Source organism: Pelophylax lessonae (assembly GCF_965119305.1).
Source record: "Pelophylax lessonae genome assembly, chromosome: 12".
Taxonomy (NCBI): domain Eukaryota; kingdom Metazoa; phylum Chordata; class Amphibia; order Anura; family Ranidae; genus Pelophylax; species Pelophylax lessonae.
In genome coordinates, this window is record NC_138779.1 from 34875477 (window position 1) to 34947565 (window position 72089).

Consider the following 72089-nt stretch of genomic DNA (forward strand, 5'->3'; position numbering starts at 1 on the left):
CTCCTACTTCCACTTTTACTTCACTACATTTTTTCAATGATTTCAATACTTCTACTCCGATATTTTTTTTTTGTGCTGCATAGTTACTCGTTACAATTATAAAAATTATCACTGCCAGAACAGTAGTTGGCAGGTTTCATGAAGCGCAAGACGTGTATTATCAGAGCATATGAAAAGTGTTGAGCGAACACGGACTGTATTATTCGTGTTCGTACCGAATAATTGGATTTTTTGTACCCGAACACGGACACTTTACTGTATGTTCGGGTAAAAATCCGTGTTCGGTCGTTTTATTTCCGGGTTTTGCATGCTTTGGCGCTCTTTTCATGGCGGGCTTTCAACAGCCAATCAACAATCGTTTAACTGGTGTGCCTTAAGCCATCCCAGCCATGCCTGCAAATGTCTCAGTAGCTGTGATTGGCCGTCTGAAGCATGTGACCAAGTCTTTATAAGTTCCAGGCAGCCGCAGCGTCTTCATTCTGCTGCTTAGATCAGGGACAGAGCACACATCAACGTGCTGGCTCCTGATTAGGGAAAGACAGGCAGGAAAAAACCATTTGTGTCCGGATAGAATTGAGGGACAGGTCGGAGTGTTTAGGCAGGGCGAGTTGTAGGCATTTTAGGGATAGAGTCTGCTGAATTATAGGGTCAGTGTCTTCTACAAAGTACAATCGATATTGCTGTGTGGGGGGTGGGGTGACTCTGCACTCAATCCTGATCTACAATCTCTTCTCAATCCTGTTAGGGAGAGGCTGCTGCTGCTGAATTTTAGGGAAACTGTGTTCTACAAACTACAATCGATATTGCTGTGTGGTGTGGGATAGGAGATAGGCAGGTGTCAGTGATCCACATCCATTTTTCTGTGTGTGAGCTGCAGTGAACACAATCTTTTTGGGGCGCAGTGAACAACGTCCTTTTTGGGGTGCAGTGAACAAAATCTTTTTGGGGTGCAGTGAACAAAATCCTTTTTGGGGTGCAGTGAACAACATCCTTTTTGGGGTGCAGTGAACACAATCTTTTTGGGGTGCAGTGAACAAAATCCTTTGTGGGGTGCAGTGAACACAATCTTTGTGGGGTGCAGTGAACACAATCTTTTTGGGGTGCAGTGAACAACATCCTTTTTGGGGTGCAGTGAACAAAATCCTTTTTGGGGTGCAGTGAACACAATCTTTTTAGGGTGCAGTGAACAAAATCCTTTGTGGGGTGCAGTGAACACAATCTTTGTGGGGTGCAGTGAACACAATCTTTTTGGGGTGCAGTGAACAAAATCCTTTTTGGGGTGCAGTGAACAACATCCTTTTTGGGGTGCAGTGAACAAAATCCTTTTTGGGGTGCAGTGAACACAATCTTTTTGGGGTGCAGTGAACAAAATCCTTTGTGGGGTGCAGTGAACACAATCTTTGTGGGGTACAGTGAACAGAATCTTTGTGGGGTGCAGTGAACACAATCTTTGGGGGGTACAGTGAACACAATCTTTTTGGGGTGCAGTGAACAAAATCCTTTGTGGGGTGCAGTGAACACAATCTTTGGGGGGTACAGTGAACACAATCTTTTTGGGGTGCAGTGAACAAAATCCTTTGTGGGGTGCAGTGAACATAATCTTTGTGGGGTGCAGTGAACACAATCTTTTTGGGGTGCAGTGAACAAAATCCTTTTTGGGGTGCAGTGAACAACATCCTTTTTGGGGTGCAGTGAACACAATCTTTTTGGGGTGCAGTGAACAAAATCCTTTGTGGGGTGCAGTGAACACAATCTTTGTGGGGTACAGTGAACAGAATCTTTGTGGGGTGCAGTGAACACAATCTTTGGGGGGTACAGTGAACACAATCTTTTTGGGGTGCAGTGAACAAAATCCTTTGTGGGGTGCAGTGAACACAATCTTTGGGGGGTACAGTGAACACAATCTTTTTGGGGTGCAGTGAACAAAATCCTTTGTGGGGTGCAGTGAACACAATCTTTGTGGGGTGCAGTGAACACAATCTTTTTGGGGTGCAGTGAACAAAATCCTTTTTGGGGTGCAGTGAACAACATCCTTTTTGGGGTGCAGTGAACACAATCTTTTTGGGGTGCAGTGAACAAAATCCTTTGTGGGGTGCAGTGAACACAATCTTTGTGGGGTACAGGGAACAGAATCTTTGTGGGGTGCAGTGAACACAATCTTTGGGGGGTACAGTGAACACAATCTTTGTGGGGTGCAGTGAACAAAATCCTTTTAGGGTGCAGTGAACACAATCTTTGTGGGGTGCAGTGAACAAAATCCTTTTTGAGGTGCAGTGAACACAATCTTTGTGGGGTGCAGTGAACACAATCTTTGTGGGGTACAGTGAACACAATCTCATACTTCTGAACATTTGAGGGTGCTGCCTGTTCCATACTCCTCCTCCTACTGCTCAACCATCCTTTTAGGGGTACAAACAATAGTAATTGGGGCCTAGTGTGGTGGTGTACGTGTGAGATACATACACTTTCTTTTTGATCATATTTTCTATTCCGCTATTCAATTAAATCCTTTGGGGATCAATTAAATTGCGTGATAGTCTGTGTCGGTACGTGTGAGATCCACCTTTCCAAGTTTTTGGGGTTCATCTCATACTTCTGAAGATTTGAGGGTGCTGCCTGTTCCATACTCCTCCTCCTACTGCTCAACCATCCTTTTAGGGGTACAAACAATAGTAATTGGGGCCTAGTGTGGTGGTGTACATGTGAGATACATACACTTTCTTTTTGATCATATTTTCTATTCCGCTATTCAATTAAATCCTTTGGGGATCAATTAAATTGCGTGATAGTCTGTGTCGGTACGTGTGAGATCCACCTTTCCAAGTTTTTGGGGTTCATCTCATACTTCTGAAGATTTGAGGGTGCTGCCTGTTCCATACTCCTCCTCCTACTGCTCAACCATCCTTTTAGGGGTACAAACAATAGTAATTGGGGCCTAGTGTGGTGGTGTACGTGTGTGATACATACACTTTCTTTTTGATCATATTTTCTATTCCGCTATTCAATTAAAACCTTTGGGGATCAATTAAATTGCGTGATAGTCTGTGTCGGTACGTGTGAGATCCACCTTTCCAAGTTTTTGGGGTTCATCTCATACTTCTGAAGATTTGAGGGTGCTGCCTGTTCCATACTCCTCCTCCTACTGCTCAACCATCCTTTTAGGGGTACAAACAATAGTAATTGGGGCCTAGTGTGGTGGTGTACGTGTGAGATACATACACTTTCTTTTTGATCATATTTTCTATTCCGCTATTCAATTAAAACCTTTGGGGATCAATAAAATTGCGTGATAGTCTGTGTCGTTACGTGTGAGATCCACCTTTCCAAGTTTTTGGGGTTCATCTCATACTTTTGAAGATTTGAGGGTGCTGCCTGTTCCATACTCCTCCTCCTACTCCTCAACCATCCTTTTAGGGGTACAAACAATAGTAATTGGGACCTAGTGTGGTGGTGTACGTGTGAGATACATACACTTTCTTTTTGATCATATTTTCTATTCCGCTATTCAATTAAAACCTTTGGGGATCAATTAAATTGCGTGATAGTCTGTGTCGGTACGTGTGAGATCCATCTTTCCAAGTTTTTGGGGTTCATCTCATACTTCTGAAGATTTGAGGGTGCTGCCTGTTCCATACTCCTCCTCCTACTGCTCAACCATCCTTTTAGGGGTACAAACAATAGTAATTGGGGCCTAGTGTGGTGGTGTACGTGTGAGATACATACACTTTCTTTTTGATCATATTTTCTATTCCGCTATTCAATTAAAACCTTTGGGGATCAATTAAATTGCGTGATAGTCTGTGTCGGTACGTGTGAGATCCACCTTTCCAAGTTTTTGGGGTTCATCTCATACTTCTGAAGATTTGAGGGTGCTGCCTGTTCCATACTCCTCCTCCTACTGCTCAACCATCCTTTTAGGGGTACAAACAATAGTAATTGGGGCCTAGTGTGGTGGTGTACGTGCGAGATACATACACTTTTTTTGATCATATTTCCTATTCCGCTATTCAATAAAAACCTTTGAGGATCAATTGAATTGCGGGATAGTCTGTGTCGGTACGTGTGAGATCCACCTTTCCAAGTTTTTGAGGTTCATCTCATACTTCTGAAGATTTGAGGGTGCTGTCTGTTCCATACTCCTCCTACTCCTCATCCATCCTTTTAGGGGTAGAAACAATAGTAATTGGGGCCTAGTGTGGTTTTGTACGTGTGAGATACATACACTTTTTTGGATCATATTTCCTATTCCGCTATTCAATAAAAACCTTTCTAGGGCAAGATCTTAAATTACAGAAATATGAGGAGACCGTCAAATAAGGGCCGTGGCCTGGGTCGTGGTGCTGCTGGTAGAGCTCCTGTTGCAAGGAGAGGACGTGGTCGATCTGTGCCAGCTACACGCACAAGTGAAACACCTTCCTCAAGTGTGAGTAGGCGACAGAACCTACATCAGTATTTGGTAGGGCATCATACGCCCCTAGAAGTGATGAGGCCAGAACAAGTGGAGGCGATAGTAGATTGGTTTGCTGCTGACAGTGCCTCCAGTTCCTTCACATTGTCTCCCACCCAGTCTACTGCAGAAAGGTCACAGTTGGCACCTGCAGCCGATGTCCAACCGTCTTTCACCTCACCCCCTTGCAAATCAGGCAAGCAGTCTGAGCCCCAAGCCATACAGCAGTCTCTTCTTCTTTTTGATGACTCTGTCAGCAGGGTTTCCCAGGGCCATCCACCTAGCCCTGCCCCAGAAGTGGAAGAGATTGAGTGCAGCGATGCCCAACCACTTATTTCTCAAGATGAGTACATGCAAGGATCATCGCAGCACGTCTCCGATGATGACGAAACGCAGGTGCCAACTGCTGCGGCGTTCAGCATTGTGGAGACCGACAAGGAGGGCAGGGGTGAAGACTGGGTGGAAGATGATGTGGAGGACGATGAGGTCCTCGACCCCACATGGAATGAATGTCATGCAGGTGACCTGAGTAGTTTGGAGGAAGAGGCGGTGGTCGCACAGAGCCACCAGCACAGCAGAAGAGGGAGCAGGGTGCAGAAGCGGAGCGGCCGTGCCCTAGACACTACGCCCGCTACTGCCCAACGCAGCAAGGGAACGAGCGCACCAAAGTCAGCTCAAAGGAGTTCTCTAGCGTGGAAGTTCTTTAGAAAATGTGCTGATGACAGGACACGAGTGGTTTGCACCCTGTGCAATCAGAGCTTGAAGCGAGGCATAAACCTTCTCAACCTGAGCACAACCTGCATGATCAGGCATCTAAGTGCAAAGCACGAGCTGCAGTGGAGTACACACCTTCAAAACCAAGAAACGTCTCTGGCTCATCCTGCTTCCTCTTCTGCTGCAGTCTCGGCCGCTCCAGCCACATCTGTAGTGATACCGGTACCTGCCACCCCGCAAACAGACGATCTGTCAGCAACACCACCACCTGGGTCACCAACAACCATCTCCACAATGTCCCGTGGAAGCGTTCAGCTTTCCATCTCCCAAACACTTGAGAGGAAGAGGAAGTACCCCCCTACCCACCCGCGATCCCTGGCCCTGAATGCCAGCATTTCAAAATTCTTGGCCTTTGAAATGCTGTCATTCCGTCTGGTGGAGACGCACAGTTTTAAAAACCTTATGTCGGTGGCTGTCCCACAGTACGTCGTGCCCAGCCGCCACTACTTTTCCAGGCAAGCCATCCCTTCCCTGCACAACCAAGTGGGGGAAAAAATCAGGTGTGCACTGCGCAACGCCATCTGTGCCAAGGTCCACCTAACTACCGATACGTGGACCAGTAAGCACGGTCAGGGGCGTTATATCTCCCTAACGGCACACTGGGTAAATGCAGTGGCGGATGGGCCTGAGGCGGATAGCAATTTGGCGCATGTCCTTCCACCACCGAGGATTGCAGGGCGCTTCAGTTTGCCTCCTGTTCCTAACTCCTCCTACTCCGCTTCCTCATCCTCTACCGCCTCCTCATCCGGACAGCGTAACACCTTCACCACCAACTTCAGCACGGCCAGGGGTAAACGACAGCAGGCAGTTTTACAACTTGCCTGTTTGGGGGACAAACCACACACCGCGCAGGAGTTGTGGAGGAGCATGGAACAGCAGACAAATGAGTGGTTGCTGCCAGCGAGCCTCAAGCCCGGCCTGCTGGTGTGCGATAATGGGCGAAATCTCATAGCAGCTCTGGGCCTAGCCGGTTTGACGCACATCCCTTGCCTGGCGCATGTGCTGAATTTGGTGGTGCAGAGGTTCCTTAAAAACTACCCCGATATGTCAGAGCTGCTGCAGAAAGTGCGGGCCGTTTGTGTGCACTTTCGGCGTTCTCACCCTGCTGCTGCTCGCCTGGCAGCGCTGCAGCGTAACTTCGGCCTTCCCGCTCACCGCCTCATATGTGACGTGCCCACAAGGTGGAACTCCACCTTGCACATGCTGGAAAGACTGTGCGAGCAGCAGCAGGCCATAGTGGAGTTTCAGCTGCAGCACGCACGCGTGAGTCGCTCTGCGGAACAGCACCACTTCACCACCAATAACTGGGCCTCCATGCGAGACCTGTGTGCCTTGTTGCGCTGTTTTGAGTACTCCACCAACATGGCCAGTGGCAATGACGCCGTTCTCAGCTTAACTATCCCACTTCTATGCCTCCTTGAAAAAACAATTCGGGCGATGATGGAAGAGGATGTGGCACAGGATGAGGAGGAGGAGGAGGATGAAGAGGTAACATTTCCAAGGCTTTCAGGGCAGTCATTCGCAAGGGGCTCCGAGGGTGGGTTCCTGCACACACAAACGCCAGGGACACAATTGTCCAGCAGGGGCACAGTTCTGGAGGATGAGGAGGATGAGGAGGAGGAGGAGCTGGAGGAGGAGATGGAACCATGTTCACAGCCGGGTGGCACCCAAGCCAGCTCATGGCCATCACTGGTGCGTGGCTGGGGGGATACAGAGGACACGGACGATACACCTCCCACAGAGGACAGCCTTTCGTTGCCTCTGGGCAGCCTGGCACACATGAGCGATTACATGCTGCAGTGTCTCCACAACGACCGCCGAGTTGCCCACATTCTAACTTGTGCTGATTACTGGGTGGCCACGCTGCTGGATCCCCGTTACAAGGACAACTTACCGTCCTTAATTCACTCACTGGAGCGCGATCGCAAGATGCGCGAATACAAGCGCACGCTGGTAGACGCCAAGCTGCTGGCATTCCCATCTGACAGCGGGGCCGCAGTGGAAGCACAAGGCAGAGGAGGAGGAGGAGGAGGTCGCCAACGCAACCAGGGCACCGCCAGCACCTCAGAAGGCAGGGTTAGCATGGCCGAAATGTGGAAAAGCTTTGTCAGCACGCCACAACAAACAGCAGCACCAGCAGCTCAGATGGAACGTCTTAGCAGGAGGCAGCATTTTACCAACATGGTGGAGCAGTATGTGTGCACACGCCTACATGTAGTGAATGAGGGGTCTGCCCCCTTCAACTTCTGGGTCTCCAAATTGGGCACATGGCCTGAGCTTGCCCTTTACGCCTTGGAGGTGCTGGCGTGCCCTGCAGCCAGTGTATTATCTGAACGGGTATTTAGCACGGCTGGGGGCGTTATAACAGACAAGCGCAGCCGCCTGTCCAGAGACAATGTGGACAAGCTCACGTTCATTAAAATGAACCAGGCATGGATCCCACGGGACTTTTCCGTACCTTATGCAGAATAGCAATGGATACCGACCTTACCCACCCATTGTTCCATTTTTGCTCTTTCTCACTCTTTTGGGGTGTACCCTCATTTAAAATTTGTGAAAAGAAGCAGTGTTGGCTACCTCGTCCTCCTCCTCAGGGCCAGATTAACGTAGGGGCTATTGGAGCTGCAGCTCCAGGCCCCTACCTTTTATATAGGCCCCGGGTTGGCCATATTCACTGTTACCGCTCTTCTGTCACTTGTAAACACAGAAGTCTGGCTTCTATGCTCGCTTCCCCAGGCAGCACCCTCAGAACCTCCCCACACAGCGCGAAGGCCGGACAAGGAGGGACAGTTGCCGATGCATGGATGTGTTTATGGGCTTCAGAGACAGCATCCCATGTTGAATTAGGCATGCATGGCTGCACCCTTCCTCCTCTGGGTGCATGGCAAGGCACGGCCCTTAAGGCCCTTCAAAATCCTCAGCACCAAGCCCATGATGCTCTTAATCCGGCCCTGGTCCTCCTCCACCGCCGCTTCCACCTACACCGCCCATAGGTGTGCGCAGCCTATTGCATTAAGGTGTGCACCCCAAAGTTGAAATACACATGCATGTGTTTGCCAGCAGGGAGAGTAATGTATCGGGGCCATGTACCTGTAGGCAAAGAGAAATAGAGCAGAGCAGGTCCGAGGGAGATCTTTCCCATCTCCTCACTGGCAATGCTATGTGCCCTAGGTGATTAGGGTGTGCCCAGGCACACCCGGCATACCCTGTGCGCATGCCTATGTCACCGCCACATCCACCACCACCTCAACCTCCCTCCTACTCCATATGGGCCTCGTCCTTCAGAGATGAAGAAGAACATTGTTTTATTTTTCTGTTTTTTTTTGTTGTTTTAAGTTATTTCCCTATCCACATTTGTTTGCAGAGCACTTGCCATGCTCTTAATTACGTTTTGCTGCCATTTGCAGCACTCTAGCCCTTTCCTTTGGTGTTTTAGAGCCATTTTAGTGCCTTAAAGTTCGGGTCCCCATTGACTTCAATGGGGTTCGGTGTCCGGGAAAAGTTCGGTAAAAGTCCGGGACAAGGACCCGGACTTTTTTTTAAAGTTCGGCCGAACCCGTCGAACACGGACATCTAGGTGTCCGCTCAACCCTACATACGAAAATAAATGCTACTGTATGTATAAATAAAATCTGCATTTGAAATAATAAAAAACAATATGATGTTCAAACTTTTGACTTCTTTCTTTAATAACTACATAACACAGTACTTGTACTTTTACTTTCAGTACTTGAGTAGCAATTTTTTTTTAAAAACTACTTGCAATACTTAAGTACAAAAAATGTTGAATACTTTAGTACTTCTACTCAAGTCACTTTTTGATCGAGCACTTGTACTTTTACTCAAGTATGGGTTTCGAGTACTTTATACAACTCTGCATGGGAGTGACGTCATCCCGCAATGACTACGCAAAGCAGCTGAAGACCGGCAGCTGGAAGAAGCCAGGGAGAAGATGTCAGCACTGGCGAGGGACTTCCTAGGTGTGGCACCATTGGGGCATAAGTGAGTATTTTGTCCTTTAGTTCCACTTTAATACTATTTTATGCTGCGAAAACAGAACAGAATAAATCACATACAATTGTTGTTCACATGATAAAAAAAAAAGGTGTTAGCAGAAATAAAAGCCATCACACCTTTCCTACAGCCTGCGACAGCAAATATCGTTTAATTATTTATAGAATCTAATTAAAAGGAGGAACATCACATTTTAGCCACATAAATGCCACTTCAAAAGGCTTATCTGGGAGCCCCGACTGTCCTATTTAAGCTTTATTATCAGTACTATTTCTACTGTGTAGAGGGAAGAATGCGGTAATGAGGAAACCTTCAATGCCATCCATTTCCTGCCCGTATTTACTTCCCTCCTTCCTGGCCTTTCATTTTTACATCTAATTAGCGGCAGGACACGGACACGGCGTAAGATGTTCAGCAACTCCTGAGCCAACGAAGAAGAACTTGTTCGTCCCTAATTACTGACATTTAGTACAAAGATTAGTCTTTGTGTTTACTGATTTGCTTGACAATGGATTAGGCATGCTATGATTTAATTTTCTTTGGAGAGATAGATTTTTAAAACGCAAAATCTATGCGAAAGCCGGGGTCACCTCTTTGAGATTTTTCTTTGTATCTGCAAAAAAGGGTGACGGATTATCTTCATCAACATGCATAATCAACCGGTGTGCGTTCCGGTCAGGTAGGATACACTAAGAGGCTCATTTAAAATGCAATGACTGCACCACACATACAGTATCTCACAAAAGTGAGTACACCCTTCACATTTTTGTAAATATTTTATTATATCTTTTCATGCGACAACACTGAAGAAATGACACTTTGCTACAATGTAAAGTAGTGAGTGTACAGCTTGTATAACAGTGTAAATTTGTTGTCCACTCAAAATAACTCAACACACAGCCATTAATGTCTAAACTGCTGGCAACAAAAGTGAGTACACCCCTAAATGAAAAATGTCCAAATTGGGCTCAATTAGCCATTTTCCCTCCCCATTGTCATGTGACCAGTTAGTGTTACAAGGTCTCAGGTGTGAATGGGAGCAGGTGTGTTAAATTTGGTGTTATCGCTCTCACTCTCTCATACTGGTCACTGGAATTTCAACATGGCTCATCATGGCAAAGAACTCTCTGAGGATCTGAAAAAAGAATTGTTGCTCTACATAAAGATAGCCTAAGCTATAAGAAGATTGCAAAGACCCTGAAACTGAGCTGCAGCACAGTGGCCAAGACCATACAGCGGTTTAACAGGACAGGCTACACTTAGAACAGGCCTCCCCATGATCAACCAAAGAAGTTGAGTGCACGTGCTCAGTGTCATATCCAGAGGTTGTCTTTGGGAAATAGATGTATGAGCGCTGCCAGCATTGCTGCAGAGGTTGAAGGGGTGGGGGGTCAGCCTGTCAGCGCTCAGACCATACCCAGCACACTGCATCAAATTGGTCTGCATGGCTGTCGTCCCAGAAGGAAGCCTCTTCTAAAGATGATGCACAAGAAAGCCCACAAACAGCCAAGGAATAAAAACATTGTCTTTATCCATGGCCCCATTGACTCTTTGGCCATTTTGATTTTTAATCCATTGAGCTCTGTCCACCAGTTTATTTCTTCTATACCATATCTCCATATGTCTTTGGTCAGCTGCACTGGATTTGGTTATATTAAATTACATTGTTTTCTGGTTGTATGATCTACAGTTTTAGCGCTCAAGGAACTATTGTATTTTCGGTGTATGTCAGGGGTTGGGCTTGGCCCCTTAGTTCCAGAGAAGTGAACTCTTAAGGCCTCAGCATACCAAGACATTTTGGACAATTTCATTCTCCCAACTTTGTGGGAACAGTTTTGGATTGGCCCCTTCCTATTCCAACATGACTGCACACCAGTGCACAAAGCAATGTCCACAAACACATGGATGAGTGAGTTTGGGGTGGAGGAACTTGACTGACCTGCACTGAGTCCTGACCTCAACCCGATAGAACACCTTTGGGATGAATTAGAGCAGAGACTGTGAGCCAGAGCTTCTCTCCGCAATCAGTGTCAGACCTCACAAATGCACTTCTGGAAGAATGGTCCTGCACCATTTTTGTCTGAATGCAATTTCAGCCATACAATCTGTATGGCTGAATTTGCATTGCACAGACATCACATGTGACCTGCACAGCAATGCGGCGCAAATCACATGCCATGTCTGATACCACAATAGTGTAAACCAGTGTTTCTCAGCTCCGGTCCTCACGGCACACTAACAGGCCAGGTTTGCAAGAAAACTGAAATACATCACAGGTGATATAATTTGCTGCTCAGTGATTTCAGTATTCTAGTCTGCATCTCTCCAAGGTAATACCTAAAATCTGACCTGTTAGTGTGCCCGGAGGACTGGAGTTGAGAAACACTTGTGTAAACCCAGCCTTAGATGGGCATCTTTGTGAACGCAATAAACAGGGATATAGGAAATGGTATTGATAGAAACACAGACAGATGGACTTGTGTCTTTATTCAATCTTACCAACTGTGAAACTATGAATGTGGTAAATGTCTTGGATATTTCTGGCTGAGAAGAATGAGTGTGGCACAATGCCCTGGAGGTTTTGCTGTAACGGTTGAACATGGGGAAATGCCCCGAAACTTTTTGGCATGATAGCTAACCTTGTACTAATGCTTGGGAGCTTTTGATGGGAATGTATGATACTGGAAGATGCCCTGGAGATATTGCCATGCAGTTGGATCATTGGGCAATGCCCTTGAACTTTTAATTTGACTGTAGGTTAATGCCCTAAAGCTTTGGCCTTACATGAAGAAAATAATTACTTGAACTAGATGGGCTTATGACTTTTTTAAAACATGACTACCTATTTAACTTTGTAACTTGGTGTAGGATTTACCAGTGTGGTGGTGGCACCAAGTCCATGGAGCTGCATACACGTTACACTCAGTGATGGGATTCAAAAATTTTAGTAACCAGTTCCGACTTTCAATGCCCAGTGACCAGCGTGCCCCCTTTCAATGCACAGTGACCAGCGTGCCCCCTTTCAATGCAGTGACCAGCGTGCCCCCTTCAATGCAGTGACCAGCGTGCATGCCCCCTTCAATGCAGTGACCAGCATGCCCCTTTTCAATGCACAGTGACAAGCGTGCCCCCTTTCAATGCACAGTGACCAGCGTGCCCCCTTTTAATGCACAGTGACCAGCGTGCCCCCTTTCAATGCACAGTGGCCAGTGTGCCCCCTTTCAATGCACAGTGACCAGCGCATGCTGCGTGCCCCCTTTCAATGCAGGGATCATCGTGCCCCCTTTCAATGCAGAGACCAGCGTGCCCCCTTTCAATGCAGAGATCATCGTGCCCCCTTTCAATGCAGAGACCAGCGTGCGGCGTGCCCCCTTCAATGCAGAGACCAGTGTGCCCCCTTCAATGCAGAGATCATCATTCGTGCCCCTTTCAATGCAGAGATCATCATTCGTGCCCCCTTCAATGCAGAGATTATCATTCGTGCCCCCTTCAATGCAGAGATCATCATTCGTGCCCCCTTTCAATGCAGAGACCAGCATGCTGCATGCCCCCTTCAATGCAGAGATCATCATTCGTGCCCCCTTCAATGCAGAGATCATCATTCGTACCCCCTTTCAATGCAGAGACCAGCCTGCTGCGTGCCCCCTTCAATGCAGAGATCATTGTGCCGCCTTCAATGCAGAGTAAACAGCGTGCCAACTTTCCAAGCCCCCAAACCAGTGCACTTGACTTACCTGTTGTAGCGGTGGCTTCTTCTTCTCAGTCCCCGCGTCTCCTCGAGTCCTCCCGCATCCTGCCTCTTCTTCGGCCAATGGCATTGGCCGAGGAGGAGGATCCGTGTGACAATAGCGAATTTTTATTCGCTATTGTCACACAATGGGTGGGCTCGGGGCGCACTGATCTGCGCCCCGGTTCCACTCTTTCCTACTAGAGCCAATAGGCGGGGAGTCGGGGACTGTCTGGGAGGCAGCGGCCTGGAGGAGAAAGGGGTGACGTCACTGGTTGCTAGACGCTAAGCGGCTCTAGCCTAGCAACCAGTGCAGAGTGTGAGCTCCGGCCGCCTCCCTGCCGAGAGACAGCGCCACAGAGGACAGAGATAGCAGCAGAGCGGTCAGCCCAGCGGATCAGGAGGATGATATGGTCAAACTCAAAAGGCGGTTCTGCGAACTTTCAAAAATTTAGTAACCGGTTCTATGGAACAGGTGCGAACCGGCCGAATCCCACCACTGGTTACACTGTCCAATCAACCCTTCACAGCATCTGTGGGTAGATCACTGTGTTCAATCCGTGGTAAATAAATTCCTGTAAATGTAATTCAACTGCATATTTTTTTGTGATTGTATTGAGTTGCAGCAATCTTAAAGAGAAAAAAAAAAGAAAAAAAAAAAAACATGAATTAGCCAAGCCGTCCTTGAAACAGGTTTCTGATCTGACGTAGAAATTCAGAGTATGTATTTGTTGTCCTCTTAGTGTATAGCAATTCTGTTTTTTACATTTACAGACGCACAGTCTATAGAATCGGGCCCTCTGGGGAACAGATGTAATTTCCATTTGAATTGGCCTCTTTTTTTTCCCCAAAATGCCTCTCAGAGATCTGTTAGAGAAGCGCAATCCCTTTCACGCTGTTCTGTTTGTTTTCTGACCTGAGGGCATTGTACCCAGCCGGCGGTGTAGATACACTGTATAGAAAATAAAAAAAAATGATGCTGTGGTATCATTTATTCGAAGTGCTTTCACATTCATTACCGCAATTTCTCTGTCGCAGGAGAGGTCACTGATTCAATTTGCTCTTGAATACCTTGACAAATCAAAGCCTATTTCAGCGTATTGTCACAAAGGTACAACGACAACCGTTCGTTTTGATGTGGTACGACGCATATTACCAAAGTGGGGCTGAAGATGTGAATGGTAAGAGACAAGTAGAAGTCCATATAATCCAGTACCTTCCGTACAACTGAAACACCTTCAGAAATGGGTACCATAGTGACAAAACAAAGATTGGCGCTATCGAATCAAACAAAATAAAGTGGTAGCATCACCAGCAGATCAAAGTTAGCAAAATGTATGGTCATTTATTGTCACAAATATGTGATGCCATGTTTTAGGGCTAAAAAGGACCCCTTCATCACTGCCTTAAGGGGTTCTTTGTGGCCCCACATTTTTTTCATTACAAAGTTGTGGCAATAGATGTTCCTGCATTCTTGCATCATTTTGGTGTGCTGGTGATGGCACCACTTTATTCTGGTGAGAAGGGTAACGTTTATAGTTTGCATAGCAAGGTTTATAAGGGAAGAAAAGACTTACACAAGCCTTATGCGTAAAATCTCTAGAAAAAAATATTAATTGTGGGTGGAAACACCCTGATCCTTGGGATCGACCGATATCGAGGCCAATATTGACTTTTGCCTATATATCTGTATCGGCCTCCGGAACTGGCCGATATTGCCGATATTCCAAATATTCCTCATGTAAGGGTAACATTATGTCACATAGCATAATTCCATTTACAAATGTTATTGAATATGCTACTCACATATGTACAAATTAAAGATATAAGCAATTCCACATTAGCAGATCTGCTGGCAGATCGGTATCTCTCACCCACTTGCCGTAATTGACACCCGGGTGATACCGCTCCGTCCGGCATATGATCTCGGAGGTCACGTGCGTGGTCACGCCTGGCATGACCATGTGACCTCCGAGATTGTCATCGTATGCTGGACGGAGCGGTATTGCCCGGGTGTCTCTTACGGCAAGTGGGTGAGAGACGGATCGGTATCGGGTGGGCGGGAGATGGAGTGGGTGAGAGACAGAGCAGTATTGAGTGAATGCCGAACGGAGCGGTATCACCCGGGTATCACTTAACAGCAAGTGGATGAGAGATACCAATCTGCCAGCAGATCTGCTAATGTGGAATTGCTTATATCTTAAATTTGTACATATGTGAGTGACATATTCAATAACATTTGTAAACGGAATTATACTATGTGACATTATTTTGTTCTTACATGAGCATCACCACCTAATGGTTGGAGGAGGAGAAGACTAGTCTCGGACCTTGACATAGGATGTACAAAATATTGGCCCATATCGGCCGATACCGATATGCGATGGCCAAAATATTGATATCGGCAACGAAAAACCGATATCGGTCGATCCCTACCTGATCCCACAAAAAAAAATTCCCTTCCAAATTGAGCTGACATGTATGTACCAGAGCTCCAGCCCTTCTACTATTTCCTTTCAGGGATTCATTACATATATTATATTATTTTGGTATTTTTCCTTTAATTTTTCCAGACTTCATTTTCTGCATCTACTCCTGAAGAAGTGGAGACTAATCCACGAAACGCGTAGAGTTATAGGATGCCTAGACATGTTTGGAATGTTTTTCTGTTACCCCACTTATTTTTTGCAATGCTATTTACTCATACGTGTATACATATTGCTTTGTAATAATAATGTTGACCATCGATTATAATACAGCTCAATGAACTGTTTTTTACTCACCTGATTACTGTATGTCTGATATTGTAATTCATATCAGTATTATGCAAAAAATGTATAATTTAATATAATTTCTTATTTTTACTTATTGATTATTTATGTGATGAGCCTCATTCAAAGTCCCCCTGACCAATGGTTCTCTTGTTGTATATTATTGGAATGGAGGCTCATCACGTATGGTGCCACAGACTGCAACTTTCTCTTGTTTTATTGGCACAGCAAAGTAGATGACTAGAATTATAAAAGGTAGAACATTTATTTGTACATATTAAAAACACATAGGTCTAAAATATACAGATACAAAGGTACAAAAACACCATATCATAGCAGATTGCCTCCTAATTGTATAAAAATTAGTTGGGGCTTAATATCAAATGGCTAGCTCAATGAATTATGGAAGTGTAGCTATACAATCATATAGAGATATACATAGACAGTATACTGTAATATGTACACTTTCAGTAGTCAAGGTTAACGTGTTTCGCCAGAGTATGGCTTCTTCAGGACCCAAAATCATTAGCAAAAATCCCTAGATGAACATAATAATATATTGTTAACACCAACTGAATACATGTAAGGGTTTTGTACAAAGACACCATATCATAGCAGATTACCTCCTAATTGCCTAAAAATTAGTTAGGGCCTAATATCAAACGGCCAGCTCAATGAATACGGAAGTGTAACTATACAATCATATAGAGATAATTTACATAGACAGAATACTGTAATGTGTACACTTTCAGTAATCAAGGTTAACACGTTTCGCCAGAATATGGCTTTTTCAGGACCCAATATCATGAGCAAAAATCACTAGATGAACATAATAATATATTCTTAACACCAATCGAATACATGTAAAGGGTTTGTAAGGGGTAGCATCAATATCCTCCCATGTTACCCAATCTTAAAGCCCTACCCAGATAACAAGCAATGGTGCTGCATGTTTGAAAATGACTTGCTAAGCTTCACACGTTTGTTGCACAATTGCAGCAAGTCTGCATTGCATGACTCCAGATCCAGATCAACTTTCTTTGCAAACATTCTGCAAGTCTGCTGCAAGTTATATTTTAGTTATTTTATGCAATAGTCATCCCACCACAGGGGTCACTGTGGCTGAATTTTAATACTGTAGACTTGCAGAGCTCTTGCTGTAGACTCCCCACTGCAACTTTGCTCTTGCTGAAGACTTTCCATGCAAATTTGCTACAAATTGCAAAAGTGTCAACTGGATCTTGTGCTTCAAGTGCTCTGCAACTGTACAACGTGCAGCAAGTTTGCAGACCTGCAATTCAAAACTGCCACAAATTTCTAGCAAGTTATCCTTGCTGTCTGGGCACACTGGTTACTCCATCTTAAATCTCCACAGTGGGTCACTTGCTCGGAATCGCCTCCATTTAAAGAATAGCTTGTATTTTTTTGTTAATGACTACAAGGCATTCTTTAATTTGACGTGGTGGAGATTGTGACACCACTTCCCTTCCTTTCCACTTCATCCAATCAGAAATCCAATCAGTGGGCCAGCCTCTTCCATAGAACCAGCAAAGGAACCAGAAGATCGTTGCTATCACTGTAGCAGTGCAGACTACTGCAGTGATTTCCAGCTTCCCTGGTGGTCCTTCAGGTATGAGTAATGCATAATAACAGAGAGCCAAGCTGGACCAATGCAAATATCCAATAAAGATCATACCTGGAATTCAGTTTTAAAGGAAAATTGCATTAAAAATAATTTCATACATAATTACATTGGTTCAGCTTAGATCAATGTAACTATATACAGTATATACCATAGTGACCCAAAAGTAAAAATGTTGGTGGCGCAGCGGCGCTCAAGTCAGAGGTACAGTCCAAAGCCAACCGCAGTGAATGCTTGTTGGGATGGGAGCCCGCCCCAGCTTCAATCTACAATATGAAAGAAAATGTGTCCGTTGGCTGCACATCATAAAGCAGACCTGTGTGAAAGGATGAACAGCAGCCTCAGCCTGGGCTCTGGCCAGGCCATGTCCCCAATGCGTGTCGCTCTGCCCCCAGGAGCCTTATCATGGGGATGTATATACCATATCTAGCGAATGCCCCTGGAAGCTGGAAATTACTGAAGTAGACAACACTACTCCAGTGATCTCTACGGGTCTTACGTCAAACGGCTGCCATGCTACATTCTGAACACAGGAGTTCATACACTCAACACGAGCACTATTCAAAGAATGCTTTACATTTTCTGAATGAATGCAAAGCATTCTCTAAGTGGATGAGGTAGAGAGCATGATGTCCCTGGCCCACACCCCTACCTTATCCAATAATAAAACACCTTGCTTTCATTCAGAAAATGCAAAGCATTCTTTGAATGGTGCCCGTGCCAAATGGCCGACTTCCCGTGTTCAGATTCCAGTGGAAGGGCAGATGCTTAGCGCACAACCCAGAAGCAAGGAGAGATCACTGGAGTAGCGGTATCTACTTCAGTGATTTCCAGCTTTCGGGGAATCTGCCAGGTATGAGATATACATAGTTACATTGGTCTGAGCTGGAACAATTTACCTTATATATCCAAACCTGGAATTCATCTTTAAGAGAAAAACAGGGGCTACAATTTCCGACCTTACTATAAAATTCTACTTGCCTGATTGTCTTTGGTTTCTAAACTTTCTCAGTCATTGAACTAGAAAAAGCATGCCAGTTAAAAAAACAGTAAAGTCATAACTTCTTATCTACATACATTAAAGAGAGAAGAAAAGACCAAGCGCCAATCTAAGTGTAGCAATGCAAGTATTTAATAACAATTAAAAGAGTGTTACTCACAACGGTGCGTTAAAAACAGGCATCTCAAAGCAAATGGGGCATCTGGGGAGTGTCCATCCAGGGTGTCCTTCCGAATCCCTTGCGGAGCTGGTGCTGTAGGGGATGAGCGGCGATCTCCTGTTGAGAGGCAGGGGACGTGCTGATCCTCGGCGGTGGTGTAGCAGCGTGGGTCCGTAGGTCGGAGGGCTATGACATCACTTCCTGGAGACACAGAGTGAATCGAACGGTGACGCGTTGCGGAGCATGCGCTCCTTCTTCAGCCCTCCGACCTACGGACCCATGCTGCTACACCACCGCCGAGGATCAGCACGTCCCCTGCCTCTCAACAGGAGATCGCCGCTCATCCCCTACAGCGCCAGCTCCGCAAGGGATTCGGAAGGACGACCTGGATGGACACTCCCCAGATGCCCCATTTGCTTTGAGATGCCTGTTTTTAACGCACCTTTGTGAGTAACACTCTTTTAATTGTTATTACATTTTTGCATTGCTACACTTAGATTGGCGCTTGGTCTTCTCTTCTCTCTTTCTTGGATCCATACACCCTTCAAAGCCTGCAGCCATCAAAGTGATTTAGCAATTTCACCGGACATTTGCATTTTGCCCATATTTAGACTATTGCAGCAGCTCGGGCATTCCGATTGCGCCAATCTCTCCCCTTTTCCTTATCTACATACATGCAAGGGACTTGGAGTCCTACAGCAGAGAAGGCGTCCATTAATTTCTGCTTTGTCTAGCCACCTCTATTCAACAAGACAACTGAAGCAGGAGGGCTGTGGAGGGGGCAGGGAGCGGCCAGCTCAGGCTCTCTGCGGCTCGCTGAGAGGCTAAGCCGGGCGTCAGTTCAGGCATCAGGCAGATCGCGACTCTGTAGTCGTGATGACGCAGTGCCTGGACCGACATCTGTGACGTCAGCAGAGAGCAGACTTCAGCCGGCTGTCAGCTAAAAACGGTCACAGGAGTGCAGAACAAACTGCACTCCTGTCATCCATAGAAGATGTATAGTCAAACGAGCTTTGGCTGTACATCTCCTTAAAGAACCGTTTAGCTGCTGGTCCCCCCTAAATAGAATCTCTTTGTGCCTCTGCTGAAAACTTTCCTTCTGGAGTCTGGAACAATTATATTTTCCAGCAGTGGTCATTAATTATTGGCTGTTTTGAGCCGTCATTTATTGTACCAAGTGGAAAATAATATTGTGAAATGGCAAATGAATTCCCAGAACATACAGCATGTGTTAGTAGTCTAATTGACCGATTAAATAATAATATATACCGTCCATACATGCTTTTTAAATAGTTTCTTTCTTCTTTAAAGCTCATCTCAAGGCACACGTTGCATTCCCCGCATACACATTTTTTTACAAACCCTCCCCTCTACCAACTTCACTTCTCACTCTTCTGGGAGTGGCGACCAGTGATCCAGTGCTGACTTCATTACACCTCTGAAATCTACTGGAGCCTGAAAGGCCCTTCCACCACTGGACAGCCAATAGTAAGTGCCCTTGCATGGACTCAACCATGCCCCCCCCCCCCCCCCCCAGGAGTGCAGGAGGGTATTAAGTGTTCAGGGATGTGCCATGCACAGAGTGCAGAGTTCAGGGGTTTGCTACTTACTAAGTGCATGGTTCGGGGATGCACTATGTATAGAACGTAGTTTCAGTGGTACCCTATACAAAATGCCTCTGTGTTTATAAGTGACAGTGGTGAGCTGGGAGCGGAGGGTGAGAACTGGAGGTGGTGGATCAGAGTTCTGCCACATTCTGGCTGAAAAAAAGCCGTAGGTGCGAGGGCAACATAAAATGGCCTGGTGGGCTGGATTCGGCCGGCCTCATGTTTAACATCTGTATTCTTAGCAATCTCTGGGTGAAAAAAAGAACTACCAGGATAACTTTAAATCTGTGATGCCATAACAAGCTAGGCGGGAACCCAAAAAAGGGACCCTTCTATGTTGCAGTGAACAAGAAATTGTTAAGAATACAGATGTCAAACACGAGGCCGGTGGGCCGAATCCAGCCCACCAGGCCATTTCATGTTGCCCTCTCACCTATGGCTTTTTTTCATCCAGAATGTGGCAGAACTCGGATCCACCACCTCCAGCTCTCACCCTCCACTCCCAGCTCACCACTGTTGCTTATAAACACAGAGGCCTTTTTATAGGGCACCTAAAACTGCGTTCTGTACATAGCGCACCCTCAAACCATGCGCCTTAGTAAGTAGCACACCCCTGAACTCTGCACCTATTCTCTGAAAAAAAAAAGCCCTGGATAAATTGATATTGTCTTAAACAACCAGTCCCTCCATTGGTGGTGTCACTGGAAGGAATAAATGTCCCTGTGTTGGTGGTGTCACTGGGAGGAAAAAATGTCCCTGCTTCTCTGGTATCACAAAAAGGAACAATACTCCAGCATCAGTGGTGTCATCAAAAAGAAAAAAAAGTCCCAATATCGGTGGTGTCACTGGAAGGAAAACAATGCCCCAGCATGGATAATGTCACGAAAAGGATAAAATGTCCCAACATCAATGGTGTCACTGAAAGGAAAAAAATATACCAACATCGGTGGTGTTACTGGAAAGAAAACATATCTCACGCCTGTGGTGTCACTAAAAGGAAAAACATGTCCCAGCATCAGTGGTGTCAATAAAGGACAAAAATGTCCCAGCATCAGTGGTGTTAATAAAGGACAAAAATGTCCCAGCATCAGTGGTGTCACTGAAAAGAAAAAATCTCCCTAGTATTGGTGGTCTCACTGAAATGTCCCAGCAATAATGGTGTCACTAAAAGGATAAAATGTCCCAACATTGATTGTGTCACTGGAAGGAAAAAAATATCCCTACATCGGTGGTGTCACTGGACTGAAAAATGTCCCTGTCTCTGTGTTGTCAGGACTGCTTTGACATCTATGTTAGTGGGATGAAGGAAGGGTGAGGTGGGCTTTGTGAGGTGCTCTAAGGGGGGGGGGGGAACGGGGGGGGGGGCTCCTGTTTAGGATCACAGGTCTCTGTGCTGATTACACAAGTCCCTCCCCCATACACTTAGAAAACACCCCCTAGGCTCACACTTAACCTTTTGATTGCCCCTAGGTTAAGCCCTTCCCTGCATATGTCATTAGTACAGTAACAGTGCAAATTTTTAGCACTGATTACTATATTAATGTTACTGGTCCAATCTGTCCGCCGCAATGTCGCAGTCCCGCTAAAAATTGCTGATCACCGCCATTACTAGTAAAAAAATAAAAATAAATAAAAATGACATAAATCTTTCCCGTAGTTTGCAGACGCGATAACTTTTGCGCAAACCAATCAAAATACGCTTATTGAGATTTTTTTTTTACCAAAAATATGTAGCAGAAAACAAATTGGCCAAAAATAAAGAAAAAATGTGTTTTTTACATTTTTTTTATGGGGAATGTTATATAGCAGAAAGTGAATAATATTGTTTTTTCCTTTCAGAATTGTCGCTTTTTTTGTTTATAGCGCAAAAATTAAAAATCGCACAGGTGATCAAATGCCACCAAAAGAAAACTCTGTTTGTGGGAAAAAAAGGACATCAATTTTATTTGGGTACAGTGTCACATGACAGCGCAATTGTCCGTTAAAGTAACGCAGTGCCGAATCGCAAAAAGTGGCCTGGTCATTAGGGATGATCGAACAGTTCGGGTCGACCAGCGGTTCTACCCGAACATTGGGTGTTCGAAATTCGGCCGAATTCCGAATTCTTTGTGGTAAAAGTTCGGAATTCAGCCTCCAGAACCACCCAAAATGCAATGGGATAGGAACTGGGCTTAAAAAGCCCATGATTGGCCCAGAAACATCAGTAAAATGTGATTGGAGTGACTACGGGGTCCAAGGCCCAATGAGGAGTGAATATGCCCCCCAGTATATAACATAGCCCCGCCAAAACTCTAGCACTGTAATACAGGGGCTGTGGAAGAGAGTGGAAGCATTTGTGTTGCTCCAGTGTAATTTTGCAATTATTAGTGTGAGGAAAGGGATATGCAGTGTAGTTAGGATACTATATACCACTATAGTTAGATTCAAAAATCTAGTTTTTGTAGGGATAGCTTTAAGTGTCAGGGTGACAGTAGTGTAGTTTAGGGTGACCTAACTCTGCCATGTCAGGGTGACCGTAGTGTAGTTTAGGGTGACCTGGCTCTGCCATGTCAGGGTGACCGTAGTGTAGTTCAGGGTGAACTGACTCTGCCATGTCAGGGTGACCGTAGTGTAGTTTAGGGTGAACTGACTCTGCCATGTCAGGGTGACCGTAGTGTAGTTTAGGGTGAACTGACTCTGCCATGTCAGGGTGACCGAACTCTGCCATGTCAGGGTGACCCCCACTATGCAGATTCTGGGTTAGGGGTATACATATATATATATATACAGGTCCCTCTCAAAAAATTAGCATATTGTGATAAAGTTCATTATTTTCTGTAATGTACTGATAAACATTAGACTTTCATATATTTTAGATTCATTACACACAACTGAAGTAGTGCAAGCCTTGTTGTTTTAATATTGATGATTTTGGCATACAGCTCATGAAAACCCAAAATTCCTATCTCAAAAAATTAGCATATTTAATCCGACCAATAAAAGAAAAGTATTTTTAATACAAAAAAAGTCAACCTTCAAAAAATTATGTTCAGTTATGCACTCAATACTTGGTCGGGAATCCTTTTGCAGAAATGACTGCTTCAATGCGGCGTGGCATGGAGGCGATCAGCCTGTGGCACTGCTGAGGTGTTATGGAGGCCCAGGATGCTTCGATAGCGGCCTTGAGCTCATCCAGAGTGTTGGGTCTTGCGTTTCTCAACTTTCTCTTCACAACATCCCACAGATTCTCTATGGGGTTCAGGTCAGGAGAGTTGGCAGGCCAATTGAGCACAGTAATACCATGGTCAGTAAACCATTTACCAGTGGTTTTGGCACTGTGAGCAGGTGCCAGGTTGTGCTGAAAAATGAAATCTTCATCTCCATAAAGCTTTTCAGCAGATGGAAGCATGAAGTGCTCCAAAATCTCCTGATAGCTAGCTGCATTGTGTCTGCCCTTGATAAAACACAGTGGACCAACACCAGCAGCTGACATGGCACCCCAGACCATCACTGACTGTGGGTACTTGACACTGGACTTCAGGCATTTTGGCATTTCCTTCTCCCCAGTCTTCCTCAGGGTCCGGTCACCTCTTCTCGTTGTGCAGCGTTTTCTGCCACACTTTTTCCTTCCCACAGACTTCCCACTGAGGTGCCTTGATACAGCACTCTGGGAACAGCCTATTCGTTCAGAAATTTCTTTCTGTGTCTTACCCTCTTGCTTAAGGGTGTCAATGATGGCCTTCTGGACAGCAGTCAGGTCGGCAGTCTTACCCATGATTGCGGTTTTGAGTAATGAACCAGGCTGGGAGTTTTTAAAAGCCTCAGGAATCTTTTGCCGGTGTTTAGAGTTAATTAGTTGATTCAGATGATTAGGTTAATAGCTCGTTTAGAGAACCTTTTCATGATATGCTAATTTTTTGAGATAGGAATTTTGGGTTTTCATGAGCTGTATGCCAAAATCATCAATATTAAAACAATAAAAGGCTTGCACTACTTCAGTAGTGTGTAATGAATCTAAAATATATGAAAGTCTAATGTTTATCAGTGTAAGATTCTGGTACCTTTGGTACCCTTATTTCCCATTTCTACCTTAATATTGCGTCCCACCTTGCTAACTAGGTGGAACGCATACACCTTTAAGAACGATGACATCATCGCCGAGCACCGCTATGAGCGGCTATTTCAATTGCCGGTCTTCTCTCACTCATTGCTCGTTCAAACCGCATGTTTGACCAGTCTTGTCCTATGCTGCCGGAGCTTCTAGCTATTCCTTTGCCTGGACAAAACCGGAACCTCGCTACCGATCCCGTATCTCGCTACCGGATCACTCTCTTGCTACTGGACCTTGCTACTACTAACCCAACTTGTGATAAGTACCCCACAGGGGATTTCTTCCTAACTAACTTACACTATCTACCTCTGCATACTGAGGACTGTTACTATGTAAGCCCTATTCCTATCATCTGCATAACTTCATAGATTGCTAGCTCTTGAGCCTACCATCATCTACATCATTGCACTAGGTTACTCTCTCTTGTATACTTCATCTGCTGTCCCCTACCACCTGTTACTATACATGATTGCTAAACCTATCTGCATACTACCTATCATCACCTACCACTCTCCTGAATATTACTACTGAGTGCTCACCATTTCTAACGCCTGTCTCTCACCTCTATACTATCATATACATCCTATCACTCCAGGAACATCATATTGAGTGTATGCAGGGCCGGACTGACCATTGGGCACAGCGGGCATATGCCCAGTGGGCCACCGAGGCCTCCGCTCCGAGTCCAGCGCCAGGCGCATTATAATAGAAGACAGTGTCCCCCGTCCGGCCGTTGCCTGCCTCTCCGCGGCCGATTCCGCGGAGTCTGAGGGCCGCCGCCGCATTACCGCAATCTGGCCAAACCCCGCCGGCCGCCACTGTCCCCGACTGCCCGGGCCCCGCATTACGGCACTCTGGCCGCCCGCCGCTATCCCCGACTCCCCACTCCTAACTTTGCTCAGCTGGCAGCCGGCTCCGCAGCGGCATCCAGGCTCCAGCGTAGCTCAGGAGGGGGTGGAGTCGGTGGGTGGACCGTCCGTGTGACTGTGAAGTGAAGTGAAGGCCGGGGGTGGAGCTAGAGGCCGGCGGGGACCCCATGCTGCCTTGTTGTCACAGGAAGAAGCGGGAAGTGAGCAGTCGCCGTCGCCGCAGACAGACACTGACAGTGTGTCTGAGTCTGAGACAGTGACTGTCTGAACTTAAGTGAGTCAGAGTGTGGAGGAGTCGTCAGTGTCAAGTTAGTGCCTGCCCTGGAGCTGCATTAACACCACCACCCACGACCAGGACAGGAGCCAAGGCCTCAACAACAGGTAAGGAAAGAATGGCAGCAGGCCAGCAGCACAATTTAAAAACACAGACTTCCACTGCCATACCTCTGCCTCATCCCATCCCTCCCACTGCCATACCTCTGCCTCATCCCATCTCTCCCACTGCCATACCTCTGCCTCATCCCATCTCTCCCACCGCCATACCTCTGCCTCATCCCATCCCTCCCACCGCCATACCTCTGCCTCATCCCATCCCTCCCACCGCCATACCTCTGCCTCATCCCATCCCTCCCACTGCCATACCTCTGCCTCATCCCATCCCTCCCACTGCCATACCTCTGCCTCATCCCATCCCTCCCACTGCCATACCTCTGCCTCATCCCATCCCTCCCACTGCCATACCTCTGCCTCATCCCATCCCTCCCACCGCCATACCTCTGCCTCATCCCATCTCTCCCACCGCCATACCTCTGCCTCATCCCATCCCTCCCACCGCCATACCTCTGCCTCATCCCATCCCTCCCACTGCCATACCTCTGCCTCATCCCATCTCTCCCACTGCCATACCTCTGCCTCATCCCATCCCTCCCACCGCCATACCTCTGCCTCATCCCATCTCTCCCACCGCCATACCTCTGCCTCATCCCATCTCTCCCACCGCCATACCTCTGCCTCATCCCATCTCTCCCACCGCCATACCTCTGCCTCATCCCATCTCTCCCACCGCCATACCTCTGCCTCATCCCATCCCTCCCACTGCCATACCTCTGCCTCATCCCATCCCTCCCACCGCCATACCTCTGCCTCATCCCATCTCTCCCAATGCCATACCTCTGCCTCATCCCATCTCTCCCACCGCCATACCTCTGCCTCATCCCATCCCTCCCACTGCCATACCTCTGCCTCATCCCATCCCTCCCACTGCCATACCTCTGCCTCATCCCATCCCTCCCACTGCCATACCTCTGCCTCATCCCATCTCTCCCACCGCCATACCTCTGCCTCATCCCATCTCTCCCACCGCCATACCTCTGCCTCATCCCATCTCTCCCACTGCCATACCTCTGCCTCATCCCATCCCATCCCTCCCACTGCCATACCTCTGCCTCATCCCATCTCTCCCACCGCCATACCTCTGCCTCATCCCATCTCTCCCAATGCCATACCTCTGCCTCATCCCATCTCTCCCACCGCCATACCTCTGCCTCATCCCATCTCTCCCACCGCCATACCTCTGCCTGATCCCATCTCTCCCAATGCCATACCTCTGCCTCATCCCATCTCTCCCAATGCCATAACACTGCCTCATCCCATCTCTCCCAATGCCATACCTCTGCCTCATCCCATCTCTCCCACCGCCATACCTCTGCCTGATCCCATCTCTCCCACCGCCATACCTCTGCCTCATCCCATCTCTCCCACCGCCATACCTCTGCCTCATCCCATCTCTCCCAATGCCATACCTCTGCCTGATCCCATCTTTCCCACCGCCATACCTCTGCCTCATCCCATCTCTCCCACCGCCATACCTCTGCCTCATCCCATCTCTCCCACCGCCATACCTCTGCCTGATCCCATCTCTCCCACCGCCATACCTCTGCCTCATCCCATCTCTCCCAATGCCATACCTCTGCCTGATCCCATCCCTCCCACCGCCATACCTCTGCCTGATCCCATCTCTCCCACTGCCATACCTCTGCCTGATCCCATCTCTCCCACCGCCATACCTCTGCCTCATCCCATCTCTCCCAATGCCATACCTCTGCCTGATCCCATCCCTCCCACCGCCATGCCTCTGCCTGATCCCATCTCTCCCACCGCCATACCTCTGCCTCATCCCATCTCTCCCACTGCCATACCTCTGCCTCATCCCATCCCTCCCACTGCCATACCTCTGCCTGATCCCATCTTTCCCACCGCCATACCTCTGCCTCATCCCATCCCTCCCACTGCCATACCTCTGCCTCATCCCATCCCTCCCACTGCCATACCTCTGCCTCATCCCATCCCTCCCACTGCCATACCTCTGCCTCATCCCATCCCTCCCACTGCCATACCTCTGCCTCATCCCATCCCTCCCACTGCCATACCTCTGCCTAATCCCATCCCTCCCACTGCCATACCTCTGCCTCATCCCATCCCTCCCACTGCCATACCTCTGCCTCATCCCATCTCTCCCACCGCCATACCTCTGCCTCATCCCATCTCTCCCACTGCCATACCTCTGCCTCATCCCATCCCTCCCACTGCCATACCTCTGCCTGATCCCATCTCTCCCACTGCCATACCTCTGCCTCATCCCATCCCTCCCACTGCCATACCTCTGCCTCATCCCATCCCTCCCACTGCCATACCTCTGCCTCATCCCATCCCTCCCACTGCCATACCTCTGCCTCATCCCATCCCTTCCACTGCCATACCTCTGCCTCATCCCATCCCTCCCACTGCCATACCTCTGCCTCATCCCATCTCTCCCACCGCCATACCTCTGCCTCATCCCATCTCTCCCACTGCCATACCTCTGCCTCATCCCATCCCTCCCACTGCCATACCTCTGCCTGATCCCATCTCTCCCACCGCCATACCTCTGCCTCATCCCATCCCTCCCACTGCCATACCTCTGCCTCATCCCATCCCTCCCACTGCCATACCTCTGCCTCATCCCATCCCTCCCACTGCCATACCTCTGCCTCATCCCATCCCTCCCACTGCCATACCTCTGCCTCATCCCATCTCTCCCACCGCCATACCTCTGCCTCATCCCATCTCTCCCACTGCCATACCTCTGCCTCATCCCATCCCATCCCTCCCACTGCCATACCTCTGCCTGATCCCATCTCTCCCACCGCCATACCTCTGCCTCATCCCATCTCTCCCAATGCCATACCTCTGCCTGATCCCATCCCATCCCTCCCACTGCCATACCTCTGCCTCATCCCATCTCTCCCACTGCCATACCTCTGCCTCATCCCATCTCTCCCACCGCCATACCTCTGCCTCATCTCATCTCTCCCACTGCCATACCTCTGCCTCATCCCATCCCTCCCACTGCCATACCTCTGCCTCATCCCATCTCTCCCACCGCCATACCTCTGCCTCATCCCATCTCTCCCAATGCCATACCTCTGCCTGATCCCATCCCATCCCTCCCACTGCCATACCTCTGCCTCATCCCATCTCTCCCACCGCCATACCTCTGCCTCATCCCATCTCTCCCACCGCCATACCTCTGCCTGATCCCATCTCTCCCAATGCCATACCTCTGCCTCATCCCATCTCTCCCAATGCCATACCTCTGCCTCATCCCATCTCTCCCAATGCCATACCTCTGCCTCATCCCATCTCTCCCAATGCCATACCTCTGCCTCATCCCATCTCTCCCACCGCCATACCTCTGCCTGATCCCATCTCTCCCACCGCCATACCTCTGCCTCATCCCATCTCTCCCACCGCCATACCTCTGCCTCATCCCATCTCTCCCAATGCCATACCTCTGCCTGATCCCATCTTTCCCACCGCCATACCTCTGCCTCATCCCATCTCTCCCACCGCCATACCTCTGCCTGATCCCATCTCTCCCACCGCCATACCTCTGCCTCATCCCATCTCTCCCAATGCCATACCTCTGCCTGATCCCATCCCTCCCACCGCCATACCTCTGCCTGATCCCATCTCTCCCACTGCCATACCTCTGCCTGATCCCATCTCTCCCACCGCCATACCTCTGCCTCATCCCATCTCTCCCAATGCCATACCTCTGCCTGATCCCATTCCTCCCACCGCCATACCTCTGCCTGATCCCATCTCTCCCACCGCCATACCTCTGCCTCATCCCATCTCTCCCAATGCCATACCTCTGCCTCATCCCATCTCTTCCAATGCCATACCTCTGCCTGATCCCATCTCTCCCAATGCCATACCTCTGCCTGATCCCATCCCTCCCACCGCCATACCTCTGCCTGATCCCATCCCTCCCACCGCCATACCTCTGCCTGATCCCATCTCTCCCACCGCCATACCTCTGCCTCATCCCATCTCTCCCAATGCCATACCTCTGCCTCATCCCATCTCTTCCAATGCCATACCTCTGCCTGATCCCATCTCTCCCAATGCCATACCTCTGCCTGATCCCATCCCTCCCACCACCATACCTCTGCCTGATCCCATCCCTCCCACCGCCATACCTCTGCCTGATCCCATCCCTCCCACCGCCATACCTCTGCCTGATCCCATCCCTCCCACTGCCATACCTCTGCCTGATCCCATCCCTCCCACCGCCATACCTCTGCCGGATCCCATCTCTTTCACCGCCATACCTCTGCCAGATCCCATCTCTCCCACCGCCATCCCTCTGTCTGATCTCTCCCCCCTCCCATGAGGCAGTGGTGATGGGGGGGATAGGGATGACATCAGTAGCGGTGGGGATAAGGATGACATTAGTGGCAGTGGTGATGAGCATAGGGATGACATCAGTGGCAGACATTGTCATTCCTATCCCCACCACCACTGCCACTGATGTTATTCCTATCCTTACCACCACTGTCACTGATGTCACCCCTATCCTCATCATTCCCACTGATATCATCCCTATCCTCAACACCACCACTGATGTTATCGCTATCCCCACCACCACCGCCACTGATGTCATCCCTATCCCCACCACTGCCACTGATGTCATCCCAATCCCCACTACCACTGATGTCATTCTTATTCCCACTGCCACTGATGTAACCCCTATCCCCACCACCACTGCCACTGTTGTCACCCCTATCCCCACCACCACGGATGTCACCCCTATCCCCACCACCACTGCCACTGATGTCACCTCTATCCCCACCACCACTGCCACTGATGTCACCCCTATCCCCCACCACCACTGATGTCACCCCTATCCCCACCACCACTGCCACTGATGTAACCCCTATCCCCACCACCACTGCCACTGCTGTCACCCCTATCCCCACCACCACGGATGTCACCCCTATCCCCACCACCACCACCACGGATGTCACCCCTATCCCCACCACCACTGCCACGGATGTCACCCCTATCCCCACCACCACTGCCACGGATGTCACCCCTATCCCCACCACCACTGCCACGGATGTCACCCCTATCCCCACCACCACTGCCACGGATGTCCCCCCTATCCCCCACCACCACTGATGTCACCCCTATCCCCACCACCACTGCCACTGATATCATCCCAATCCTCACTACCACTGATGTAACCCCTATTTCCACCACCACTGCCACTGATGTCACCCCTATCCCCCACCACCACTGATGTCACCCCTATCCCCACCACCACTGCCACTGATGTAACCCCTATCCCCACCACCACTGCCACTGCTGTCACCCCTATCCCCACCACCACGGATGTCACCCCTATCCCCACCACCACTGCCATGGATGTCACCCCTATCCCCACCACCACTGCCACGGATGTCACCCCTATCCCCACCACCACTGCCACGGATGTCACCCCTATCCCCACCACCACTGCCACGGATGTCCCCCCTATCCCCCACCACCACTGATGTCACCCCTATCCCCACCACCACTGCCACTGATATCATCCCAATCCTCACTACCACTGATGTAACCCCTATTTCCACCACCACTGCCACTGATGTCACCCCTATCCCCCACCACCACTGATGTCACCCCTATCCCCACCACCACTGCCACTGATGTCATCCCAATCCCCACTACCACTGCCACTGATGTCATCACAATCCCCACTGCCACTGATGTCATCTCAATTCCCACTACCACTGCCACTGATGTCATTCCTATTCCCACTGCTACTGATGTCATCCTTATCCCTACCACCACTGCTACTGATGTCATCCTTATCCCTACCACCACTGCTACTGATGTCATCCCTATCCCACCACCACCACTACTGATGTCATCCCTATCCCACCACCACCACTACTGATGTCATCCCTATCCCCTATCTTTTATATTTTACCCAAAAATTGGGTAATATATTTTTAATGTACCCTAAAATTACCTGTTATCTCTTAGCCTGGGTTCACACCAAATGCGGACTGCATCTAAATAGCAACCCGTCCATGCAAACAGATTGCGGAGTGTATGTTAGGTTAACGACACCCCGCAATCGGTTTTCAAAACACAGTGCGATTTGCAGAATCGGATCGCATGGGTGTGCAGGTTAAATATAACTAAAAAACAGAGAAACTGGTAGTTGTTCATCATTGGTCATTTTGTTTTAAAAAAAAAAAAAAATGGGCTGCTCAGCCTAAAATGCCCGGGCCTATTTTTTGTCCCAGTCCGGGCCTGAGTGTATGTATATTTGCATAAAACAGGCTGTGCACGGTGATGAGTCCTGAGAGTTGGATATGTTTGTTCAACACATCTCTACATGACTACTGAGTGTAATAATTCTGCAGCTGCAAATCCATTCACTAACAAAAAACGCAAGAGCGTTACAATCAGTACATTACAGAAAATAATGAACTTTATCACAATATGCTAATTTTTTGAGAGGGACCTGTATATACAGTATATCAAAAACGAAAATTTTTAAAACTTTTTTTGCCTGATTCATAGTCCCTGGGGCATGACCCAGAACCCTAGGCACTTTTTAGGGGCATTTATTGGGTTTTAGGGCTTCAAAATTGTGTTTTTTGATTCCAGAAGTTCGGGTCCCATTGATTTCAATGGGTTTCTGGAATCCGAAACGAACTTTTGGGAAATTCGGGTGTTCTGGTCGAACTGAACTTTTCAAAAGTTCGATCATCCCTACTGGTCATTATGGTGTAAAACCTTCTGGTCCAGAAGTGGTTAATATGCTTATTTTTGTTTACATTTAGCCACCCAGGTTTAGCTTTACAGCCCATTCACACTGCCGTGACAGGATTTTGTGGGGCGACCTGTGAAGTCGCAGTGCACAGCACAGTCAATGCAAGTCGCCTCCAGGTCGCCCCAAAGTAGTACAGGGCCCTTTTTCTAAGTCGGAGCGACTTGTGTCGCTCCTATTAGAACGGGTCCCGTACTACTCATTGGACCGCGAGGGAGCGCAACTTGTCAGGCTAGTGTGAATGGACCCTTAGTTCTTTTATTTTTATCTTTCAAAGATTTTTATTAAGAGATATCAATACAGGTAACAACTGCAAAACGAAACATTTCGCTTTTTGTAAAGGGGGTAACAAACTTTGTGCACCGCTTAACAAAGCATTACATGGTAAAATAACATCTTCAGTAAAACAAGGCAATACAGGTACCAAGGCTCCAAGGAAGAGGAGGCAACCGGCCTAGATAAAGAACCAAAACTTCGGGGGGAGATTCGCTCAGTCCCGAGGCAACCCCAATGGGATCAGAAGCTGTTACCAAGGGAACTGGAAGAAGCCCCACAGCGCAAATTATTCAACAGGTAACCAAGGAGCCTAAGCAAAATAATACTGTCTTATAATGAGTGGAAAGCAGCTTGAGCAATTAATAAGACTACAAAAGCAAAGGGCATAACCCGAAAGCAGACTGCTTTCACCTAAATGGAGTGGAGAACATCAGTATTGGGTATACCCCTAACGAGCCCTGAACTGAAAGATAACTGAACCCAAAGGAAACCCCTAAAAGCAATCTGGATGAAGATGTATAAGAACTCATGTGAGCGGTGAGGAGAACAGGAAACAAGAGGAGAGAAAAGAAGCAAAAGAGAAGCCAAAGAAGAAGAAGGAGGGAAGAAAGGAAGAACAAAGGAGGCTACATATGCCCTGGAGGTCTCACGAAACAACAGAGAAGAGAGATGATTAAAAGATCAGGGAAGTATTTGTGTACTTCGCCCAAGGTTCCCATGTAATCTCAAACTTCTGGGAAGTGTTCAAGAGACTACTAGCCAGTTTTTCTTGAGTCATGATCCAAGATATCTTTCTTTTCAGCAGAGTGAATGAAACTGTGGAGGATTTCCATGCTTTAGCAATAGTCAACTTAGCTCCCAGTAACATAAAGTGAATCAATCGCTTTTGGGATTTAGAAGCCTCGGCCGGTGCAAAGTTCAAAAGAGCTATGTGAGGGGATTGTGCCACCGGAACTCCAGTGACTTTGCGGATTAGATGGAAAACCCTGTTCCAGAAACCCCTGATTTTTGGACATTCCCACCAAATGTGTAAAAATGAGCCTCTATGTGAACAGTCCCTGAAGCATAGTGGGGAGGAGGAAGGGAAACATTGGTGAAGCCTTTCTGGAACAAGGTACCATCTAGTAATAACTTTTAGACTGGCCTCAATTAATGTAACGTTCAGGACCCCTTTGTATGCCCTTGTCATGGTGGAATACCACTGCTCCGGATCCCATTCCTGGGATAGGTCCCTCTCCCAGGCCAGAGCGTATCCTGGTTTAGGGCCTTGTTCCGAGAGTGACTCATATATCACCGAGATACCCCCCCTCTGCTCCATGGCTGATCCACACCACACTTCATAGTTTGTAGCAGTAGGAGGTATTGGTTTAGTTGTCCAAATAGAGTGTAGGAAGTGTGAAATCTGGTGGAACCGGAAATGTTCCGATTTGGGCATCTTAAGTTTATTTGTGCAATGGGTAATAGAGAGAGGTCCAGAGGGAGTGAAAAAGTGTCCTATTCTATAAAGGCCTCTGTCTAGCCACCATTTGAAATCTGAGATGTGTAAGCCCGGGGGAAAGTTACGGTTTTGGAACAGAAGGGAGAGGGGACGTACAGACGATGTAAGTTCAGGTCTACCTTTAAGTCTATCCCATAGTGCGAAGGAGTGTGAAAGAGTTGGGGCTAGAATAGCAGGTCTGTATTTTGGGAGACACCACATAAGGAAATCAATAGTGTGAAGTGGGACTGCCTGACGTTCCATGGTCACCCAGTCCGGCTTCGCAGCTCGTGAGTAAATAACTGAAAGCTGGGCCTATTGGGCCGCTTGGTAATACCAGACGAGGTTGGGAAGGCCCAGCCCTCCTTTTTTCCGGGATCGAAACAAGGTCCCCTTAGCTACTCTATGACCCTTTGATCCCCAAACGAAAGTCAGAATTTTAGATTGGAAACGGTTGATATGCTCCCTGACTAGGGGGATGGGCAGGGATCTAAAGTAATAGAGAATTCTCGGTAACAGCGTCATTTTCAATGCATGAATCCTGCCAAGCCAGGATAAGGGAAGGTGAGACCAGGTACGTAAATCCTGACATAGTTTCATAGTTTATGGGTAATTAGCATCATACAGCCCGTCTATGTGGTTTGTGAGAGAGATGCCCAGATAAGGGATGGCCCGGTCGTTCCAGATAAAGGGGAAGTGGGATTTGATACCCGATAACACGCGGTCCGGCACGTTGACATTCAAGGCGTGGGATTTGGAAAAGTTAATTTGAAGCCCCGAGATTGCACCAAAAGATTGCAGTAGTTTATAAACGTTCGGTAGTGATATTAGCGGTGAGGTAACAAAGAGGAGTAAATCGTCGGCAAAGAGGGCACACTTGTGCGTGTGTGGACCACATTGAACTCCGTGAACATCGGGGTGGGCTCTGATCGCCTGCGCCAAAGTTTCAATCGCAATAGCAAATAGAAGGGGCGACAGGGGGCAGCGCTGGCGTGTGCCTCTAGAGATAGGAAGAGGGTCAGAGTAGCAACCCTGAAACCTCACCCTAGCTTGGGGCGTGGAGTAGAGTGCTCCAAGGATATTCGTGAAGTGTGGGCCAAAACCCCATTTGTCAATGATAGAAAAGAGATAATTCCATGAAATAGAATCAAACGCTTTTTGTAGGTCTATGGATAAAAGAAGACCTTCCTGGTGGAGACCCCCATCCCAGCCTGAGTGAAGCAGTGAAACCACATCAATGGCTCGGCGAATTTGGTCTGTACCTTGTCTGCCCGGAATGAAACCCACCTGATCTTTGTGTATATATTGCGAAATGAAGGAAGATAACCTGTTGGCCAAAATTTTGGTCATAATCTTCAGTTCTTTTATTTTTGTTGCTTATTGGAATACACTTGCTAATGCCATTACCTAAAATGTTATTAAAGCAATCCCACTTTTCCTCTGTGTTTTTTGTTATTAGAATATCTTCCCATTTAATGCTATGAAGTATAGAGCACAGTTTGGTAAAGTTTTTCTCTCTTGAAATTGAATGTACTTGTCCTACCCTGGTGTCTGCTTTTCACAAGTTCATGTGTGCGTAAAGGCAGGCGTCCCAGTACTTTTGACAATATAGTGTATTACACTACGGTGCTCAGGGAATAAGAGTGACATGAGGATCCTGAAATTGAGCAATAATACAGGCAGGAGTAAGAAGAAAGACACTGACACTTTGACACCGTCAAAGAGACGTGGACATCAGCTTCAACATTTACACTCCTTTCACACTTGTGTGACCTGAAAGTCGCACGATTTTGACACAACTTTGATGCGATTTTGCTGTGATTTTGATGTGACTTTGACTGGACTTGAAGCAATGCCTGTGTAATCTTGAGGTCTATGGAACTCAAGTCGCATCAAAGTCAGACCCAGGGGTGTAACTACAGGGGTTGCAATTGCAACCGGGCCCAATGCTCCAGGGGGCCTGTGCGGCTCCCCTGTACACCTGGATAGGAGGGGCCGCGGGGGCAGCATATAGAGAAATCACTGTCCTCCTATTCCTCCTGTAGCTGCAGGAGGAAAATGGAGGAGATTGGTTCCTCTGTATGCTGCCCCCGCCACTCCTTCTATCCAGTTCACTTGTGTTCTGCTGGCCCTGGGCCCCTGTGTGCTCCCCTGGTTACCCCCCTCCCTCAACTGTGCTTCCCCCCCCACCCCCCACTGTGCTCCCTCCTCTTTCCTGCCAGCTGCTGCACGGGATGTGTCACAATAGAGAACCATGAAGGGGTTGGTAAATATGTAATTTACCAGCTCCTTCCTTTTCTGAATGGACAGAGTCATAGTCAGTGTCATTGTAAAAAAATTAAATAAAATGGTAAAAAATAATACAATTAAAATACCAAAAAATAAAAACTACTGACACCAGTGGGTGAACTTCACACTTGCAACCGGGCCATGGCATTCCACCACCATAGGGAGGCCCCAAGATGGCAAGAAGGAGGCCCACTGCAGAACTTGCGAAAGGGTCCCGCTGCGGGACCGCAATAAAGGGCCCCCGCAATCAGAGTAAAGGGCCCCAGGATCAGTGGGAAGAGCCCCAGGCTTGAAGGGAAGGCCAGGGGTCCAGGGGGGCCCTTCATGGTTTCTTGCACCAGGGCTCTGAAGGTTCTAGTTACGCCTCTGGTCGGACCAAAGTAGAGCAGGGACTATTTTGAAGTTGCTGCAACTTGAAGTCGCACAGATATGAATAGTACTCATGGGGTTCGCCTTGTCATGCAACTTTGTAGTCCCAATTCGCAAGACAATTCGCACAAGTGTTGAAGGGGCCTTAATGTAAATGCAAAAGAAAACATGAAGATTCACTCTAAATCCATCGGCTGGTACTTGTTTAGAGTCCATCTGTTTCATCCTGAGAGAATTGATGTGTTCTTTGTCGGGATTATTATTGTTACAAGGTCATACCATAAAGTTGTCTGTTACGCTATTAGCGGTGTGGTTCGGGCACAGTGCCCAGCAAGCAGAAACTCATTCCATAATTTATCTGAAACCTGAAAGCTGGATTGAAAGACGCTACCTTCCACGCCGTCTTTGTCTGAGGTGACCATGGTTTCTTGCAGGCCCGAGGAAAGTACTCGCTCATAACGATCGAGGGACAGCCTGACCTCAGAGGCCTAAGGAGGCTTTTCAGACAAACGGCTGAGATTTGGCCGGCAGACACAACGCTTTCACTTGTTCATTTTTTCCTTGCTCCTTAAGAAAATTCAGAAATCACTTAAAATTGGCATCCTACATTACGGTTGAGGGAATCTGTCTGGGCTCAATTCACCAAAAGTTTTGCAAATCTTGCTTGAAGTTCATAAACTTTGCAGCCAACCACTTTAAAGTCTGTATGGGGGCGGGGAGCGGCACATTTTGTTGTTTATTTCTAGCCATCTGTAGGGCTAGTAAGCATGGGCGTCCGCAGGTAGGGGCAAGGGGGGGCAAACCCTGGAATCTCAACTTCCCCTTTCAAGTGGTTGTTAACCACTTGCCTACTGCCACACGAATATATACGGCGGCAGTCAGCCCCTCACAGGCAAAGTGACGTATGGGTATGTCACTAGCCTGTGAGGCTCTAGGGAGCGAGCGCGCGCCGCTTGCTCACGCCCCCCCCCCCCCCGCGCCTGTGAGCGGCGGACCAGATGTCCGCCGGTCACTCGCAATCGCCGGTAACACCGGGAGAAAGGCAGGCGGCTAATGTAAACAAAGCCGCCTGTCATTCTCCACTGTGTAACAGCAGAGATCATACGGTCCTGCTATGTAGGACCGTAGATCTCTGCTGTTACATCACAAGCCACATCCAATCACAGTTAGAATCACGCCCCTAGGGACACACTTAACCCCTCCCTCTCAAATAAAGTTAACCCCTTCACTGCCAGTGTCATTTTTTTACAGTAACAGTGCATATGTATAGCACTGATTACTGTAGTAATGTCACTGGTACCCCCAAAAGTGTCAAAAATGTCAGTTAAGGGTCCGATCTGTCCGCCGCAATGTCGCAGTCCCGCAAAAAAAAAATCGCAGATCACTGCCATTATTCGGTAAAAAAAAACAATGAAAATGACAAAAATCTTTCCCTTAGTTAGTAAACTTTTGCACAAACCAATCAAAATACGCTTTTTGCGATTTTTTTTTACCAAACATGGTAAAAAAAAAATTGGCCTAAAATGTTAAAAAAGTTTGATTTTTACATTTTTTTTGGGGAATTTCATATAAAAAAATGTGAAAAATATTGTTATTTTTGAAAAATTGTTGCTCTTTTTTTGTTTATAGCGCATGATCAAAAAATCGCACAGGTGATCAAATACCACCAAAAGTAAGCTCTGTTTGTGGGAAAAAAAGGATGTCAATTTCATTTGGGTACAACGTCGCACGACCGCTCAATTGTCCATTAAAGTCACGCAGTGCTGAGTCGCAAAATAGGCCCTGGTCAGGAAGGGGGTAAAATCTTCCGGGGCTTAAGTGGTTAAGCCACTTAATACAATCCTGTCTGTTCTGTTTAATAATCCTGTGTGCCTGTGTCTCTGTGTATGTGAATGTGTTTAAAAAAAATAAGCCGTTCTTTACCAGTTTTTTAGAGGGCCGCTCACGTGACCCGTCTGCTCTCTCCTCACCCCGTCTGACAGCTGCCTGCAGTGGGTGGGGCCGAAGATTCCTCACTGATGTCAGTCGGGAGGGGAGGAGAAGGGGAAGGGGAGAGGAAAGGAGGAGACAGACGGCAGGTCATGTGAGCGGCGAGTGGCGCTCTGAAAACTTGTAAAGAATGGCTTATTTTTATAAAACACAGACACAGGGGCACAGGATATGAAACTTTAAACGAAACTACAGCAGCAGGAGGGGAGGGGAGGGGGAGGGCACTGACACAGGAGCAGACAGACAGGGAGAGAGGGGGGAGAGAGGACAGAGGAGGACAGGAGGGCTGCGGATGACGGAGGCACGTAAACTGACCACGGTGTCAGGGCTTAGCAGCCATGGTATACTATGGTCAGTTTACAGGGGGGGAGGACATAGTCAGGCAGGATCAGCCAGGTATTTTAGGTGATAGAAGGGGCCAAATTACACAATTTTATTTTTTTACGTTAACAAATGCTTTTAAAATAAATACTGCTGTTTGCTCTTTAAAAATAAATACTCAAAATAAGTATAATGACTAAGCTCCTCCCCTTCATGACATTGTTGAAAAAGGGCGGAGCATGGGTGACCTTAAAATTATGCCCCCCCCCCCCCCCCCCTGAAAAAGGTTCTGCGGATGCCCATGCTAGTAAGAAAGCTATTATCAAGCTAAAGGCATGGGAAGCTGGGTAAAGCTATGGGGGGGGGGGGGGGGGTTAATGTTCTGATGCCAGAATTGTAAAAAAAAAAAGTCTGAGGGCGATATCAGGAGAAAGGTTAATGCTCCAGTTTGCAGGAAAAGGGTGATTTCCACGTGTGGTTACATGTGCATGCACATTTGCGTGAACACACTAACTCACACAGGGACTTTAATGCACAAAGACATATTGATGTAAATGTAGGTAGGTGCAGTTTTTTTTCTTCGCTACAGGTGGTGCTCAACCGCAGTGGCTCTGAAGCTGGGGAGGAAGTCGGAAAGGAACCTGGTCCCTCTGTGGTATCCTGGGTCACTGGGGAAGAGATCAGGTTGGAAGCTGTTGCCCCATGTGACTCTGGCAGCCATTTTGGGCCAGGCAGAACCTATTTAAGGCACTGGCTCCCGGGTTTGGCATGCTTTTTCCAAAGGGATAGTTCAGTGAAAGGTAACCCATCTGTTAGGGACCGTACTAGTTTTAGGGAATGGTTCCTGACAAGAAGGAAAAGCAGAGGGATACATCTCTTTATGATATCCTCCCGACGGGGCACAAAATGGCCAGGTTGCATTCTGCCCTTCTCTTCAGATGCTGTCATTCTGGCTGGAACCCACTGAGCGCCCCATTTGTTCATGTGTTCAGCAAACACACGAACAGCTGATGTTCGAGTCGAACTTACGTTCGACTCAAACATAAAGCTTATCCCTAATGTTAAATATACACTTGTTGTCAAAAGTATTGGGACGCCTGCCTTTACACACACATGAACTTTAATGGCATCCCAGTCTTAGTCTGTAGGGTTCAATATTGAGTTGGCCCACCCTTTGCAGCTATAACAGCTTTAACTCTTCTGGGAAGGCTGTCCACAAGGTTTAGGAGTCTATGGGAATGTCTGACTATTCTTCCAGAAGCGCATTTGTAAAGTCAGGCACTGATGTTGCATAAGAAGACCTGGCTTGCAGTCTCTGCTCTAATTCATCCCAAAGGTGTTCTATCGGGTTGAGGACAGGACTCTGTACAGGCCAGTCATGTTCCTCCACCCCAAACTTGCTCATCCTTGTCTTTATGGACCTTGCTTTGTGCACTGGTCCAAATCCCTTGGTGGAGGGGGTATTATGGTGTGGGGTTGTTCTTCAGGGGTTGGGCTTGGCCCCTTAGTTCCAGTGAAGGGAACTCTTAAGGCGTCAGCATACCAAGACATTTTGGACAATTTCATGCTCCCAACTATGTGGGAACAGTTTGGGGGTTACCCCTTCCTGGTCCAACATGACTTCACCCCAGTGCACAAAGCAAGGTCCATAAAGACATGGATGAGTGAGTTTGGGGTGGAGGAACTTGACTGATGCCTTTGGGATGAATTTGAGAGGAGACTGTGAGCCAGGCCTTCTCGTCCAACATTATTGCCTGCCTATGACAATTGCTTGTTAGTTGGCCATGTATTACATTGATTGCCCATTTGTTGCCGGAATATTTTCAGGATTGCCTGTTTGTTGCCCATATATTGTCAGAAATACCTAATTATTGTTCGTAGATTGGAATGATTGCCCACTTGTTGCCCAGGTATGGTAATGATTTCCCACTTGTTGCCCAGGTATGGTAATGATTGCCCACTTGTTGACCAGGTATGTTAATTATTGCCCCCTTGTCGTCCAGGTATGGTAATGATTGCCCACTTGTTGTGCAGGTATGGTAATGATTGCCCACTTGTTGCTCAGGTATGGTAATGATTGCCCACTTGTTGCCCAGGTATAGTAATGACTGCCCGCTTGTTGTCCAGGTATGGTAATGATTCCCCACTTGTTGCCCAGGTATGGTAATGATTGCCCACTTGTTGCCCAGGTATGGTAATGATTGCCCACTTGTTGCCCAGGTATGGTAATGATTGCCTACTTGTTGTCCAGGTATGGTAATGATTGGCCACTTGTTGCCTAGGTATAGTAGAGAATGCCCGCTTGTTGTCCAGGTATGGTAATGATTGCCTACTTTTCCAGGTATGGTAATGATTGCCCACGTGTTGCCCAGGTATGGTAATGATTGCCTACTTGTTGTCCAGGTATGGTAATGATTGTCCACTTGTTGCCCAGGTATGGTAATGATTGCCTACTTGTTGTCCAGGTATGGTAATGATTGTCCACTTGTTGCCCAGGTATGGTAATGATTGCCCACTTGTTGTCCAGGTATGGTAATGATTGCCCACTTGTTGTCCAGGTATGGTAATGATTGCCCACTTGTTGTCCAGGTATGGTAATGATTGCCCACTTGTTGTCCAGGTATGGTAATGATTGCCCACTTGTTATCCAGGTATGGTAATGATTGCCCACTTGTTGTCCAGGTATGGTAATGATTGCCCAATTGTTGTCTGCATATTGTAACATTTGCCTCTTTGTTGCCTGCACTTCTTCACAATTGTCCATTTATTACCAGCTTATTGTCACGATTGCCCTTTCTTGTGTGCCACCAGCAAACTCTTTGGTTTAATGCTTTGATTTTTTGCACTATTCTTTGACTGAAATACATCACAGGGTTTGCAAAATAACATGGGAAGGCATTCGTAAAAACAGATAATTTTTTTTTTTTTTAAGCAATTTTTACTTTAGCAAGCTGCATGGTGGAAATAAATGATCATTTTGACAAAATATAGACAGACGCAAAGTCAATTTTGCCCAAGTAAAAACTCTGCTTACCCCTAGTCAGAAACACCTTCAGAGAACTCCACTTCCGTGCCTTTTGTGTGAGGGTTAAAGGATGATAACTAAACCATAACACAATGTATGACACCAGCCAACGCGTTTTGCTTGTCTCAGAGTCATTTTAAAGCCTCCTGAAACAGTAAAGAAAAACACTTTCCTATTCTAAGCACCATCATACAACGATGCACATGTCACTTCCAATAAGGTGAATGCGTTTCTTCTGTTTGCCAATAGAATTTAGATGGCTTCCCGGCACATCCTGTGTTTGATCCCTGCTAGCCATTATTCACCAGTTCATTACTGTTTTAATTTAATCACAAAATGTCATCCAAATGCCACTTCCTGCTGAGCCCCAGCGGAGATTTACCTGTTTATTCCACATATCAGATGAATTGCTCATTATTCTGTCATTTCGAGATTTTATTCTGCAATTTATTTTATGATCCCTGACAAGCTGGAAATGAGGCCTATTGCTGCACTACATGCATGTTAATACCAGCTTGTCCTCTAATTCATTCTAATTCCACATTCCTGGGGACAGCCAGACGTTTGCAGGCACAAGATCATCTGAAAGGGCTCTCCAGTCTAAATTGAAATGTAAGTGTTGATGTGCACACAGGACACAGACTGCCTACCCGGGGTCTTTATTTTCTATGCAAGAAACCCATGATGTTGGCCTCTTCTAAAATAGGGAGATCTCCCTTCCATAACTCTTAGCTTTGTTCCAGCACCTCCTGTGTGGGGCTTTTACGTTAAATAATGATAAGAGTAGTATATGGTTTTAGGGGTAAGCCAGCTTTAACCAGTATATTAAAGGATAATATAAGTTAAGGCTCAAGGGTTAATGTGGCTTCTGGGGGTTGGTTGATCCTTATCTACCTATAAATGTGGCTAGTAGAGATCGACCGATAATCGGAAAAGCCGATTTATCAAGGGCCGATCTGCACTTTCCCGATATATCGGAATTGGCTACCAAGGTGGCCGATATTACCGATATTTCGGAAAGTGCTTGTACCGGAGTGATGCCTGCAGCTAGAGGCATCACCCCGGTACCGGCGTCCATAGCCAACGGTCGGATGTCTTGTAATGACAACCGATGTGGCTGAGAAGCCGCTCGGCTGTCATTACAAGGAGTGGAAGGGAAAGTCCCCCCTCCAGCCGCCTTCCGCGGCTCGCCCAGGTTTCTTGTCCCACCGGGAGACCCGGCAACCAGCCTGCACGGCCGACGAAGACCCAATCAAAGCCGCATTCAGCTCTGATCGGGTCTCCATGCAAAAACACGGAAGTGATGTCCTGATATCACCTCCGGGTACTGTCTGGCGCCAGATTAAAGAAAATGACAGCACTCAAAACAGCCAAACTTGGCGTTTTGAATGCTTTAAAGTGCAGAGGAGGGGTTTGGGGTCTGTTAGACCCCCAGATCCCTCCACAAGAGTACCTGTCAAATAAAAAAAATAAATACATTTTTTTAAATGTACGAAAATATGGGCGCATATGCATTGGCCAAAATATTGGTATCGGCAGCGAAAAACCGATATCAGTCGATCCCTAGTGGTTCGTTTTATGGGTTTGTGGGGAGGTGCAGCGTGGTGAAGTGGCAGTAAAGAGTCCAGTTCCAGAAACAAAACTTGTAATAACGTTAGAGTTCACAACAAGCCCGGTGGAAAGTCACCCGACCGGGAACACTCACAGAATGTAACAGAAGTGTGTAGCAGAGCAGCAGGGCCGGGACAAGGTGTTGGCAGAAGGGGGCGGCTGTCCTGGGCGCAGCATGTATTGTAGGGATGGGGGCATCGCAAGTACCTTCTACTATAAGGTAGGTAGGAGTAGTGATAGCGGCATCACTACTTCTGTTCTCTCAGCCCTGGAAGCAGCAAAGCGAGGAGGAGTGAGCCGGGAGGAGGTGCAGACTGTGCTTTCTCTTTCCACCTCCTCCACATTATAGGCTCGCACATAATGGGGGGGATTTGGCATCTTTGCTCTGGGCACTGGGTGATCTTGTCCCAGCACTGCAGAGCAGGTCTCGAATGTGCCGACAGTATCTGTCTTGTGGGGAATGTGGCAGATCCATGCCCAAAAGGGGAGGTTTCCAGGATGGATGGCGTGTTCCTATCCTTTCCCTACTCATCCGGAACCTCTCCCTACCACTATTCACAGGGATGAGCTGTCTCTACACTACTCACTTGTGAAATGCATGCTAAACCTGGGAGCCAGGGCCTTAAATAGGCTCTGCCTTGCCCAAGATAGCTGCCAGAGTCACATGGGGCCTGCAACATCCAATCAAAAAGCTTTCCCAGTGACCAAGGAAACAATGGAGGAACCATGTTCCTCTTTACTTCCCCTCTAACTGCAATGCCACTACAGTCGAGTGCCACCTACAGCGGAGAGAATAGAATGCACCTGCCTACAGGTTGAGTTTAGGTCAGAAGATGAGATATTGTTAAGATATAAAACAAGATCTATTTGGCGCATTCATAAAAGCTGTAGTATGAATGGAGAAGCTGGGCGGAAAGGGCGAGCATGGTTTGTCTCTCTTAATGAGAGCCTGTGACCGCCCCTTAGTTGTATTTACCTCTGCTGCATTGGAAGAATATGGTGGCGGAGGGGCATGTATGGAGGAGAATTTCAACTAACAGAAGAGACATCAGCACAAGGGACACATCCTACTGACTGTAAGTTATGTCCCTTTTGCTTATTTTTGTGTTTTATATTTTGGCTGCACTTAGGCTTAAAGCAATATGATATTTTCACCAATTAGTACACATTTTTATTAAAACGACAGTGCCAATGTGGCTAAGGAAGCTATCTACTGTGCACATAAAACACTTTATAAATTTTCATCTCCATATAGTCCTTCCAATCTCGAGTATAATAAAGCAGTCATAGCCCCCACATCTTCCCCTGAGAGTTGATTCTACATCTTCAGGACGTTCCAGTGACAAACGCCGACTGTCATCCTTTCCGCGGACATGGATACAATTTATAGCGTTGACATAATTTTCTACCAAACAGTTAGCGGATTTCTTCTGACGTACCCTATTGTGCCCCAGTTCCATAATTGCACCTAGTTATATCTGCGTCATTATGATTGTTTGCTGTTCCACTTCATACTTGGAAGGCTGCGATCATAAAACACAGCGGCAAGGCCCTATGATAAATTATGTAATTTTTAGATGTGTTCAGAGTTGTTTTATTAGCCTTTAAGCCTGTATCTAAGTAATTCATGCTTATGCTGATTCATTTACTTTTGCAGTAAAATTTAAGTGGCTGTACAGGCAAATATAGAAAAACTGTCAACTGAGTTGCCATGGGTTAAAATTATGGATAGAGGTGTGCTTTTTACTCATCGCAGTTCATTTTTACTGGTCCTGTTCTGTTTAATGTCTGAATTGGGAAGTATCTCCACTCAGGGCCACCAGCCCAACACACAGTATCTGACTAGTACTGGCCCAGGGGGCAAATAACTCCCAGCTACTAGCCCAGTCTCCCCACCATCTACCCCTCTCAATTGTCCAACTGACATCCTATTTGCTTTACCACTGGCGTTGAAACTAACAGTAGCACAACCACATAGAGAAAGATTACACATGTTGTCTTTTTAAGACCTCTTAGGGCCAAACTCAGCGTATACTGCAGTATTAGGACCATAAACAGCAGCTATTTGAATGAGAGGTTTCACTGCAAGTGACCAAAAATAATTCCAACAAAAAGCAGATAAGACAGGCTAGGCCTTGAAAGCTCAAGCTCAAAATCAGCAACCCAGTCCTGCTCCCAGGGGAACATAGTGACTAGAACAGTCTTATGGTGAGTTTCTGCCAGCAATGTTGGGGCCCTTTAAACGTTGGCGCGCAGAAAGATGTAAATTACTCAAAGCGGTGGCAAGGAACAGAGGCCTAACGTAAAGTCAGGCCTGGTAGGTAAGGGGGCTCCTTAGCACAACCAGACAGAGACTGAAGCCAGTTTAAAGCGATAAATAACAGTATAAAACATTAGGTAGCCTGGGAGAGGGGCAGATGGAGAGATAAACAAAGTCAGTGTTCTGGAATATTGATTTGCATAGAGACATGTTTTTGGCTCTGATGACTGCTGTCTGATGGAGAAGGCAGCAGCAAATGATGATTATGAGATTTAGGCTGAAGGAAAAGGTTAACTGGTTAACATAGCTTTGGCTATGTTGCGAGTAAGAGACCCTCTCACCAGATCCCTCTGCAACATTCCTCGAGCAGCAGCAAGTAGTCTGTGTGGTGGGGGGCCCCCTTAAACAGTGGTGCAGCTACAGCAGCGGATGCAAAGGTGACTTAACCAGCTATTCTAGTTGGCGGAGGCTGATCAGCTCCCAGGTTTTGCGTTCAGGCAGCACTCCACTCTTTAGCTCTGGCATGGCCCAGTCAGCCTGGCATGGCTTGGCATGGCACAGCTCGACTTAGCACGGTTCATACACTCCTTCTTTGTTGGGGCAGTTCCCCCAAGCCCAACTTCTTCCCGGGCTTTTACTTATATATCGCTCCCCCTCCCTCTAAGTGCACATGGGCCTTGTAGTTGCGGCTCCAGGGCGGCTGTGGATTGGGTCCTCCTTTTAAAGTGATTGTAAAATCTTGTTTTTTTAAAAAAAAAAAAAAACAAACATGTTATACTTACCTCCTCTGTTCAGTTGGTTTTGCACAGAGCAGCCCAGATCCTTCTCTTCTTGGGTCCCTCTTCTCCGCTCCTAGCCCCTCCCTCCCAAGGAGGCTTGCTATGGTGGCACTCGAGCCAAGCTGCAGCTCTGTGTGTCCATTCAGCAAGGAGCTGCCTTTCAGCCCTGCCCCCTCTCTCTCCTGATTGGCTCACTGATTTTAATTGACAGCCTCAGGAGTCAATGGCGCCACGGCTGTATCTCAGCCAATCAGGAGGGAGAGTCCCAGGACGGCAGAGGGACTCGTGGACATTGCTGGACAGAGAGGTGGCTGAGTTAAGTATTAGTGGGTGCTGGGGAGGCTGCTGCACAACCTTCCTGACTTTACAACTCCTTTAAGACTACATCTCCCAAGCTGCCTCTGGCAATTGTATTCCAGTCACACTTAGTCAACTCAAAGGAGGATAACAGCAATTCTTGAAACAAAAAAAAAAATCCATCGTGTCTTCTGCTGCAAACAGAGAAACGGTTTCCTTATGTGAATCCATGAAGCGTGCCGTGCATATCTGCACTTGGGGCTCCAACAGAGCAACGTCTAAGCTGCTCCCTGGTTTCTGTTTTTTTTCCTTTTTAAAGTTAAAATTGCCATCGTGTAATGAGAGCTTTAATCTGTTTTCATTTTATGTAATGGAGCTGGAAAACATGTTGGATATTACAAAAATGAATTAAATGAATGAGTAATTTGACAAATGTTCATTATGCTTAATAGGGATAGTAAGGCATTATCATTATTCATTGTAACCTAATTATATACAGATGCCTGTTTTTACAGAAGAAAGTGTAGGAAACCATTTTTAGAATTGCAGCCAGCTTAGTTATAGAAGGGGAATGTCTATTAAAGTGGGATGTTTTGCATGGAAATACAGATGGGACACAGCTTATCCCCTGTTCTGGGACATTAGATCCTGGCAATGCATGAACACATTAAACCACCAAGCTGTGTAATATTCTCTAGCCTGGCATTCTAGGAACACCTCATTCTAGGTTTGTGATTCTGCAGGAGAGGGATTCTCAACTCAACCCATCTGAGACTCGGTGCCAACTGTAGCAAGAGCACTTAATCTCGAGACTGCTTCAATTTGTATTCAGCATACATAAAAATATGTGTATCAGAGGTGTAACTAGAACCTTCAGGGCCCCGGTGCAAGAAACCATGAAGGGCCTCCCGGACCCCTGGCTGGGGCCCTTCCCTTCAAGCCTGGGGCTCTTCCCACTGATCCTGGGGCCCTTTACTCTCATTGTGGGTCCCCTTTTTACGGTCCTGCAGCGGGACCCTTTCACAAGTTCTGCAGTGGGCCCCCTTCCTGCCATCTTGGGGTCTCCCCACGGTGGTGGAATGCCATGGCCCGGTTGCAAGTGTGACCTTTGCGATCCTGAAAGCTCACCCACTGGTGTCATTAGTTTTTATTTTTTGGTATTTTAATTGTATTATTTTTTATCATTTTATTATTTTTTTTAATTTTATCATTCTATTTTATTTTATTTTACAATGTCACTGACTATGACTCTGTCCATTCAGAAAAGGAAGGAGCTGGTAAATTACATATTAACCGACCCCTTCCCGGTTCTCTATTGTGACACATCCCCTGCAGCAGCTGGCTGGAGAGGGGGGGGGGGGCGGGGCAGGGGAGCACACAGGGCTCAGAGACAGCAGAACACAAGTGAACTGTATAGGAGGAGTGGCGGGGGCAGCATACAGAGGAACCAATCTCCTCTATTTTCCTCCTGCAGCTACAGGAGGAAAAAGGAGGACAGTGATTTCTCTACATGCTGCCCCTACCGCCCCTCCTATCCAGGTTTACAGGGGAGCCGCACAGGCCCCCTGGAGCATGGGGCCCGGTTGCAATTGCAACCCCTGCAACCCCTGTAGTTACGCCCCTGTTGTGTATTATTTTATATGTGCTGCGATCAAAATTTTAAAATGAAGCCTTGAGATGCAGAGGCTCCATTATTAACCACTTCAGCTCCGGAACGTTTTATCCCCCTTCATGACCAGGCCATTTTTTGCGATATGGCACTGCGTTTTTTTTAATTTTATATTATTTTTATTGGGTTTTCTTATGAACAAATACAGTTTACAAAGAATTAAGGGAACAATAGTATTTTCTGTTGTACAGTTAAACCTATAAACATACATTGTACAGTCCAAGGCAACTTGTCTGTGTAATATTTTTACATTAAGTCTCATACTTCAGGTACGTTATTGATGTTAATTTTGCGGGAGAGTAGTCACCTTTTCTCCCCAGATACCCCATCTGGGAAATGGCACTGCGTTTTTTTTAACTGACAACTACACAGTCGTGCGACGCTGGACCCAAATAAAATTGATCTCCGTTTTTTCCCCAGAAATAGAGCTTTCTTTTGGTGGTATTTGATCACCTCTGTGGTTTTTATTTTTTGCATTAGAAACTAAAAAAAAAAGACTGACAATTTTGAAATAAAAAAAAAAACCAAACATTTTTGCTATGAAACATATCCAATTAAAAAATGTAAAAAATCAAATTCCTTCATCAATTTAGGCCGCTGTGTATTCTGCTACATGTTTTTGGGGGAAAAAAATCTCAATTAGAGTATGTTGATTGGTTTTCACAAAAGATATTGTGTCTACAAACTATGGGATAGATTTATTGAATTTTTAATTTTTACATTTTTTTTACTAGTAATGGCAGCGATTAGCGATTTTTAACGGGATGTGTATTTGATCACTAGAAACAAAAAAAGGCCGACAATTTTGAAAAAAAAAATATTTTTTACTTTTTGCTATAAAAAATATCCAATAAAAAATTAAAAAAAATTAAATTCCTTCAATAATTTTGGCCATTATATAATCTGCTGCATGTTTTTGGAAAAAAAAAAATCCCAATTAGAGTACATTGATTGGTTTGCACAAAAGTTATTGCGTCTACAAACTATGGGATAGAGTTATTGAATTTTTATTTTTTACATTTTTTTTACTAGTAATGGCGGTCGGTGATCAGCAAATTTTAACAGAATTGCGACCTTTGCGGGAGGACAAATCTGAAACAAAGTGGTACTTTTTGGGGACCAATGATACTGACACAGTGATCAGTGCTAAAAAATGGACGGTCACTGTACTAATGACATTGGCAGGGAAGGGGTTAACATCAGGGTGTGACAATCAACATCAGTCAACATCAAAGGGTAAAATGTGTTCCCTGGGAGTGCTTGCTAACTTTGTGGGGGAGGTGCTCTGACTGAGGCAAGACTGATCTGTGTTCCTGCTTAGCAGAAACATAATATCTCCATCTTCCCCTCTCACAGAACAGCGGTCTGCCTCTCTCACGAACGATCGCCGGGTGCTGGTGGACATCGGGTCCTCCGGACCCACTGATTGGCTCCCGGTGTGTCCAATCACAGTGGAAGCAGTTTGTCATTTCGCGCAGGAGGGACACCTAATGTATTGACGGCTTCCGGCAATACAGATAAAAAAACATGACAAAACCATACCAGGCCCTTCGCCACAGCTCTTTTAAAGGAAAGGGGCGGAGACACCCGGATACATCACTCTGAGGCACCGCCCCTTCTGAGGTGACGTCAGTAACTTATTCACTGCACCAGGGCAGTGCATTATGGGGTGCTCGTGATTTCAGATTCTTATAAAAGAGCTGTCACAGCTCAAATAGCTTATTATGCGGGAGAAGTGTGAAGAGGCGGGAGCATCTTTTTTTTTTTTTTCGGGTGCGGCGGGTGACGTGATTGAGGATGGATTTACATCGGGGGGACACTATTTTTTATTTTTTATTAAAAGGACTGGCTTTTGTCTTTATTTTATTTTTTTGTACACTTTTTTGGTGAATGGGTAGGATTACGATGTGCCTGATATCCATTCACATAGGGTGGGGGGATCTGGGGGCCCCCTTGTTAAAGGGGGCTTCCAAATTCCGATAAGCTCCCCACCCACAGACCCCGACAACCACAGCCCAGGGTTGTCCGGAAGAGGCTCTCGTCCCCATTAACATGGGGACAAGGTGCTTTGGGGGGCACCCCAAAGCCTCCTCCCCATGTTGAGGGCAAGCATCCTGGTATGGTTAAAGCGGAGTTCCGGGCACAGATGTCATTTTTTAATGAACATACCCCCGGGACAGTCAGGGCTAGCACATTCCACAATGGCTAGCCTCTGATCTGTCCCGGTTCGCACTTACCTTTTAGAAGAAATACTTACTTATAAAATTTCTTCCACAGCGTTTCCATCTCTCTTGTGGCCAGCTGAAGCCGGCGCGGTCCTCTTCTGCGTCTTCTTCCGCATCTTCTTCTCCCAGAATGCGCCGCACCGGCCCCTCTCGTCACTTCCGGTTCTGGGCATGCCCAGAAGCTGTTTAGCAGGGGAATGCGGCGTCGCCCGGAAGTGACGATCGGGGCCGGTGCCGGCGCATTGATTCCTGGGAGCGATGACGTTTAGCTCCCAGGAATCATCACAGCGCAGGAAGTGACGGGGTGAGCCGCGGCTCCGAGGGAGGAAGTACCTTGAGGTGAGTATTTACGATCGTCATTTACAAGGTGAGTTTTAAAAAAAAAAAAAAAAATCTAACTATCCAATTCCTTTTCAGGTTAGGCTGAACTAACGGACGGGCACAAAAAAAAAATATCGTTTTTGTGCCCGGAACTCCGCTTTAAGGAGGGGGGGCGCTTGCTTGTCCCCCCCCCCCCACCCTCGCCAGCCAGGCTGCTTGCTCAGATAAGGGTCTGGCTTGGATTTGGGGGGGGGACTCCACGCCATTTTTTTTTTAATTCTGTCATAGGGTTCCCCTTAACCACTTAAATACAGGGCACTTTCACCCCCTTCCTGCCTAGACCAGTTTTCATACAATATACTTCAGTGGCCTCACTACGATCACAGCACTAAACTGACTGCAAAAAGGATCATCCATACACTACACTGCACTGCTTGATATATATTCTGCAATAACTGATAAATACTGTATATATACTGCTCTATCTGAGATACCCTGCAATAGCTGAAAAAAAAAAAAAAAAAATATATATATATATATATATATATATATATATATATATACTACACTGGCTGATCTATTCCTAGATAATCCAGTAACTACCTGCCTAATCTCACTCCTATCTCCCCTAACACACTACAACGGCTGCCGTGTAAGGAGCAGCCTTATATAGTGTGGGGTGTGGACTTAGCCCCTGAACCATGATTGGATAATGGCACTCTGCCTTTGGCCAATAATGGTTCTGACAGGACATTGTGCTGTGATTGGCCAAAGCATACAGGTCATGTGCATGCTTTGGCCAATCATCAGATCATCAGTAATTTATTCACTGCACCAGCGCAGTGCATTATGGGGCGCTCATCGGCGGGCGAACTTTTCGCTGAGCACCCCATTTGTTCGTGTGTTTAGCGAACGCACAAACGCTCGATGTTCGAGTCGAACTCGAAGCACTTCCCTTTACACAATGCAGGAGGATTAACCCCTTAGGTTCCGTAGTAAGTATAACAAGCATGCTTTACTGCATATATACACTGATTTTATTGTTGTGGGTTTATTAACACTTTAACTGACAATTGAAATGTATGTAATTTTTTTCCCACAAATAGAGCTTTCTTTTGGTGGTATTTGATCACCTGTGCAATTTTTATTTTTTGCGCTATAAACAATAAAACACCGACAAATAAAAAAAAAAGAAATAAACAATATTTTTTTACTTTCTGCTATAAAACATATCCAATAAAACAAATGTAAAAACTTAAATTTCTTCATAAATTTAGGCTAATATGTATTCTGCTACATATTTTTGGTAAACAAAAATCCCAATAAACGTATTTTGATTGGTTTGCAAAAACGTTATAGCGTTTACATACTATGAGATATACTGTATACTGGAATTTTTCTATTTTTTTACTAGTAATGGCGGTGATCAGCGACTTATAGCAGGACAATCGGACACTAACTGAAGCTTTTGACACTTTTTGGGAACCAGTGACAGTGACACTAATACAGTGATTAACTAAAAATATGCACTGTCACTGTACACATATTTTTGGCACTGATTACTGTAGTAATGTCACTGGTCCCCCCAAAAGTTTAAAAAATGTCAGTTAGGCGTACAATCTGTCTGGCGCAATGTCGCAGTCCTGCTAAAAATCGCTGATCGCCGCCTGTACTAGTAAAAAAATAAATAAATAAATAAAAATGATATAAATCTTTCCCCTAGTTTGTAGACGCGATAACTTTTGTGCAAACCAATCAATATACACTTACTAGGGATTGTATTTACCAAAACAATGTAGCAGAATACAAATTGGTCTAACAGGATGAAAAAATTAGATTTTTAAATTTTTTATTGGGAATGTTATATAACAGAAAGTAAAAAATGTAGTTTTTTTGTTTGGTTATAGCGCAAAAAAATAGAAATCGCAGAGGTGACCAAATACCACCAAAATAAAGCTCTGTATGTGTAGGGGGGGGAGGGGGGAGATTTTTATTTTATTATTTATTTATATATTTATGTTTTATTTTATTTAATTTTTAATTGGGTACAGCGTTGCACAATGCGCAATTAAAGTTAAAGTAACGCAGCGCCGTATCACAAAAAAAATGGCCTGGTCATTAGGGGGAAAATCTTCTGGTCCAGAAGGGGTTAAAGGTACCCGCGCAATTGTCAGTATACCACCAAAAGAAAGCTCTATTTGTGGGGAAAAAAAATTAGATTTTTATTTTATTATTTATTTATTTATATATTTATTTTTTATTTTATTCTATTTTTATTTGGGTACAGCGTTGCACGACCACGCAATTGTCAGTTAAAGTAACGCAGCGCCGTATCGCAAAAAATGGCCTGGTCATTAGGGTGAAAGAAAATCTTCTGGTCCAGAAGTGGTTAAAGGTACCCACACAATTGTCAGTATATCACCAAAAGAAAGCTCTATTTGTGGGGGGGAAAAAAGGAGATTTTTTGTGGTATTATTTATTTATATATTTATTTTTTATTTAATTTTATTTTTATTTGGGTACAGTGTTGCACCACCGTGCAATTTTCAGTTAAAGTAACGCAGTGCTGAATCGCAAAAAAATGGCCTGGTCATTAAGGGGGTAAATCCTTCCGGTCCAGAAGTGGTTAAAGCGGAGTTACGGCCCCAAAATCGACATAGTCGATTTTGGGCCATCCACTTGCTTCTAGGTCACTTGAAAAGGAAATGGATAGTTACGTTTTTTTTTTTTTTTTTACTTACCTTGTAATTGCAGAAAAATATACTCACCTCTCTTCCACTTCCTCCCTCGGCGGGCGTGGCCCGCGCCGTCACTTCCGCTTTGCAATGATTCCTGGGAGCTGAACGTCATCGCTCCCAGGAATCAATGCGCCGGCACCGGCCTCTTCTGTGTCCTCTTCCGTCCTCTTCGGTCCCACGATGCACTGCGCCGGCCCCGCCGTCACTTCCGGTGCAGGCGCGTCATACCTTGCTAAACAGCTTCTGGGCATGCCCAGAAGCTGTGCAGGGATGACACTGCAGCCCCGGAAGTGACGGCGAGGCCGGCGCAGTGCATCGTGGGACCGAAGAGGACGGAAGAGGACACAGAAGAGGATCGCGCTGGCTTCCGCTGCCCACACCTGAGATGGCAGCGCTGGAGAAGAAATTTTCAAGGTAAGTATTTCTTCTAAAAGGTAAGTGCAACCCCACCCTGCCCCTCTACCCGGGTACATGCTTAAAGCGGAGTTCCGGCCACCAAAAAAAAATTTCAATGAAAATACCCCCGGGACAGTCAGGGCTAGTACATTCCACAATGGCTAGCCTCTGATCTGTCCCGGGGGTATTTTCATTGAAATTTTTTTTTGGTGGCCGGAACTCCGCTTTAAGCATGTACCCGGGTAGAGGGGCAGGGTGGGGTTTAGTTGTGTGCCTTTTCGGTACGCTAAAGATTTGACAACAGCGCTGGAGTTTCTCTACTCTGAACCGAGAACGATTTCTGCAGAGGGTTTGGGAGCGCAGTTCATTCAAAGACTCGCTTGTAATTTGTTATCTGTAATCGGTAAGATCCAGGTCATTTATACAGCAGCAGTTGCATGTCTCTGAAAATTAGTTGCAATCAATTTCCAGCAGATAGCTATTCTGAGAAAACACCCAATACCAATCCCTCAACGTGTGCCGATAACCAGCGCGATAATGAAAAGAGCGCTTACCGCTCCCATTTTCATCATCTTACTCCGAGGAGAAGATAGAAATTGCTCTTTACAAGCCATTTTTCTGTTTCAGGCCTTTTGCCACCCCGTTAGGTACAATTACATAAATTGCCGCTGTGGATTTCGCAGCCGGACCCCGCTTGTATTAATACGCACTTTATCTACCGCCAGGAACGCCGTCGGGCTCCTTTTTCCTCTTACCAACCTAAATTAAATTAAATGTTTTTTTAATTAAAATCTGACAGCGTAGCGTCAGGAAATATCATCATGCCCCTATCCTTATTACTTCTTAAAAAAAATATAATTTTGCCTTTTTCTCTCTCTCTTTCTTGAGCTGTGGAAAATGACGTGCTGCCGCTCAGGGAGGTCACGCAATTTGAGAAGAAAGGTCAAAGCCATTAATGGCGGGGAGTGGAGCGCCGGTCCCCAAGAAAGTCTCATTTCTGTGCGTTGACAAGGAGGTATTGATCACCAAGTACAAAATGAATTAGCCTTTAGTGGGATGTCAAGTAATCCTGAACAAAATACTGGCTATTCTCAAAATTATTTTTTCCATCAGAACTCTCTGATAGCCCAGAGCTTATAAAGTGCTTTTCAATGAAATGGAATATTATATGAAATCTGAGAAATCATGTCAAAATATGAAATATGGGAGATATAAGAAATGGATAACTGTACGGGGCCCACAAAGGTTTTACAGGATTAGGGAAGCTTTGTTAAGGTTTAGCTATGCCGCTGACGAAAAACCTTCAATGTCAACTGGGATTCCGTTTTTTTTTTTTTTTTTTTCAATTAAATAGGTTACTTAGTTTAAAAAAAGTGCTCTTAAGCAGTTGCAATGTACTACTTGATCTAGGATATACTGAGACCTCCAGAGCAGAGGTTACCATGGTCAAGAGTAGGGCCGAGCTGCTGGTTTGGAACCCCCATGATGTCTTTGACCAATTATGGTTATGCTCATATTTGGTCAATGATGTCACCTGGGAGACCCACCCCTATGCAGCAAGTGAGCAATGATATTGGACGTGGTGGTGGATTTATTTCTCTCGGTGGGTCAACTGGTGCCCTTTATCATAACTGACAAGGATCTAGGTGACATGATTTATGATGAATTTGCATTGTTTAAGAACAAACTTTAAGAACATGTCAAAAAGTGTGTCTTTAGTTACTACTGAAATTGTTCTGTGAAGAGAGTCACTGGGAAACACTCCTCACATGGGGGGGGGCAGGTTTTGAAGGTCACTTCCAGATTCTGATAAGCCCTTTACCATGCAAGAGATGACCCCCCCCCCCAGCAAAGCATGATGAGGACAACAAGAGCCTTTTCCCCACAACCGTGGCCAAGTAGTTGTGGGGAAAAGGCTCTTGTTGTCCTCCTCATGCTTTGCTGGGGGGGGGGTCCTTGCAAGGTACCCTTCCCATAGTGAGTGCATACAGCCTGGAATGGTTTTGGGCCCCTATCTTTGTTAAGGTTTAGCCGCTGGCAAAAAACCTTCAATGTCAACTGGGATTCTGGCTCCTTTTTTAAAATTAAATAGGTTACTTAGTAAAAAAAAAGGGCTCTCAAGCAGTTACTGTCAGGATCGTTGTAGCAGAGCCTGACGTGTAAAGAGTTTTCTCGCCTGATAGAGAGTCCAGAATGCTACCCAAAATCCGAGGATGGGGATGCCGATAGGACACCTTGGCGGAAGACACAGGTTCACCTGAGGTGCGGAGTCTAAGTGCTAGCTGGTGTTCACCAGGGCTCCTGATGGTGGAGAGGAATTTGGCTGCGTGCTAGCACCAGGTCGCAGTCCTCAGGATTCCCTTAGCCAGGCAAAGAGCAGGTCAAAGTCCAATCGGACGTGTTGGTGGATTTTTTTCTTTCAGTGGATCAGTGGGTGCCATTTATCATGATTGACGAGGATCTGCGTGGCATGATTGATAGTGGATTTACAATTTTGGACTTTGTAAACATTTTTAATAAAGATCTTGTCAAAAAGTGTGTCTTTAGTTACTATCTAGATTTTTTTGTGAGTAGAGTCACTGTGAAACACTTTCTCATTCATGGGGGGAGACGGTTTTGGGAATCCCCTTATTTTTGAAGGTCACTTCCAGATTCTGATAAGCCCTTCACCTGAAGATCCCCACAACCACTTGGCCAGGGTTGTGGGGAAAAGGCTCTTATTGTCCTCCTCATGCCTTGCTGGGGCAGGGGGGTCTTCTCTGGCAAGGTTCCCATGTTGAGTGCATCCAGCCTGGAATGGTTCTGGGCCCTTATGTTTGATGAGGGTCTGATATGCATTGGGTTTCCCTTTAAAATCCATACCATATCCTAAGGGTCTGGTATGAAACATGGGGGGGGGGGGGCACCATGCTGGGTTTTTTTTTTTTACATTTTTTTTTTTTTGCATGAGGTCCTCTTGACATTAAAAGCAGATTATCATCAAGGATAAGGGTCTGGTATGTATTTTTTGCGGGAACCCCACACCCCTTTTTTTTTGGCTGTTTGGAGGTCCTCTTTTAACATCTATAACAGACCTTAATGTAAGATAAGGGTCTAGTAAAGATTTGGGGAATCCTTGGCCGCTTTGTTTACTAACAAAAGTAAAGTGGCCAAAGCTGTCATTTACAGGCAATTTATACTTCCATGTTTTTTTCTTTGTAAATATCAGTTTTGCATTAGTAGCTTGTATACATTGTGGCAACACATATTTAACAATGGATCATTTCTGTGCAACGGGTGTCAAACCAGCGGCTTGAAGTCTCTAGGAGGGGAGCATGAGCTCAACTGGGAGACAGTTTGTACCCAATACCAGGAAGTGCGTTTACAAGGACCTTCATGGCAGGATCAAAGGTATTACAGTATTTTAACAAAAGCTACAAATTAACAAAAAATCATTGAAAACTATTTTTGAAATTTTACTAACATGTTATACCTTATATATGTTATGTATTGTGTTTAGATATATTGTACTTTGACTTCTTCCTCTCAGCAGTGCGCATATAGACTCATCAGCCACATTATTGTGTACACCTGTTCGATTGCTTGGTAACACAAAGTGCTAATCAGCCAATCACATGGCAGCAACTCCATGCATTTAGGCATCTAGACATGGTTGTTGGTGCGCAGACTGCGAACCACGCCTTCTCATCCAACACAGTACCTGACTTCACAAATGCGTTTCTGGAAGAATGGTCAAACATTCCCATAGACACACTCCTAAACCTTGTGGACAGCCTTCCCAGAAGAGTTGAAGCTGTTATAGCTGCAAAGGGATGGCCAACTCAATATTGAACCCTACAGACAAAGACTGGGATGCCATTAGTTCATGTGCGTGTAAAGGCAGGTGTCCCAATACTTTTGGTAATATAGTGTATCATACTAATAATAACAGCAGTTTACTGGTTGCACTTCTGTCCTGGAGCACAGAGGTTCCTGAAAGCAATCTTGGTGGGGACACTTTCTGTATGGAGTTGGTTTGTTCTCCCTGTGCCAGCATGGGTTTCCTCCCACCCTCCAAAACCATGCTGGTAGGTTAATTGGCTCCGGTGGCCCTAGTATGTGTGATAGGAACCTGGGATTGTAAGCTCCTTGAGGGCATGGATTGCTGTGAATTTACAGTATGTAAAGTGTTGGGTAAATTGTTGACTCTATGGAAACACTGTAATAAATAAATAACACCCTAAAGCAACCCAACATCTAATTGATGCCACTAAAGTCCCGCCAGGAACAAGAAGCTAAAAAAACTCACAGCAAATATGGATGCCGGGAGAGGAGGACTGCCGAGGGTAATGACAGCGGGGAATAAATTAATAGATTTGCATAGGGAACGGATGCGCCATACATCATCCGGCAGAGGGGAACATTAATTATAAAAATGATCAAAGCCCGAATGAGAGTTTAATCTGTTAGATTAAAGAAGAAGGTCACAGCTGTGCAAAACATATTGCTACTAGCCCAGAAAAGTGTGACTTCATAAATAGCTCTGCCGGCTTTGTCTTCAGGACATTTATCAGATAGGAGACAATTACATTATGGTTTCTAGACTCCTGCTGAGATTAAAGGCACACTCCAGTCGTAACTGAAGAGGTAGATATTGAAGTAGACAAGGGAGCGCAGACTGCTCGGCGTGTTCAGTTTTTACCCACTTGTTGCTGCTGGGGTGCCATCAGTCCACCTCATTGCTTTGCGTCAGGAACCTGATAATCTGGAAACACCAGTTTGTATTACAAGACAGGGACTGCTGGACACACCCACTGCAGCCTCATTCCTGTAGCCAGCAATAGCATTCAGTACTTCCTAAGAACAGTGGCGGCTGGTGCTCCATGGGCCGGGGGGGGCGTTAGATGGACCACACCATACCCCCCTGGACCACACCAGCTCCAGCCCGCACACCTAACCCCCCCACCCTGTTTGCTGGCTCACTCACCCTGGCCAGGCAGCGGTGGCGGCTTCCCCCTCAGTAGTGTTGGAGATACAACAGCTTTCAGCTTAGCAGATTAACTGCAGTTCACAAATAGGACACTAGATGTCGCTAATGCTCAGTGATATGCTAGCTATGCATTTCTATGATGTGTTGTAATATCCTGTACACTGTACTGAACTTGTTGGTTATCTCTTCCTGTCTGTTGTTCTTATTACAATGAGGTGACATCTTTGATTTCTGTGTTATGTTCCAATAAAGAAGCCAGTTCCTGTTTACTCCACAATGTCTGATCTGAATGGACTCTGCTGCACCCAGTGATCACACTCTGCAACAGGTTATGGGCCCAGGATCCGGATAAAGATCGACATAAGGAAGGTGTCCAGTGACATCTCCTATAGACAAGTAAGACTGTTTATATATAAAGGAGGGAAAAATGGCCGGAAACTCAGAACTTAAACTCTCAGTGGCCAAGCTGAACAATGACAATTATCAGCTATGGAAGTTTAAAGTGGAAATGCTATTATCTAGAGATGACTTGTGGGAGGTTTCCACTAAAGAGAGGCCACAGGACAATAATCAGGACTGGGACAAGAAAAACAGACAGGCACGGGCCACCATAAGCTTACTAGTGGAGGATGATCAGCTCATACATATACGCCATGAGGACACAGCGAAAGGCATGTGGGATGTGCTAAAAAGACTGCATGAAAGATCCAGTTTAAACAGCAAGCTGTTTCTACTGCGGAAACTTTACAAAATGAGACTTAGCAGAGAACAGGACATGCAGGAGCACATAAACGCAATGCTGGAAGTGATTGCGCAACTCAGATCAATCCGGGAGAATATAACAGACAGCCACGCTGCAGCCATGTTGTTATGCAGTTTGCCCGATACATATACTGCACTGATTAATGCACTGGAGACACTTCCTGAGACAGATCTGACGCTATCATTTGTAAAAACCAGGCTCATAGATGAGTATCAGAGAAGAAAGGAATTAGTGCATGACTCCACAGAAACCGACACCAGAACCGCTCTTAAAGTGTTTCAGATGTCACAAACAGGGACACATAAAGAAAAACTGTACGATATGGAAAGCAGAGCAAATAAGACAGCGTCCCTCTTATGCTAAACAAAAGGTCAAAGCCACAATCAATGATCCATGGGAAGGAAACTGGAATGCCACATTTAAAGTGACAGGCAACAATAAATGTCAAGGCTGGTGCATCGATTCGGGGGCAACCAGTCATATGACAAGTCATAAAAGTTTTTTCACAGAACTTGATCTGAACAAAAAAACTATTTATCTTGCAGATGGAAGCAAAATACATGCAGAAGGATATGGGCATGGAACCCTTGTATGCCCTGATGATGCGGGACACAATCTAGCCATACCAGTGAAAGATGTGCTTTATGTTCCTAATCTAGAAGGAGGACTCTTATCTGTGAAGCGTCTAACAGCCAGAGGACTCACTGTAACATTCCAAGGTGACAAGTGTTCAATCCTAAACGGCAACCAGACAGTAGCAAGTGCCAAGCTGGATGATCATCTATATCACCTCGACATAGTGAAGGAAAAGGTGAGACTATGTACACAAGCACAATGACTGTATACATATATGGCACAGACGTCTAGGTCGCAGACACCCAGAATGCATACAGGAACTACAGAGGAGGAATCTGACAAGGGATCTAACAATATCCCCTTGTCCAGTTACTGTTAAGTGTGAATGTTGCATTAAATCCAAAGCTACAAGAGCAACACTTCCCAAAGTCAGTCAGAAGAGAGCTTCAAGACCACTTGACTTAGTTCACAGTGACGTGTGTGGTCCCCTAAACCCACCTACACCTGGAGGCAAAAGGTACATAGTGACTTTCATAGACGACTATTCAAGATACACAGTCACCTACCTAATACAACACAAGAGTGAAGTTTTTGACAAATTACAAGACTATATAATAAAGACCAGTAACAAGTTTCAGAGGAAGCCTCTCATACTTCGGAGTGACAATGGAGGTGAATTCACAGGATGTAAGATACAAGAGTACTTAAAACAGAATGGAATAGAACATCAAAAGACAGTCCCATATACACCAGAACAAAATGGAGTAGCTGAAAGAAAGAACAGAACTCTGACTGAAATGATCAGATGTATGCTGACAGACTCTGGACTACCACAAAAATACTGGGGTGAAACAGTTATGACAGCTACATATTTGCAGAACAGACTTCTTTCCAGAACAATAGAGAAAACTCCATATGAACTTTGGCACAATGAGAAGCCAAATGTAAAACACCTAAGAGTTTTTGGATGCAAAACATTCATCTACATACCTGAAGAAAAACGCACCAAACTCCAAAACAGAGCATTTGAAAGTATCTTCGTTGGATACAGTGACAATGTCAAAGGTTACAGAATCCTTGATCCCAAAACAGACATGGTTACCATTAGCAACAGCATAACTTTTGTTGAAGATTTCAGAGACAATGTAATGACAACAGTAGAAGCAAGAATAGAAGAGAAAACTGACAATCACCAGCCTATCTCTGTAACTTCTGAACAAACAGTTGAAGTGAGTGCAGACTCTACCAGTACTGAAGAGCAGACACAAGAAGGCTCAGACACAAAACCGAGATGTTCAACAAGAAAAAACAAAGGTAAACCACCTGTACGTCTCTCATACAAAGCAAGTACTGCCAGTATCAACGAACCTGCAACCTGGGAAGAAATATCTCAGCTTTCAGAACAAGAAGCAAGTAAATGGATAAAGGCTGCTGATGAAGAGATAAAATCCATGCATGACACTAAAACATGGACACTTACAGAACTACCACCCGGAAGGAAAGCCATAGGCTGTAAATGGACTTTTAAAGTGAAATACAATGCAGATGGCACAATTGCGCGATACAAAGCAAGGCTAGTAGCCAAGGGCTATTCTCAAAAATATGGAGAGGACTATGACGAGACATTTTCACCAGTTGTCAAGCACACTACTATAAGGACTTTACTAACAATAGCGTCACAAGGAAAATGCAAGTGAAACATTTTGATGTGAAAACCGCATTTCTTCATGGCGAGCTAACAGAAGAGATTTACATGGAACAGCCGCCAGGGTTCAAAGATGAACAAAGGCCAGAGCTAGTTTGCAAACTTCGCAGGAGTATATATGGTCTAAAGCAAGCAGCCAGAGCGTGGAATATAAATATAAATGAAGTGCTTACACATCAAAACTTTCTGAGGAGTAGAGCAGACCCCTGCTTATACACAAAGAAATTGGGAGACAGATGGGTCTATATGCTTATTTATGTGGATGATATCCTGATTTGCTTTGAGCAAGAAGGGGATGAAGTAGAAATACTAGAAAAACTAAATCAGAACTTCAACACCAAAGATCTTGGCAACATAAAGAATTACCTCGGGATCCAGATCGAGAGAGAGGAAGATGGCAGCTTTCTTCTGAACCAAAGACACTCAAGGCTTACAAAGAAGATGGGTTTAATAGACTAAGCCTTAGCTGTTGAGAAGGGGTGTAGGAGATACAACAGCTTCAGCTTAGCAGATTAACTGCAGTTCACAAATAGGACACTAGATGTCGCTAATGCTCAGTGATATGCTATGCATTTCTATGATGTGTTGTAATATCCTGTACACTGTACTGAACTTGTTGGTTATCTCTTCCTGTCTGTTGTTCTTATTACAATGAGGTGACATCTTTGTATTTGGTAAGAGGCAAAGATTACCATCTTTATTCACTGGAGCACTGGAGCACCTGATATTCAATCAATATCATCCACTTTTCTGCATGAACTGTTTTAGATCACGATTTTAATCATTTTGAGCACCTTATAAGGCACTTCATGTGAAAAATGATCAATATTTTCTGCTCAAGAAATCAATTTATTTATTCTAATTTTATTCATGCAATAATTCATTTATTCACATATGTTTTATATATCGAATTTTTATAAGTGATCACTAGCACTTTATTTGCCATTTATTGCACTTTCAGCACCTTATATACTATCACCATTTTTGTTTGGCACAAATATATTCTGCGGCACTAGCACTTTTTATAAAACTTTGTATTATGGTATATATGATTATGGGTTGCAAGTTCTAACCAACATATTTTTTACCACATATGTTACAACAAGTTATTCATTGATACACACTTTTATATATATTTATTTTGTCACGACCGCACAATAGATATTGCAATTTACCTCAGTTTTAAAATAATACTCAGGTACATCACTGCCAATACTATTTACATTATATTATCTAGGGACACCAGCGCCTTTTAACCATTTTTTATCCAGTTCATTAACAATGTTTAATTATTATTATTTTTTTTTACAATTTGTTATTTTATTTTTGGTAAAAAAAAAATTGCAATAAGCGTATTTTGATTTTTTTTTGCGCAAAAGTTATCGCATTTACTAACTACGGGAAAGATTTATGTAATTTTTTTTTTTTTTTTTTTACTAGTAATGGTGGCGATCTGTGATTTTTTGCGGGACTGCGACATTGCAGCGGATAGGTCGGACCCCTAACTGACATTTTTGACACTTTTGGGGGTACCAGTGACATTACTACAGTAATCAGTGCTAACAATATGCACTGTTACTGTAACAATGACACTGGCAGGAAAGGGGTTAACCCAGGGGTGATCAATGGGTTAAATGTTTGCCTCATGCTTATTGACGTGTGTGGGGGGAGGGGGTTCTGTGACACAGACAGAGATCGCAGGTTCAGCTATGCTGAATCCTGTGATCTCTCCCTGTCTGTCACAGAGAAGATCCGCCCACTTTGTTTACATAAGCAGGTGGGTTTTCTCACCGTTTTCCCCGATGATCGGGGAAGGGAGGCGGCAATCGCTGCCTCTCCTCCTCTGGCCCGACTCCCGCTGTGTCTAAACACAGTGGGAGCGAACCTCCGGCGGCCCGCGCGCGCCACTGAAATCACTATGAGTCTAGCGACGTAGGTCTAATAGGTTTAATGTAAACTGCAGGTATTTTCTGATTTAAAGTATAAATAAAGGATTTTTTTTTAATTTTTTTTTAGCCTTGGATTGAATGAAGAGGGATCAGGATACCTGTCAAGTTTTTATTGCTGTCTGTGACCCCGTTAGAAGGAATGACCCCCTCAATTTGTCCTGTTTACAAAAGTGAAAGTAAAAGAAGATCCCAAATTTGGGGTTGTCAACAGAACAGGAACAGCAGGTAAATCTTCCAATGGGGACACTAGTTGCCAGGTCAGGGGCTAATTGACAAGCTATAGGTTTGTGAGATTCCCTCACCTTGGAAGGATTTCCTCTCACTTCCTGTTTTAACTATTGAATGGGTAGGAAGATCTCCCTAATGGGATGCAAATGACAAACTAAAAAAATAAACAAAAAAGCACGGAGACGTGGATGGATGAGGGAGTTTACTTTTGTAGCACCCTCCTAGGTAGGTGCTAGCGAGAAAGTATAGTTTTGAGCTCTGTCTGCTTACCAGAGGGGCTGCAGGTAAATCTATATTGTTCTCTGCCTACCAGAGAGCAGGATCCGTTAGTGAGGTCTGCTCATTGTGCTCAACATGCGATTCATTCAGTCTGGATAGTGTTTCATGCTGGTCCAATAGGGAGGTATGTTGGACAGTAGGAGGAAACCTGATGAATGGGTGCATAGGCTTTGATACAGTCCTGGGGATTGGCAGAGAGCAGGTCGCCTCGGTGCATAATGGGATACAGTATTAAAAGTCGGGAGCACATGTGCTCAGGGTCTTTCTTTGGAGAGCGGAGTCCTGTGGAGGTGCCATGCTGTCGCAGGAGGTCATTCTGAGGAGGGGAGGAGCGCTTGAGAGGAGCTGAACCCAGAGCCAGTGGCGGCTGGTGCTCAAAATTTTTGGGGGGACACAAAAAGAAAAATGTAATAGGTATTGCTTTGCGGCAAAAAACGCGGTAAAAAAAATTGCGTGACTTTGAGGTCATGGTACAGGCATGGCACAGGTGATGGTATAGGCATGGCACAGGTGATGATATAGGCATGGCACAGGTGATGGTACAGGCATGGCACAGGCATGGCACAGGTGATGGTATAGGCATGGCACAGGTGATGGTATAGGCATGGCACAGGTGATGGTACAGGCATGGCACAGGTGATGGTACAGGCATGGCACAGGCATGGCACAGGTGATGGTATAGGCATGGCACAGGTGATGGTATAGGCATGGCACAGGTGATGGTATAGGCATGGCACAGGCATGGCACAGGTGATGGTATAGGCATGGCACAGGTGATGGTATAGGCATGGCACAGGTGATGGTATAGGCATGGCACAGGCATGGCACAGGTGATGGTATAGGCATGGCACAGGTGATGGTATAGGCATGGCACAGGTGATGGTATAGGTATGGCACAGGCATGGCACAGGTGATGGTATAGGCATGGCACATGTGATGGTATAGGCATGGCACAGGTGATGGTATAGGCATGGCACAGGTGATGGTATAGGCATGGTACAGGCATGGCACAGGTGATGGTATAGGCATGGCACAGGTGATGGTATAGGCATGGTACAGGTGATGGTATAGGCATGGCACAGGTGAGGGCACAGGTCGGCTTCAATCACTTACCTGCTCTCCTCCTGGGCTGCCTGCGAGACATCCACGGCGCTGCTCCTCTCCTCGAGTCCTCTTCTTCTGACGGCGGCGGGATTCCGGGAACCATCCACGGCGCTGCTCGTCTCGTCCTCTTCAGTCTTCTGGTCTTCCGATCGGTCCGGGCGGTGGGAAGGAGATCGGGCGGTGACGGTGCGTGACTGACGCATGCACCGGCACCGACCCCATTGCGACATCAGCGGGGTCAGCAATCGGATGTCCTGGATGATGATTGGTCCAGGCTGGAGACTGGACCAATCACAGCCAGGATATAACGAAAGTGGGGGTGTCCTAGCGCTATGACCTGCGCCCAGGTTACGCCCACAGAAGGCAGCCAATCGGCGCCTCTTGTGGGTCGTGAACCCCACCCCACCCCCCCATAGCCACCACATAGGCCAGCGAACGTGATTTTTTTTTAAAACGTTATTGTTCTTTTTGTAATTTTTTTTCCTTTTTTTTAGGAGGGGGGGGGGGCGGCGCCCTGGCGCCCCCTATGCACAGGCCGCCACTGCCCAGAGCTCCAGGAGAGCTGACTGAGAAGGGAGACACTGGAGGCCCTGTGGCTGCAGTATTGTGAGTACAGGGACTCATGTCAAGGGGCCTGACCTGAGGGGGGCCACCCCTGCTCCTAGGATAGTCAGTGGACGGATGTCAGCAGAGAGAGAGGATACTAGGGAGAGTGTCCTGAAGATAAGAGATTGTTCACTAAGTCGTCTTGAAGGAAACAAGAGACTTAATCCTTATTAATCCAAAGTGGCAGCCAGGCTGTTCCATGCCTAAAAGCGAAGTAGAGAAGAAAGAAGTCCTCAACTACTGTAAATAGTTAAATTGGAGTATCCCACTATTCCCTTCTCCTATCCCCATTATAAAATAAACAACAAAACAACCAAATAACCCTGAACTGATTATTGGAGTTATTATTTGCTTATAGCCGTGTGCTTATAACCAGGGGGACCCACAAAGTAAATATCTAGCAGCTCTTACGGGGCAGTGCTACACTTTGAATATTAAAAATGAATTAACACCTTCCCACCCGCGCGTATACCACAATGACGTCCGGGCAGGATCACTGTTGTTCTAGGAGGACATCATATTACGCCTTCCCAGAACTTGCCTCCCGTGGGACTGTGCAGCTGTGTGATCTGTCACCGGCTGTGATTACTGGTCACTGTACCGGACTGCTGCTAGTACCATGTGATCTCTGTCACCAATCACAGTAGATCACATAGCAGTTGTAAACAATGGATGGCTTTCTTTCATGCCATCCATTGTACACAGTTGTGTTGCTAGCTGGGATTGGTCAAAATGATTACATGATACAGACAGAGCCAATAACAGCCCATCTGTACCATGTGATTATTAGGGATGAGCTTCGAGTTCAAATCTAACGTAAGTTTGAGTCGAATATCGGGCGTTTGTGTGTTCGCTGAACACACGAAAAAATAGGGCTGTTTGGGGGAAATTTGCCCCACCGCTGCACCCGGAAAATAGAAAAGAAAAAAAAAACGCTCCCACCACTTCAGACGCCGTAATGAGCTGCTGGGGCTGTGACAGCTCTTTTATAGGAAAGGGGTGGGGACACCACGCGGTGGTACCACCCCTTCTGACATGACGTCAGTAATTTATTCACTGCACCTGAGCAGTGCATTATGGGGCGCTCGTGGCGTCAGATTCCTTTAACCACTTGCGACCAGTCACTGGGACTGTACTGCGGCAAAGTGGCTCGATTCCGTCCAGCGACGTAGACCTACGTCGCTGGACTCCTCCCCTTGTAGGCGGCACTCGTTCGCCGATCGTCGGGGAATCGAGTTTGGAGATCCGCCCGCTTGTGTAAACAAAGCGGGCGGATCTCCTAAGTGACAAACAGTGACAGATTGCAGGGTTCAGCATAGCTGAACAGACGATCTGTCGCTGTGTCACTCAGTCACCTCCCCCCACACATGTTAGTAAGCACCAGGCATACATTAACCCCTCCCTCTCCAATAAAATTAACCCCTTCCCTGCCAGTGTCATTTTTACAGTAACAGTGCATATTTATAGCACTGATTACTGTAGAAATGTCACTGGTACCCCCAAAAGTGTCAAAAATGTCAGTCAAGGGTCCGATCTGTCCGCTGCAATGTCACAGTCCCGCAAAAAGAATCGCAGATCGCCGCCATTACTCGTTAAAAAAAAACACCAAAAATGACAGAAATCTTTCCCTTAGTTAGTAAACGCAATAACTTTGGCGCAAACCAATCAAAATACGCTTATTGTGATTTTTTTTACCAAACATAGGTAGCAGAAAACAAATTGGCCAAAATTTTTAAAAAAATTTACATTTTTTTTTGGGGGGGGGGGGGGATTTCATATAAAAAAATGTTAAAAATATTGTTGTTTTTTCAAAATAAACGCTCTTTTTTTGTTTATAGCGCAAAAAGTAAAAATCGCACAGGTGATCAAATACCACCAAAAGAAAGCTCTGTTTGTGGGAAAAAAAGGACGTAAATTTCGTTTGGGTACGGCGTCGCACGACTGCGCAATTGTCAGTTAAAGTCGCACAGTGCCGAATCGCAAAAAGTGGCCTGGACGTAAGACAGCAAAATCCTCCGGTGGTAAAGTGGTTAAAAGAGCTGTCAAACTCAAACAGCTCATTATGCGGGAAGCGTCTGAAGAAGAGGCAAGAGCTTCTTTTTTTTTTTTTTCTATTTTTCGGGTGCCACGGGCGACGTCATTGATGATGGATTTACATCGGGGGACACTATTTTTTAATTTTTTTAATAAAGGACTTGTCAAAAACTGTCTTTTGTCTTTATTTTATTTGTGTACATTTTTGGTGAATGGGTAGGGGTACGATGTACCCGATATCCATTCACATGGGGGGGCAGGATCTGTGGGCCCCCTTGTTAAAGACCCCCCACAACCACAGCCCATGGTTGTCAAGAAGAGATCCCTGTCCCCATCAACACCCACCAGGCTGTGTGCTCGGATAAGGGTCTGGTATGGATTTTAGGGGGAACCTCACGCCATTTTTTTTTCAGCAATACTGATATAAACTGAAGTGCCTATGTATTATTAATTATACTACACTATCTGTTAGAACTCATTACACTCTTCCTGAAGGAATTCCACTTATAAATCAACTGCTGGCCAGGAGATTTGAACCCACAACCTCTTAATTGCAAGCCTGGTGTTCTACCACCTATGCCACCGTCAAGCCTGCTTAGACTGAATACACTCCCCCTGCCTAATAAGTGGAATTCCTTCAGGGAGAGTGTAGTGAGTTTTACAGATGCCCCTAAACCATGATTGGCTAAAGGCACCTGCCTTTGGCCAATCATGCCACGGATGATTTGATTGGCCAAAGCATGGAGAGCAGAGTCCATGCTTTGGCCAGTCACATAATGCACTGCCAGTGCGCAGTGCATTATGGATGCGGGAACTCGAAGTTCCCGCAAAGAAGCCCATTTGTTCGCCATTGGGAGAACGGGCTGTGTTCGAGTCGAACTTAGGTTTCACTGAAACACGAAGCCCATCCCTACCAATGAAATTCACTAGTAAAAGCAATCATAATGTGTAAAAAAAAAAAAAAAAAATTCTGATCACTTCCCCAGAGTAGTACAGTGTTACTATGGTAACATTGTATTGCTCTGGTCACAATGTGTTAGAAAAACAAATCGTGAAAAAAAGAAAAAAAATTTAATAAAGTTAGAATTTTTTTTTTTATATACATATTTTCACGAGTCAGTTTCACTGATCACCGCCACACTAGTTATATGATAACTGTACTGCACTGGTGACAGTATGTAAAAAAAAAAATGTGATTTTTTTTTTAATATTATTATTTTTTTTAAATATCTTAATTTTCCAAATAATTGTGACAAAAAAGGTTAACTTAAAAAAACTCAACATGACTCTTACTAAATACCTTGGACTGTCTACTTTCCAAAAAGGGGAAATGAGAAAGGCCATCAGTACATCAGGACTGATCAATTTTCAGATCTATCCCATAGTTTGTAGACTATAACTTATAGACTGTATAACTTTCCTACAGACTAAATAATACACTGATTTGGGTTATTTTCACTAATGAAATGTAGCAGAATAAACTTTGGCCTAAATTTAGAGCCGGTTCACACTGAGGCGATCCGACTTGCCGGGGGCGACCTGTGAAGTCATATCATTGAAGTCAATGCAGGTCGCTCCAGGTCGCCCCAAAGTAGTACAGGACCCTTTTTCTAAGTCTTTCTATTAGAACGGGTCCTGTGCTAATCTATGGCAGGCGACCCACGGCGACTTGTCAGGCGACCAAGTCGCCTGACAAGTCGCCCCAGTGTGAACCGGCTCTTATGAAGAAAGATTGTATATTTGCAAAATTGTATAACAGAAACAAACAAAAACACATGTTTTCAAAATGTGTTTTTTCGTTTGTTTAGCAAAAAATAATAATAATAAAAAAAAAAAAAAACAGCGGGGAATAAATACCACCAAAAAAAAGCTCTATTTATGTGAAAACAAAAGTTAAAATTTTTATATGGGTACAGTGCTGCATGACCATGCAGTTGTCATTCAAAATGTGACAGTGCTAAAAGCTGAAAATTGGCCTGAGTAGGAAGAGGGTAAAAGTGCCCGGTAATGAAGTGGTTAATAAAGTATAACCTATATATTAATAATGAAGCAGCAACGCCGTTGGAGAGAGAACAGGAGGCTCGCAGTACCTCATGCCCCAGGCTCCTTGTGAATAGGCTTGACGCCGCTGGCAGGAAGTCTGAGTTTGGCGGATATTCCGTTCAGGAGATCAATGGCATCTTCATTAAAATGAGGAATTTTTATCAGCGGAATGTGGGAGATGTAAAGCAATCAGCAAGTGCGGGATTAGCGAGGCATACGGCGGATGAACTGACATTTCTGGAGCAGAGGCATTAGTCGAATGTAAATCAGACCAAATAAAAAGCGCTTTTTTACCTCCCCTCCTCATTTTATGATCCGGGAGCAGAAATAAGCGAGGACTGTGCCGTCTGCCTGTGCTATAAGGTCACAGGATTGTCCCTGATATATGTATCATTAATTACCCGGGTGCATGAACTGTGCGAGATTAGAAATGGCTTTCTACTTCAATCAATGTGCAAATCAGGGGCCGGCGCGCCTGCTGACTTAAAGGGGAACTCCGGGGTCTCTTTAGTAATGCAAAGCATTGTTTTAGCAGTAAACGGAACCTTCGAGAATAGAAATAAGAAAGCTGCCCGGGGGTCACTTGGGGCTGTAATCCGCCAACATCTAAATAGGAAAAAAAGGTCTACACCTTGTAAAGGTATACTTTTTATTTTTTATTATCAATTTTATATGTTTTTGTAAAATGTAACCTTTACGGCTGCGCAAGGTTGGCCAAGGATGTTGTATGTTGCCGTTGTGATAAATACGGTCATATGATAAGGTATAATCACATTTTTTTATTAATCAGTTTTATGTTGGCATTTAATTCTGTTGTGTCCCCATTGGAATTGACTATACTATAAGGTCATATCTTAACCGCTCTGCTATTTCCAGGACTACATTAATATGGCTGGTTTCACTATTTCTGGTTTGCTCATTCATGATTATTTCTATGACTCCCAAAACATGGCCGCCATGTATATCCATGTATATGTGTTCAGTATATCCGGCAACACTAATCCGTGGCTAACTGCGTGCAGCCAGGAGGAGACTATTTATATGTATGCACTTCAGTATCACATGACCCCTTGATAACGTCCTATTGGATGAAACGCGCTGGTCGGAGAATTTGGTGCCGATATCACGCCGCTGCTCGATTCAGCGACTTTTAGTTTTGAGTGTTACGATTCATTGCTATCACGTACCTGTTGAAGACTGGAATGTTGTGGAGGCCTCTCTTGCTCCTCCCGCCTAACACTCCTGAAGGTGGTAACAGAGAGTGCTAAGGCAAGGAGTGGCACGAGTGCCGTAGTGACTAGCTGGTGATGTTCACTCCGTAGGTGGGTACAGCTGGTAGTCACAGACCTTGGAACAGGGTGCAGTAGCAGCTTGGCACCAGAGCGTGGGAGCAGCAGCCAGCGGAAACCGGGCAGTGAGGTACCGAATCAGCAAGCAAGCAAGTCCAGAAGATAAGCCAAGGTCGATAACAGCGGTCACTATTTCTGGTTTGGTCATTCGTGATTATTTCTGTGACCCTCAA